The sequence below is a fragment of the Ptychodera flava genome, chromosome 13, assembly GCF_041260155.1.
Source record: "Ptychodera flava strain L36383 chromosome 13, AS_Pfla_20210202, whole genome shotgun sequence".
NCBI lineage: Eukaryota > Metazoa > Hemichordata > Enteropneusta > Ptychoderidae > Ptychodera > Ptychodera flava.
Window position 1 is genome coordinate 25,429,267 of NC_091940.1, and position 60,948 is coordinate 25,490,214.

The following is a 60,948-nucleotide window of genomic DNA, read 5'->3' on the forward strand; positions in this document are numbered from 1 at the left end:
TTCTCTCAAGATCTGCTGGAGTACCCTTCAAGAGAAGTAAGCCTATCGCCAGGATTTGAAATCCCTCTGCTCTGCTCTGTCGCGTGTGTTCAAGAGATCTCATCGGATGCATCTTTTTATCACAAGTTCTGCGGATGGTAAAACACTGCTTGAACCCATTCGTATTGTATTTTTTATTTAAGGAAGTGATATTGTAACAGTAATATGAGTTTGCCCTGCTTGTAAAGGTATAGGCCTAACAGTACAGTTTTCGATTACTAGTAATTATTGGTAGAATTAAATCCATTTACAATGATGTGTTTCTAGTATATCTTTCTCCATTGCTCGGCGGTAGTTGTATTTGGCTTGTGCACATTGATTATTGTCAAAACACGATAGCCCATGCTTGATTTTCTTGTTTTATACATGAGTACAAAAGCGGAAAGTAAATTTTAGTTTTGTGACGTCTGCTCGACACCGATAGGCTTTCTTTATTGATCAATAAACTCAGGTACATTCTTCGTCGAATTTCAAACAAGGTTGTGATGTACAAAATGCAAATTACTGATTAAAAACAGATGTAGACATGGCGACGTTTCCGGAATTCCACCTTTAACACGATTGGAACTAATTTGGGATAATTGGATGGTGAACTGATGTTGGTTCAATCTGCAAATGTAAGCTCATCTGCTTTTCGCTTCAAGCAATACACTTGTTTTTATGAGTAATTTGTAGTATTGCAACAGTCAGCTATTGGGCACCCAACTCCTTTGAGAAATTTGAAAATATAAAGATCCAATTCTCCAAAGTTAGTTCCAATCGTGTTCTTTGCGTTTTCTTTGCTGTTCTTGTCAGCAGATTGTCGCCCTCACTACCACTCACTTCTAGGCCGCTATCCTCTCACGAGAATAGCAACGAACAAGCGAGGGTGGAAATGTCACCACCCGTACATCTGATTTTAATCAGGTCTACAAATTTCTATAATGAGATGAAAATATGAAATACAAGGATGGAAACGCTGCTTTTGTCTTGATTGCGTATCTGCAATAGACTTATGTGTAAGGGGAGATTTTGGATATATTTGTAGATAGTTTTGTGGAGTTTTAGAAATTTACATGTGAAGTAAATTTGATGCAGTTTTAATGTTGTTTTCTAGCCAGCATTTACCTGTATTCAAAGTAGAAATGTAATTCAAGGGAAGAGAAATTATCATTGTTTAACATTGTTCTGGACACTTTTGGTATACTTGGAAGGCGAATTCAGTCATGACACTGGTCACACATGTCTAACTGCCTACAAATCTCGATTATGGGCTTGACATGCAAACCATTTTACAAAGTATTAGGCCAAAGTAATTAAATTCTTTGTTTTGCGTCCCCATCCGCTTAGGTTTTTAAGGTTTTCATGAAAAACACACACAGTGTATTTGAATAGGAAATTTTAGGACGTAACCGCTTAGCTTTTCTGAACTAAAATGTTGTTACAATTTTTTATTTGCTGCAATCAAATTACATTGTGTTAATTTTCTTGTGTGTGTTTTTCAGCCGCTTAGACGCGTACCTTTTCCCATTTTGAGTGGACGCAAAACAAAGAATTTAATTACTTTGGCCTAATTTTTGATAACTTTATTCTGCATGCAAAGGTAAATTAGAGCGGACAGCACATATCAATTTGGACAATGACAAAACACATTTCTGTCAGACTGAAATTATCGCCTTCCACCTAAATATACGAAGTAAATGACAACAATGACGCCGCCTTTGTTTTGTCGTCGTCAGGTGGAAAGGATAGGATATGTAAATATTGATATTGTTTTCGCCATTTTTCTTCTCGCAAACAATGACATTTTTTCGCATTTTCCCTAAACATAACGTTACAATGCAAAGCAATGCCCTTGCAAACTCAACGTGTTATGTACAGTATGCCGTCTCATTGTTGACAACTTATGGTGTGACCCAAAATTCGGTTGTCAGCAATAACGTTGGGCACTCACACATATCGTATATGCCGTGTAGAAAACTTGAACGCGTGGCATTTCTGCGCAGTTTTGGAAGTAGAACAAGAAAGTGTATTTCCCAAACAGAACAAAACCAGTGAAATATATTATAGCAGACGTTACAGCTATAATGAAGCTCTAATGTGTGCTACATGTTTGTCAGCAAAGGCATGGGAGACTCGCTGCTTGCTTTTAGCCACATCAATGTATAAAGACATGTACAATATGTAAATTTTAACTTGACTTTCTTTTGATATAACTTTCTACTTGGCATAAATTTAACTATTGTCATCTCATTTTAATAATGTATAAATCTCAAATTTACAAACGTAGCACCTTTGGACAGGTAATTTGTATATGATGGTATGGTAGGAAAGCTCATAAATACATGACTGTGTGCATTTACTCAGTAAAATAGCGATATAATCAATCATCAATTTCAGAATATTCCGATTCAGAGTTGCAGTTATGGCATGACTGAACTACTGACGTCACTTCCTTTTACATGACTGAACTACTGACGTCACTTCCTTTTACACCCCATTACCTCAGCTGACAAAAATACAGTTTGGTTACCATGTAGTCGGAGTGTCGTGGAGTTGTGAAATAATAAGACACGAACTACTACATCGTTAAAAAATTTTCGGTTTCATTTCACTGAATTTTTTATAAAAAATGTCTCTGAATCGTCAGAAGCAATTGGACTGTACTGTTGGTATTGTGTTGGACGACTTCTACAATAATATTAGTCGTCTGGGGTACTGTAAACAAATATATATCTGGCGTTTGCGGATATTCACTTGTACTGTACAATTCTCAATGAACACGTCGAGGTATTCATGTAAATATTTACAAACTCGAAAATAATCAAACAAGATACTTCAATATTTGGATTTTAGAATATTATCAAGTTTAGGAATTAGAATTCATGTGTAGATAATGTATACATTTGCGGTAGTACAATGTGAATATTTTATATAATTCAAAAATTCCATGATGGAATACTGTGTTAGCTCAACAGGCGTGCCCTCTGCAAAGTTAGCCAATTTATTTTCAGTTTTGAAGGATCCTGTTACAATCGTGCTGTCATTTGAGACTTGAAATATTTACAAATTACGAAAGGAAGTGAAAAACCTGGGCTTTTTGCAAAGCCAACATTTCGTTTGCGTGCGAATGAATATCAAATGTTGAGGAGACTGTAAAATCAGCCTATACTAGGAAAATCTATCAGGTTGCTTCATCGCTTTTTAACAAATTCACGTCACATTTCAGATATGCAACTCAGGTAGAGCGAAATAGAATTTGATTCGTTCATAGACTTTGTTTCGTTCATATTGATTACAGGGCCATGAATCTATGACCTGTAGTGTATATACACAATTTGTATCAGTTCCCATTTTTGTTCACTTGATTTTTTTTCACTGTTTTTGTTTTTAAAGTCAACTATGGAGTTTCTATTTCTATTCCCAAACGCATATGAAGATACACAACATTCAGCATGTCAACTCAGCCTGTATATGTGAAGACAGCATTATTGATGACAAGTGAATTCTTGTCCGAACAAAAAATTATATGTAAACAATAACAATGCATTTGAAATGTAAAGATGTTGTATTGACAAGCTAAATAGTGAGCATTTTAATATGCATTAGGGATTCGAACAAGAATCTGTGGTTGACATTAAAAAAAATAGTAAAAACATCGAAAGTTACAGCTACAGGCCTAGGCCATTTTAGGTTAATGTTTGAACGATGTCAAATGATGTTTTGTTGGAATAAATTACACAGATAGTTTTTGATCTAAATATCGTTGATGTTGTTGTCTTTAGTCTTTTATTTGGTCACACAATCATCAGCAATGAGTGGTGAACACCAATTTCTGTCAAAAACGCCGTCCCACGTTCTGTAGTTGTTTGTTTACAAAATATTTGAGACTGCCACGGGGGACATCGTTATGACCTGTGACATGGCATCTCGCTGACCTTTGACTTCTGCACAGCGTATCCTTGAGAATGGTTATAATGAGTTTGTGTCGATGCATGTCTCTGCCAGGTGTGAGTCGCTTTATCCAACCAATGCCTTTTTCCAAACCCTACTTAGAGAGTTTGGACTGTAAACAAGCCAACAACTTTTATTTTGTTCATTACAATCTTTTAAAAATTGGTGAATCACCTTGGATACAAGAATGAACACTGCTGAGGAGAAACAAAAAACGAAACCGTCATAATTTCTCGCACTTCAAAATCTTGTTTTCCTTCAAACCCTTTCCCCTGACAAGAGTCACTCCATTCGTGTTAAAGTATATATATCGAAAACTGGGCATTACTTGCGCGTCTTCGTGTCATGGTAGCCAAAAATAGTCGCCAATTATGTGTAAATGGTCAGGAGAAATAAAATGATGAAATAAAATGTTGTGAACTGCACTGTACATGAACAAAGCGACATCGACGGCTATCTTAATTTGTATGACGTCACAACGTCCCCCCCCCCTGCTGATGCTGTCTGTACCCTTGACGACGGTAAATTGTTTACAATACTGGTTTTCTAATCATCGAAGCTTTTAAACTTTTGCAATCCATTGTAGTTCCTCGGCTCGTGCCGGCCTTGTGGAAGTTTACTTTGCATTATTATTTGTTCTCTGATCCATGGAAGAATTATATCACGGAAAGAGATCTTGGATACTATGGCCAAAATTCACAGTCGCATACAGGATCAATTGTTGGAGAATCCATAGTTAGTTACATCCATAGTCGCACCTTCGGTAACGGAGAGATTGGAGAAAACTACAGATTCTTCATCTCTCAAAGTAGACGAAAACATCGTAAAATCTAGCGGCTGGTCAGGCCTGTCACTAATTCCAACAATTAAGCGTGTCTTATTCACTCGTTATTTACGATTTATTTATACGACCTGCCGAGATTGGCCAATATTCTAAAGGACAGACGACGAATTTCAAAAGAGCGCTGACAATTGAAAGGTTGACCTTACGACCTTCCCAGGTACTAGTATGCAAATAATGTTGTGGGGACTCCAAATTCTATCGTTCCCCTCTTTATGCGTTATTCTTAAGTAAAATATGGTCGAATCTATTACGGTACCTTAATTGGTTTTTCTTGAACAAGAAATCAAAACAAAATAGAGTGCATCACCACGTATTTGGAATGTGTCATGTGAGCGATAAATATGAGAAAAAAAGACTATTTTATGTCAGTTAGCCTGGGGAATGTGCTCACTACATAGAACAGCGCCAATGTCTCCTGACGTCACAGCTACGGCGTAATGCAGTAGCTATCGTCTGCAGAGATAGGATTGGGAGTTACACGACGAGTTCAATATTTTTCTTTTGGGTGAAAATGTGCGGTCGTCAGTATGGTTCAAATTCTAATTTTAAATGAAATTACGTAACCATACGTGATTTAACGATTAGGCATATATTAGATGAGAAATTGAAACTCATTTTAAATGTCTCTTTATATGTTACGAGTAATTAATTTCCCCCTCATGGCCTTGTAACCCCGCCGGTAGGTGTGTCTATAATTTACTCAGCCAATCCAAGTCAAGCTGTCCCGCACGTAGACAACCTTGTAATATTTCTGGTTACACATACATGCTGTCCGTACGGTCGCTCGGAAGTCCCGATAGTCAAACCGGTCCTGGTTTCGGGCCTGCATGCCAGCACTCAGCTGGTATGTCGCATTGAGAACGACGATTTTGACGTCCTCTTCGGAGAGGTGGGACCGTTTTTAGGGTGACCTGGTAATGGCAAATGAAGGCTGACAAGACGATGGTATAGCGAGTCAAAAAATCGCCGTCTTCGAGTATGCCACTTACGGGATCACTGCACGGACACCATCATGAACGAAGAAAATCGAGATCCGAGGGGTTTGAGTTTGTCCGGGTACCACATTAACGGCTTCGGAACCCAAGCAAGCAGTCAATATAATAGCCAGAGCATCGATGAACCGAACAGTCCCCCGGTCTTTTGGTCACCAGGCGATTTTCCGCCCCGAGAATGTCGATCTCCGGACGAATTTTACTTGGATAGGTGGGCCAATGGATATACTTCCTACAGCAGCGGCGCGTCGTCCTCGGGCGAGTCGTCGCCGCTAAGCCCGACAAGACATCGCAAACCGTCCGGCAGTTCCCTCAAAGACCCGTCGAAAACCCCGCCAGGCACACCGACGCGTCGTAAGTCCGTCAAATTCGCAGACGCGTTGGGGTTGGATCTGGAATTCGTACGCCATATCTTGACCGACTCAGTGCCAAACGTACCTGACTACGCATACAGTTCGCTGGTCAGCCAAGACAGACTAGGCGATCATAAATATCTAACGACGTGTTTCACACAGCCAAGTGCCCTTCCGGATTTTATGGACAGAATAAGAAGCCAGAAGGTGTGCTTAGAAAACGCCGTAGTGTCCGGTTTAACGATTCTCGGTACTGTCAAAGTACTCAATATTGCCTACCACAAAACTGTCAAGGTTCGCTTCACGACCACTGAGTGGCGTACAAGTTACGACATACCGGCAAGTTACGTACAGGATTCGTGCGACGGACAGACAGACCGGTTTTCGTTCGGTCTGACGACCCCGAGAGACTTTCACGTTGGCGCTCGTTTACACTTCGCCGTGATGTACGAGGTGAGCGGAGCTACACACTGGGATAACAACCACGGGGGCAACTACACGTTTGAATGCTACACGAGGGCGAACGACTCCACCGGTGATGGCGATGCTCTGTGGATGCATTTTGTTTGAAATAATAGGTAAACCCTGAAATATATGATTTTTCTGCTTTCAGTGTTTTGCAAACACCGATCACGAGGGCCTTAATATTAATCACAAAGGCCTGGCAGCGTCATTCCTTTGTTCTAAACGTACCAGCAACTATTGAGCCGAACGTTCTTTTTTTTAACTTGTTTATGAACTAGGGTCGATGGCTGCTGTGTTTCGTAACTTGGCGTGAAAAGGTAATGAAAATTCATGCCTGTCAAAACATGTCGATGACGATGCACTGTCATTTATGTACCAGTGGGAATGACAACCCTTTATAGAATTCACGGTCTCTTTCTTATGTTTAGGCTTTTTACCCCCGATTTTATGGCATTTCAGTAGGTCCAGTGACTTTTCGAAACAGTCGAATATCACTGTTCTGGATTGCCTAGTACATTTCGTATCATTGTGACACGTTTTTTAGCGCGGGTAATGTTTGACAGACCTTTGTAAGAGAGTTTAGGTGATCCGATGATTTTAACCCGACTCCAGTCCGTTGTGCGGAGCCGTGCGTGTGTATTTTGTACATCAGCTGACTGCCTGCAGGTCACAGTATGGCTTCAAGAATGCAAGTCATCCAACGGGTGACTAACTTCAACAAGAAAGTGAATTGCGACTATTTCAGTACCTAGCAAAAACGAAAGATTGCTGCCATCATCATGACAATTCAAGAAAAGCATGCGTTTGTTTATAATATCATTTTGGATCCTCTTGACAAGAAACACCGTGTTTATCCGTTTTCTAAGACGATTCGGAGATTCTCTACTACCAGTGAAACGACCTGGTAATAATAACATCTTTATGTGGCATTAACTAATTGTGTCATTCTCGAGTCACAGTGTGCCGTGATAGTGAAGGCTTCGACATACCACTGCTTGGTTCTGTAAATTTAAAGGCGCTATGCAATGTACTTGGCATGAGTCCAAAATTCAGGAGCTGCTAGCTGTAGCGAGCTGCACAGGCATGAAACCTAGCTATAGCTGATATTCAAACTCTTCTTAAGCAGATGCAATTTCTTCCATTTCAAGCTGTAGCTGTTTTAAGTTTGCCTGTGTTGATGAAGACGTCTGATGGTCTAGAAGAATTTTAATCTAAAGAAATAATACCAATGTCACTGGCAAAGCACGCGCGCGCTTGTAGTCTCGCCAGACAACGCCATTTATCGTCTTGATGAGTACTTTGCAGTTACCCGACAACACATCGAGCTTTGATTAATAATTCGGGGACACGGTTGAGCCGATACTGTTGAGCCATTTAGTGTGATATATGTAACACAAACAGATTTGTTTAATGTCAAGTCATGACGGATTTGGGCCTATGTTTCGGCTCTGTCATCCTACTCTCCAAAAAGGCCGATAAAATTTGTATTGGGTGGCATTTCCTAAGGTAAAATGCGCCCGGGGACATATATTCGGACTCCAAAACTTTTACAATTATTTTCTGATATACCACTTGTGGGGTTCATTTGACAGAAATTGGTGTAAGAAAACTTTTTACTGTCTTAGTTTTTCGAAAATCGATTTTTTTCCCATATAGTTGACACAGGGATTGTGGCCATTTTGAATTTCAAATATAGGTAAATCTTGGGTAATTAATAGTCGAAACATTCCTTGAGGAAACTTTGAGCAAAAGTTTAAGTCTTTCACTTTCGAGGCGTGAGTAACTTTATTAAGAAAGGGTGGGAAAGTCGGGATTTGTTTGGTCCAGAATGATATCGGAGGCCTAAGCCGAGAAAAAGTGCAACATTTTCTCACCTTGTCATACAAAATGCCCCAACAATGGATTTGGGAGTTTTGAAATGAGAGAGGGTTAAGTCAGGTTATATCGGAAAAAACAAGTATTGCTTTCCTGACCAAAGAGGTGTCCCTGTCATCAACTCACACGACATTGAATTCTTCGCATTCGACAATGCTACATCACAGACATAACTTTAAGAGGTAAAGATCAACGACATTAAAAATTAATGCAATAGTTAGCGTTATATTGGAATACAAATATAAATTGTCAACAGCTTGCCCAATTACCTCATCAGATCTATTGATAGGATGGCAATTCTGAGATGAATGAAATGGTATATGTTAGTACTTGCGCAATTTAATCACTTGAAATATTAGTATTCCCCTGATAAGAGTGGCAGTCTTTGGAATTCATGAATCATTCTAAAATCACGACAGTCGAGGGTCACTCAACATCTGGGGATAAGTTAACAAGTCGATGCTTTTGAGCTATTTTGAATACGATTATGGTGTCACCAATACATCGCCTGTACAGCCACGGGAAACCGGATGAGGAAAAATGTCTTTAGCTTTTGCTTGTGAAGCTCTCTTCGCGCGGTTGAAAGACTGGAATAATTGCGGTCGAGATTGTGGATTCACAGAGAACTTTGCACGAGCCCAAAGTCAGTGACCCTGCTCTTACAAAAGTACAAGGTCAAAATGAAGCAGAGTTTGAGTAAGTGTGATATTCAAAGACACGATATAACGAGATAGCACACCCCTTAGCGCGTGACAGTACTACATATCGATCGATATTTCAGTATTAACTGTATTAATTCACCATATGAGCGCTTGCGTACTTAGCCCGAGGAAGATGCTTAAGAAATTGACATGTTATTTCAAATTTGTGAAACTTTGGAAATCAAAGGTTACAACAGTGTGAAGTGATGAGATGATTAATATCAAAGGTATGATCTTTTATCATTGCTTATTGTTTGGCAAAATTGACAGCCCGCGTGTCCTGCTTGTCGTCGTTCTGAATCACACGAATTAAGAAAATCGCAGACTTTGAACTTTATCAATTTTGTTGATTTTAGAAGAAGTTATTCAGCGTTTTGGAACCGAGGGAAGAGTGGTTGATAGAGCTTCAACTGAAAACATAAAACGAAAGCGATGGCAACTACTTGAAATACATTTTAAGCCAAAGGGTCCAACAAAGTATATATGCCTCTGCGTTAATGTGACGTTATATTTGAATTTCATATCATACATCCACATTCAGTTTATTTTTTATTTATGAGTTCAAACAATAACTTTGTCGCGATTAATGAATTCGTTCGCGCGTGAAGTACTTTACGTTACCAACTGCTTTGTATGTATGTGTGTTCATAGATGCAAAGTGGTCGCAAATACCCGTGATGTTGCCGGGGTTTTGTCATGCTGGCGGTAGAAATATCTCGCAGGAGATTGGTTGCAGTTGACCTGTCTTAGACATGCATGTCATGCATCCTTTTCAGGATAAAAATGCGTGTCCTCGAATGTGAATGGAGTTTTTTTTTCTCTCAGCCAGAGGAGGCTGTCAATAAGGGAGAGGCAGGTGACGCAAAGTTCTCACAGGAAACGTATTCTGACGCAGCTTTTTGCTAGTTCGACGTTAGAGAGAGAGAGAGAGAGAGAGAGAGAGAGAGAGAGAGAGAGAGAGAGAGAGGGGGGATCCTGTTGCTATAGTTCGATTTTGGAGAGAGAGAGAGAGAGAGAGAGAGAGAGAGAGAGAGAGAGAGAGAGAGAGAGAGAGAGAGAGAGAGAGAGAGAGATCTGTTGCTATAGTTCGACTTAGGAGAGAGAGAGAGAGAGAGAGAGAGAGAGAGAGAGAGAGAGAGAGAGAGAGAGAGTCTGTTGCTATAGTTCGACTTAGGAGAGAGAGAGAGAGAGAGAGAGAGAGAGAGAGAGAGAGAGAGAGAGAGAGAGAGAGAGTGGGGGGGGCGTATGTTGCTAGTTCGAAGAAGAGAGAGAGAGTGTTTGCCAATTCAAATTTACAACATCTCTGACTCATCATTCCTGGAATACAAACTGCTAAAGTCCTCAACAATTTCACTCTGATACAACGTTTGACCTGTACAGTGGTATGTAACCAGTTATAGTCTTGCCCCTGTTACACGCAAGATTGCCTCGCCGCAACTCAGATATACAGGTTTCTCAGCTCTCGTTGGAATTCATGAAGATGGCGTCCTGATTTAGAATTTCCAGCAAAACAAAGTCTAATCATGCATGATACATTTTGAAGACCCGATCTCAAATTTAAGGAAGGTAAACAGCGATGTATTCAAATATTAGCCGGAAAAAGCGCATGATTAACGAAGAAAAATTCCAGATATTTTGTACCTTTTTTGCGTTCTTTCGCCTTACTTGCCACAATTTAACCAAATTGAGCCCTAAATGAGTTCGCGTGCGCATTTCCCTTCGATTTTCTTCGGAAAAGCTACAGTCTCTAGTCTTTTATTCAGTGGGAGATAGTTACCCAAGTTTAGTGATTTTGAAAAGCACGTATATGCAATGAAATGTAAGACAACTTTCTCCGTCTAAGTAGCGCTTTATCAGTGTGTCCGGATCCTTTCGGCCCTTTTTTTACATAAACATTGGAACGGATTAAGCAGAAAAGAGACAGGAGAACGTGCGTGGCGAACAGAAGGTCAAGAACACTGTAAACTTTTCAACAGCTTTTAGAACATGTATATGATTTATATTTGTTTTTAATTTCAAAAGCGCATAGAACTTCAAAGTGTGAATTTCCGATTACCAAAAGTGCCCTGGACATGGTTTAATGACAGTACTCGTAAGTGTATGTTGACTTTCTTCAGATCACGGAATTGGTTCAGGCATTGTCATTTATCCTCCTGAAATTTTTTGAAACAAGTCTTAGCACGCCGAAGCTCGAACAACTACCAAAACGTTTTAGCGGGACCGAAAGCACAACTTCCGGTGCAACGTAAATTGATAACAAAGATAATCTTCTCATGGAAAGACCTCTCCGATGAAACAAGCACACCATATGTGAACCAGATATGAACTGAAAATGCTCACGTGTTTCATTATATATTGCAGTTATGTGTAAATTTGAACCTTTGCCACATGTTTGCAACTACACTGAAAGTGTTATGATCAACATAATGAATAATATTCACCACAGATTAATTCTAAATCCAAGTATATATCCTTAATCAGGAAAGTTCATTAAAATATGCAAATAAGGAATTGACTGAAATGTTCTCATTAAATATGCAAATTAGGAATTGGCTGAAGTAAAAATGTTAAATGACTTTTAATAATATCGTATCATAGTATCGTTAATGTACAAAGCAATTCGTCAGCTTTGGTCTAGTCAAAACATAAATATCCTTAATTAGGAAAGTTCATTAAATTTGCAAATAAGGAATAGGCTAAAGTAAAACTGCTTAATGACTTTCAATGTTGTATCATAGTATCTTTAATGTACATAGCAAGTTTCATCAACTTCGGTCTGGTCAAAGTTTATTAAATATGCAAATAAGGAATTGGCTGCAGTAAAAATGCTTAATGACTTTCAATAATGTTATATCATAGTATCTTTAATGTACATAGCAAGTTTCATCATTTTTGGTCAAGTCAATTCAAATAAATATCCCTAACTTCAAAAGTTCATTAAATATGCAAATTAAGAGTTTGATGCAGTAAAATTCTTTAATGACTTACAATAATGTTAAATCATAGTATCTTCAGAATACCAAGTTTTGTCTATTTTGATCAAGTCAAATCAAATATATATCCCTAATTAGGAAAGTTCATTAAATATGCAAATTATCCATTACCTTTTATGTCACCCCTTAATATCTTTCACAGGTGATATATCTTGGTGTGATCAACATTTGTAGCAAATCTCATCAAATTGTGTGCAGTCATTGTCGATATATATGTTTTTTTTTCTAAAATCATTAATTATGCAAATGAGCAAAAAGCAAGCCACACCCACCAAAGACTAATCAGTTCTTGCCATTTGCAAACTGAATCTATGTACCGGATTTGATACTGATCTGGTGAGCCGTTTTTGAGATATCGAGCACACAGACAGACAGACAGACAGACAGACAGACAGACAGACAGACAGACAGACATCGCTGCGACATATGCTCACGTGTGTGAACACTTGAGCAAAAAATGAGCGTGAATTTATGATTTATTGTTACATATATATATATATATATATATATATATCCAAGACGGTATGACCATCACGATTGCACGAGTATAATGATTAGCCAGATTAGTTTTCTTCACAGTCGGATGTGAGCATTACAATACCTAAACAGCGTTACATCAATTCTGACGTCATGGGTTGAATTCACACTTCAAAAGCACTGAGATAAAGAACGGGGTGAGAGGCAGGTCACTGTTTCCTTGAAAGGGATACGACCGTCTGAATAATGCTGAATTTTGTCGCCAGTCCTGTAGTCTTTATGAATTTTCTGAGCAGGAGGGTTTATCTCTCTTAATCTTGGATGATTTGAAAAGGATATTTGATTTATGATGAATAAAGCGTCGTAGTATTTAATCGCAAATTGAGAGAAGATAATATTTGTGAGAATGGTGTAAAGACAACTATTTGCATCGCGATACGGTTTTACTTCACCGATGCATACTCTGTTATAGGCGCTCTCCATCAGTTCGTCTCATTGAAGTAACCATGACTACCCGCGGCTATCAAAATTATGTCACTGCAACTGTCACCATGGAGGGCCAGTTTTACGCGAGTAGTTTCATGGGTTTGACAAACATGTCGCCATCTTTCTGTTACCGCAGATGTTTTAAATATTTTAAGATCACATTGATTATGATTTTATGGTAAGAAATTATAAGGATTATGCATATATATCCTTTTAAATAGTAGTACTTTAAAAATTTATTGTTGATAGCACTTGTAGGTTTACCATTCTATCACACTCATGCTCATTCAATAATAACTATCGTGTTGGAAATACATGTCTTCACATAATCAATCATTATTCGAGTCTTTACGCGTTAATTAAGGATAAACTGCATTGCATTTTACAAGTCCGTCTGTTGATAGCGCCCCCCTCAAAAAAAATTGTTTATTTTATTTAGTTTGATAAATAACTGAAATGATATATAACACGACTGGAACTAATTTGGGATAATTGGATCTTCATATTTTTCAAATTTCTCAAACATGTTAGGTGCCCTATAGCTGAATGTTGCAATATTACAAATTACTCATAAAACAAGTATTTAACATAAAAAGAAAAGCAGATTAGCCCACATTTGCAGATTAAACCGACATTACTTCACCATCCAACTATCCCAAATTGGTTCCAATCTTGTTAATTATTGAGGGGCACTTACAAATTAAAAAATGCAGTTAAATATTGGATTTCATTTCAGCATTTGATTAGAGGACCATAACAATCTTGTAATGTAACAACAACTGCAGTTGAAGGATTTTTCAGAAACGACTGCAGTCCTTTTTATTAGCCTGGGCTCTATAACTGCAAAATCTGGATGTGTGTGCATCGTCACAAATTGCCAAGAGCGGCAAACATTTTGCGCGAGACAATGACCTTCGGATCTGAAATTGCGAGAGAACGTTAGAGATAGTCACCGTCAATTGACTGTGGTAAATGAACCATTCACTGTCGATTAGCCTTGACTAAACGAAAACATTTCAGAATAAGAGAATATTGTGCGTTGCGTCACGTGCAGTAACCATGGCTCCAACCTCTCGGCGAGTATTAGATGACGTCATCATGTTTCTTGAGCCTTGAATTACCCGGACTTGAACAGTATCAAACCCGATAGGGATGTTGCTAACTTGAGAAACACAGTGATATTTTTAAAGTAAGATCCGATATGAATAGTGAAATTTTACACTTGCATTGATGAAGGAACTAACTGGTCAATAAGGCAACTCTCTGCAGACGTCCGATGTCAATTACGAGTAATTACAGGGTGATAAAAATAACGCATCATGGCCGACACGAATCTGATGTTATTGACACTATGCCCTGAATAGTCACTGGCCTGATTACAGATCTGAATAAGGGGCAAGACAACAATAAAAAAACCCAAGCGTTGCACCCTTGACAGAGTGAAGCGTATTTCCGAGGCCACTGCACTTTTTTTCATGATTTATGTATTGGTCTTAGTACGACTGATCGCTGTTCGAGAATTGTCTTCAAGAAATATTTGAACTAAGAGGCGATAGACGAGTATGGCATGTTGTGTCGATTGCCAACACCGAAATCGTACATTTGCTACATCGTCTAAACAGATGCAAGAAAGCACAGTCATTTCAGCTCATACGCTCAATCAAAGGGAATATTTCTTTACTTTGTCAGTTTCCTCGCTGCCTTTTTATTTTCGGAAGCAGTATAGAAGAAACGAGACTCGATGGAATTTGTGACGATGCAAACTAAGGATTCCTACCACATATTTAAGACGCCATATTAGAAACATTCAATAGCTGGGAGATGTAGTCACGCATTGCCTATGTTGTAACACTGCCTTCCATTAGCGATGCTTCTCTAATTGAATAAATATGTCCTACAATGTTCAATCCGAGACATCAATAATAAAATTTAAAAAGTATTTAACATTTCACAACTAAATATTACTTAATAAACTTTGACAGTTCAGCCCAAAATGTAGCCGGAAATATTATTTGCATGAGTGAAAAGATCAATAGCATTGGTCAGTGCAGGTCTTAAAGTTTGGTCAAGGTGTTACTTTGTCGAATTTTTTTCATTTCACATCAAAAATAGTTGGTTTTTTTTCACTTTTTTCCATCATACTTTGTACTCTTCACCAGGACTGTTTCAGCGAGAGGTAACGTGACCTAAATGACCTTCTCTTGTGACTAATGAATGACATTCGTTTATGTAAAGGACACTGTGAGAGGGTAAAAAAATCACTTGATTCAGAGAAGAAGCAGTAATTGAAGACCATTCAGCGATGGCGAAATAGTGCAAATGGATTTAGAAGCACGTCATTGTCAGTGCTGTATGCGAGTGGTTTATCAAACCATAGATAATTGTAATTCTTTGTGATTGTGCTACGTTTCATAATGGTATGTCGAAGTGCATTGTCCTTAGAGTGGGTTTTACATGGAATCGAATTAGCTGGTCTTCTGTCCCCTGCTTTTTTATACCATTTTGTCTTTCTATGCATCGCCTCGAGAAAATTCAGGAGAGTAAATTCACCGACATGAAAATTCTTTAAAATTCATCGGGGGCACTAGAAATCACGATCTCGTGTTTGATATAAGCTTCAATTATGTTTCAAAAGCGGTCGCCATGGCGATAGCATGTGGAGGAGAACGGGCCCCTTCAGGGTATTGCATCATGGGAGGCATGGGTCTTCTCATATCTGGCATTCCGCAGTATACTGTGGATTCGTCCGCTGATGATACATTCACATACTGCGAAGTTTTATCGTCTGCGGAGTGATCAATCGGAATTTCAGGGAGATTTTCTTTTCTAAATCAGTTTGTGACAGTCATGGATTTTTCGCATAAACTTGAAGTCCCATTACAGTTACAGAGCGGCTAGTAATTAAAGTAGTTGCTGAGTATTAATGGGGATCACCTCGCGTAATTATTGGTTTGTTGCAAAATGGCCATAGCGTCACTGCCGATTCGGTGGCTGTATCGTATCCGTGCGCCAGTGCTATCTGAGCTTTTACTTGATTAAACCGACGGTATGAAAGTACAGTGTTCTCAGCCATTGACGTCAACTGACCCCTTTTTAGAGCGAAACTGGGTTTTTGTCATTCCTCAAGAGTACGTGACTCTAAGCATGCAGATCGCTTTTGTAAGTGCAAGGACGCGAAAGTACGCGTGCCTTATTGAACTTCACTTGAACTCGGCATAGTAAACGTCATTGCCATTGAGCAATGATTGGCAAAATCGGTCGTTGGTTGAGGATTATAAGAAAGCCTCGTATCGTATTAGCCTTTCTGCTATAATCTTACGTCTGTAACATATACTTGTGAACAATAAGAGTTGTCGTTTGGTTTGCAGAATCGCACCATGGAACACATAATTTTTGATTCACATAAAAGCCTTTCACTTTGTCGCTGGTCAAATGCTTGGGAACTCACGTTGAAACTTGTGAAAAATTAAGTTTCCACCGTTTAATTTTCAACAAAACCTTCAAAATTTTGTTGGAGAAAGAAATTAACGAAGTCCACAAAACATATTTGAAATTCAAATAGCGGCCATAATAGGGGTAATACGAGTGCAAGAGAGTAATGCCGTGTGGATGCAATAATATGCCTGTCGGAATTGCAAACTCCTAACTCTAACGGATCACTGTGACACTCTCATGGCAAATTTGCGCCCACATGACAAGTCGTCGAGACGCGCGTACTGGCTATTATAAATCTTGCATTTTCTTCATGAACTCTGCAGGGAAATAGAGTTCATAAAGAAAATGGCGGCCGATTTATGGATTTGGTTAATTTCATTCCTCGATTTGCTATTTTGCGAAAGACAAAACTGCTAAAACTTGATTGTCTAAACACATCTACGAAAACTGTAGACCAGAAAAAGAATTATTAGATTTCGCCGATCGAAAACATTGTCCATGAGACATGTTTTCTGTCTCGGTAAAGCATTTGGCGCCAAAAAAGATGTAAAACGAAACCGCTACACATTGTAGGATATTTTTTTGACAGAACAGAGTGGCCATTTTGAGTTCAAGTGTCGTGGTCGTGAAGGAAATTTGCGTCTCTAATCCAAACATTGCATGGTAGGTTATCTGTGATTTTGTTTATCGTTTTGCGGTGAAAGAATATGGTTTAAACCTTCTTTGAGTAAGGCATCAGTAAATGTTATAGTCATGTTTTAGTCTTTTACTTGTGTGCGATATTGTTTCAGATTTACATTTAAATGTGAAAAGGCGGTTACTGCACCTATTACAGTGATGTGGCGTACACACAATTGTATGAAAACATGGTGGTCTGATATTTGACCTACTTGTGCGAACCGTGTCAAAGTTCACAGGCCTTGTAATATGCACTTGATAAATATAATCAAATTTTACATGCTCTTAAATCATATCAGATACAAGCACTCATAGAGATCTTTTTCTTGTTCGACATGATTTTTGTCAAGTATATGTCAATAATGGCAGGACCACACGCCCGTCTAATATTGACACTGGGCCCCTGACCTTAGTTTAGTTCTGTCACCGTAATAAATCATTTCCAAATCGCTTTGCATTTAGATCGAAGCATTATCTCAGTTTCTGCGCATGACCGACTGGATAAAACGTAGATTCCGTTATCTTCTTCGGGTTCATGAACCAAATAACCTCTGACCCAGAAGTCGATAGGTCAAGTAAATGAGAAATGATTTATCACTGTGCTGTCTTTTATCTTTGTCCTGATAGTCCATCGTTTATTTCTACTTTGAAATTTATTTGGTGTTCCACGCTGTCATACCGAATTGATTTTTTTTCTCTGCTCTTTCTTTGCACATCGCTACAACACAATATGGCACAATTATGCTGTGTTGTCAAGGTTACAATAAAGGTCTCTATCGTGTTCACATTCTTATCTCGATCAACCTCGTTGCCATAGCTGCAGTTGCGATAAATTAAACAGACAATACATTGATACACAAGTGAAAAAAGGGCAGAAGGTGATATTGTTTTTGACACGAGAAATCCATAAGCTTATTGCAAAATTTCTGGGTTTTACTGATTGAATCTACTGACTCAACTAAGTCTTCTGCTTTTTCTTTTTGTTTCTTCCAGATATCAAAATGATGAAGATTATTTCATCAATGCGAATCTAGCCGGACTCAACACCTGAAAATGTATATTTTTGTAACCATTCTCCTTCTCAACATCAGAAGGGACAGGAACTTTCCTGGCGTCAAGTTCAAAGCGAGAAACTACAAAGTTGTCAAAAGCATGAAGACTAAAAAAAACGAACTATTTAACTGTACATGCGATACATGTATTTACTGATAAGGGAAAACCTGTCTCGTCACGTACCAGTTACCATGGTTACGGACGTCATATCGCCTTGATATGGGTAAAACTAAGGTCAACCACAGTTACTGAGCGCAAGCTTTGCCAACGGAGACCGATTGTGCTCAGCGAGATGTAAATTCAATATTTTAACCTTTGACCCTGCAGTAGCCATGGGAACGACGATACTGATGATGCCTCTTGACAGGCGGTTCGTAACCTGACAAACTCTCGCGTGTACTATTGTCTTTCTTTTCACAGGCCGAGAATTTACGGTGACTGGGATTTACATTTACATATATTAATTCGTGTTTTTCCCCGTCAAAATTCATCGCTCTGATTGTCATGGTCTCCTCCGGAGACAGGCGACCTAGCTAAGTTTGTTGTCATGGGGACATCTTTTACGCGTGATGTTACCTTGCGTGAAACTTTCAATGCGAGTAAAAGCTCGTGAAAAGCCTGTCTTAAGCCAAACATCTGTCTAAAATGTCATTTGACAGACAAAGTACGGATGATGTGGTAAAAAAAAACATTAAATAAAGTGTCGGATGACAAATGTTTGTATTTTGATTGTAAAGGAATGTACTATTTATAATGAAATGGAGTATATGATTTATATAGTGTAGGATAAATCCAGTGTGAGAAAGTCACCGTGGTCAAGTGTGTATATGAAGCTTCGAGTTTACAAACTATATTGCTCCATGGTGACTGCTCGAAATTTATTTCAATTGTAAATTAAAAAATATAATGGTGATTTGAAGATAGCAATAAGTAATAAGTGAGACGTCAGCATGTAGCGTCTTTGACTTTGTGACGTCATTTACACTGATCTAGTTGCCATAACAACTGTACAAATATGGTTTCTGCTTTAACGCGGTCAGCTAAATTACGCTGATAAAAAAAATAACGATAGACTTGAAGTCCCTCCACGATGGCAGGGATTTTCAGCATTTTTACAGACAGGATTGTTTATCGAAGAGCAGTTGTGCTGTGATAGGTTGCAAGATTTCGTGTGTGTTATAGTTCAACCTGTTCACCCCCAATTGCCTGTAAACAGGTCCACAATTGATAACAATAGGTTTGGGACAAACCATGGTGGTGAAAGGGTTAAAGCCCCATTGGCTGTAGCTTTTGATGTATTTTCAAATTATGTTTTTGTAAGTTTTGTTTGTAAAGCACGATTCCTTCTTCTACTATGAAAACCATGTTGACGTGCCCAGTGTTCAGTTTTTCAACACAAGTCGGCATGACGCTTTGTGTAATTTGTCGACTCAGTCGTTCTGTCTGTAAAGTCCAATTTTATGTTCACGACTGAATTTCAGTCCGGAAATGAACCCAACATTTTTTTGTCGAAATTAACATTCAGGTTGCATATTGCACTCAGTGCGTTGTGTCTGTAAGCCTGACGCTAATGCTGTATAAGATCATATTTTGGGCAAAAGAAGAAGAAACTGTTCTAGTTTGCGAAAACAAAACTAATGAAAATATTATCAAAAGTTGCAGCTACGGTCACTTTAAGGTAGAACGCACCTCGGGGACAGACATTCGGGCTCTCAAACTTTTACAATTCTCTTCTGATATACCACATGTGGGGGTTCATTTTAAAGTGCTTGGTGAAAGAAAACTTTTCACCGGCTTAGTTTTTTGAAATTCGAAAATTTTATTTTTCTCGATAGAGTAAACACAGGGATGGCGGCCATTTTGAATTTCGAATATCGGTAAATCTTGGGTAATTTGTTTCTCTAGTACCAAAATTTGCACGGTGACCCCCTATTTTTATTCTTGATTTTGAAAGAGAATGATTGAAAAATTCCTTGAGGAAAGTTAGAGCAAAAGTTTAAGTCTTTCACTTTCGAGGTGCATATTACCTTCACAGTTAATCTGTAGAATTAGTTCAAAGTCAAGCTTGTATAGGTACATACAGTGGGTTCAAAGTTTGCCATTAAACATGAAGTACTAGGTGTATATAGGAAGCACTTTTGATCGGAAACACGAATTTGTCGAGTTTGAGTGTATCGACTGCAGGACTTGTTCTTTGTTTGTCTTAACGAAGTGTTGTACGTCTTATAAACTCATGTGTGGTTTTCCTCGAAAGTCGTAAAAACAAAAAAAGTTGCTCGTCATGAGTTCGTTGACCAAATTGTGTTGACGGCGTTTGTCACAAAGCAGTTCAGTATTTTCAACTTATATTTTAAATTAACTTTGTACACTCTCTTACTTTTTTTATTTTGCTCTTTCTCGTTGACCGCTATGTTTTCCGTACAGACCGAGCGCAAATGCTTTCAGTACAAATTCTGTAGATAAAAAATACTCCTAGTATGCTGCAGGGAAGCTAATATTTACGATGCAATCTTAGTTTACATTGAGTTTAGTTGTGCTGTATTGTACAAGTTCGTTTTGTAAAGTGTCTCGGCGGCGATTTTTACCCAGATGGTTGGGAATATGATAGCTATACCAGGTCCAACAATGGATATTGTTAAAGTTACAGTCAAACTGTTAACAGGGTAGAGAGAAATTTGATATTGTACTCACGAAGTGTGTGCATTTGTAAAGGTGTCATGTGCGACCCAGTCCCCCAGTCAACAGTGGCGATGGAGGGTCTGAGCGTGCGACTTTCGCCTAGCTGTTCTGTAATCTTTAGCAACTTTCTTCAGCAACCATAACAAACTGAAAAAAAAATAATTTAAAAAAAACACGAGTTTTGTAATATGTGATAGAGTTCTGTAAGCTTCTATAGGAATCTTAACAAACAGAAGTTTATCTGTTATTGCTTGAACATAATCGATGCCACTATATGTACTGTGTAGATATAAAATTAAACGTATTAACAACTCATCATAGCGAACGGCGTTTGAAGCCACTGGTGCTCGAAGTTTTTTTCTTTTCAAACTGACTGACTAACAACAAACTTAATTCGAAGATGAATTCACTTTATGCTATCTGTCCACACCTTTGTCATGAGACAGAGCTGCGGAAAGAAAATACTACCTGAACGCGATGCGACGTCGCTTGTCGACCGAATCCTGGATAATATTTTGGAGTTTTGTCACAAAAGCATGTTTATAATTTGTACGTGTAAAAGATGTGTATATTAGAAACAGAGAGAAGTTTAAACACGCCGAGAAAAAAAATAAAGTACATAGTCAAAGAACGTGAAAAACTTTTTGTGGAATGTCTCTGTATTATATTTGCTGGATGTTCAGATTTCAGATTTTATTTATTCCAATACAAGGCCTCGGCCCATCGTACATTTCAATTGAAAGAAATATGAGAAAGAGACTGTCAATTACAAGACATTATACAATAAAAATTAAAAAATTACAATGATGAACATACATTATTTAAGACAAAAACAAGGTATTATTACACAAAGTTAGATACCGTTTCCTCCCTTCTCTTAAAGGCTTTCCTTAGATAAATAGCTAAATTTCTAATTACGTGAATATTTTCTGTGGCTAATATATAGATTACCTTTCTTTCAGATGGATTTTCGATGTATGACCTTGAAATATACTGTGATCTTATGTCTTTATACAACGGACATATTAATACAAAATGAAATTCATTTTCAACAATATCAACACCACGAGCATTTTTACAGTATAGACAGATCCTGTGTTCACGTGATATCTTTAAATGGCGACCAACCTCAACATTAAGTTTGTGACTTGAACAACGGAAATTTGCAAGAATGATTTTATGAATACCTGTGAGATGATTTAAATATCTTTCTGGTTCAAGTTGTGACTTAAATTGACAATACAGACTTAATCTTGATGAATGTGTAATATCAAAATGCCATTCTTGTCGATAACAATCCTGTACTCTCTGAGAAAAAACATATAAAAATAGTTCTGTATTCCCAACCTGCTGTTCTATCCAAACTACACCGAATCCATATCTGAAAAGCAGATTTTTTACATGAGTAGCCCACGTTGTTCTACGCGCATCATCCAGTCTTTTTAACAAATTATAGCAAGCTTTTGATTGTCTATTTTCTCCCATTTGTAATAATTTTAACCAGTACAAAATACATTTCTTAAAATAGAAACAACATAAAGGTAACCTGCAACATTCACCAAGAACTGCTTGTGTATTTACACTACTGTTCACACCAAGTAAGTATCTACAGAATTTTAAATGTACCCATTCAATTACATCTGAATATTCATATCCCCACAATTCACAGCCATAACAGATGGCTGGGGCAATAACAGAATCAAACAATTTGAATGAATTTTGTGTTGAGAAACCGCCGAGTTTTCTAATAAGTGCTTGTAATGAAAAAAGACCCTTTAAACCCTTTGCTGCAAGATTTTTCTTGGCGGGGGACCAGGACAACCTTGAAGAAATTAAAAGACCTAGGTAATTGTAATGTTTAACTACATCCACTTTCTTTCCACCAAAGACCCACTTTTTGTAATTTCTTAAAATACCCCCGTTTCTAAATACTATAATTTTTGACTTGGATAAATTTATTTGCATAGCCAATTGCTTACAGAATTTCTCCAATTGATTTAATTTGCGTTGTAACCGAATGGGCGAGTCAGCAGCATCTGCAACGTCATCTGCATACATTAGCATGCCAACCATAGGAAATTCCTCGTTTATATCACAGAGTAATATCATAGACAGAGTGGCAACACTTGCATGCCTTTTGTTCCATGGTCGTCTCGGTAGACTATTGGCTTTTCATATTAAAATGAGCTTCAAAGGTGTTAAACTTTTTGGAGGCTTGGTTTGTGGTTGATAATTACACGAGATTATGCGAAACATACGACGAGATGGCATCGTACTGCCAGTCGCGTAGCAACCATAGTTACTTTGTGAGCTCTCAGGCCAGAAACACTGCCTCACGCCAATCAAAACATAACACGCCAGCAGTTTCATAAACATGTCCTTTCTTGGCGCACGTGTAAAAGACGGTGTGACTGACCGTAAACCATTGAGTAAAACCAGACATTATCGATAAAAGACTTTCAAATTTGGTTCAAACACACTCATTATATATTCATGAAAATATGAGAGGAATTTTTAAAACGGTAAAACCCACTTTCCTTGAAGCTCAAAACACTCGCGTTTTCGCCAGCACATCAATTCCGATCAGCACCACACGACAACTACAACACAAGCTTTGTCGAACATACTTTCGCTTAACAATTGGTGAAAATCCGAAAATTACCGAAGGGTGCATGGTCGGCACTCTTCGGAAAAGAGAGCCAAGAGCTTCGTGAGGCGAGGCAAACATGGATTGCTTACGTAACCGCTTCACGCCTTAAACAATAGCTGTTGCCACTCTGTCGATGATATTACTCTGTGTTTATATAGATACCGCTTGATTCACTCCCCATGTAAGTTGAAAGTTCATTTATAAAAAGCGTAAATAAAAATGGGCTCAGCATACACCCTTGTCTGTACCAATATTACAATCGAAATAATCTGTAAGGCCTTCCTTGCATCTTACACAGGATTTACTTTGTGAATACATAGAGCGTAAAACCCTCAATACTTTGCCATGGATTCCATATGTGATTAATCTGTGCCATAATAGTTCATGATTAACTCTGTCAAACGCTTTCGAAAATCGATAAAGATTACATAAAACCGACCACCTCTGACAGTTATATATTTTTGGACGAAAGACTGCAGACAAAAGATTTGATCAATTGTAGAGTACCCTTTTCTGAAACCAGCTTGTGCTTCAACAATTTTTTTATTTTCAGATGCCCAGGTCACCAATCTGGTATTTAAAATTTTAGTGAAAAATTTACTGCACACAGATAACAATGTGATTCCCCTGTAGTTATTCACATCTGTGGTTGGCCCTTTCTTGTGTAGAGGACAAATAACCCCTCTGCACCAATCTGTGGGAAATATACCAGTGTCAAGAATAGCATTGAAAAATTGACAAAGATGAGGTGCAAAAATGTCACAAAACTGTTTAAAAATTTCAGCTACAAAACCATCTGATCCCGGGGCTTTACCATTTGGGAAGCTTTCGATGGCTTTCTGAACCTCATGAATGGTAATAACACTATTTACAGTTGTAGGATTATCATTTGTACACAATAAACAATCTTGATCATGTCTATATAATTCTCTACTAATATAATTTCCAAATTCGACATCTTTTTCAATGTCACCATCATTATTTAACAGATTTTTATAGTAATTATACCATTGTGTTGGTGATATACTAGGATGATCACAAGATGTACCCCGTAACTTCTTTATTACAGCCCAGAAACTTTTAGGATCATTGCATTTTGCCACCAAGAAATCTCTCTGTTGATCCTTGTAGGATTTTAACTTGGCTGTACAGACAGTTTTATAATGATTTCGAAATAATTTATAATTTTTTAAATCTTGAACGGAATTAGAGAACCGAAATTTCTGAAGCAAATCAAATTTTTTCTTCCTCATAGCAGTGCATTCATCATCCCACCAAGGTTCAACAGTATTTCTTGTGTTTCTGGGATTAATACCTCCCTGCACGTGATTTCATATCTTTACATGTTTCGGAAATAATATCATTCAATACATTAAGTGCCTTATTTACATTTCCATTTTCAACTTCAAATGAATAGTTATGAAACTTATGCTGGATGTTTTCACTAAGCAAATTCATTCGAGCATTGTCAGCCAAGTCAGGTTTCCATATGTATCTATAATTTTGTGAAACATTGATTTCACTCTCAGTGACAGTGTTCGGATTTTTCTTAAACGATAACTCACAGTGTACAGGAAAATGGTCTGAGAGGTCAAATGTATTAACCATGAAGTTTTCAATATTGTCAAAAAGTGTACCTGATGCGATTATATAAATTACAACACTTGCTCCTTGATTTGCGGTGCATGTGTATTCACCATTTTTATCCCCTTCAAAGCGGCCATTCAACAAATGCATACCAAATTTACAACAACATTCAACAAGACTTCTACCAAAATTATTAATATTGTCATCTTTAGCAGTTCTTTCTAAGTTAAAGTAATCTACCCCACAATCAAATAAAGCGTGCTCATTTACATCAGAATCATCCATTACATAATCCTGTAGATTTCCAACTCTGGCATTAAAATCCCCCGCCAAAATAATATCACGCGTGTTACAAGTATCAAAAATCTCTTCAAGACAATTTTCTAAACGCGTGATACCGTTGGTTTCCTCAGTTCTATAAACTGGAGATCCTTCAGGTGGAACATAGACAAAACCAATTAACATATCACGTGTAAGATTGAATACATTCTTGTTTAGGACTAAGAACACCGTATCATCAATACTTCGAATTCTTTTAACGTGTGATGATAAATGTGATTTAACAAAGACACTTACACCACCTGGAAATTTGCCTACATTTGATCGCCGTTCTCGGCATGTTGAAAAAGCGACATATCCTGTTAAAAAAGAATCAAATTCAGAAACAAATTTTGCAAATGTTTCGCAAATTCCAATTACATCAAACTTTAACAGAAATGTCTTTACTTCGGTATTAAAAAAGGTACTTTTTAAGGCCATTTGCATTCCATGACACTATTGACAATGTTTCTGTCTTTTGCTCATCTTCTTGAATTTGACGTCCTACAATCCGAGCCTGGCCAGTTCCCTATAGTTTAATAATGGTCTGTTTAACGTCGTCAAACTTGTATCTTTCGCCGTCTATCAGCAGAGTGTCGTAAATCAAAGTTGCCTTCTTTCCCTCGCTGATAGCTTCCTGTAGACGTGGTATTAACTTAAGGCGTTTGGCACGAACCAGAGGTGAAAAGTCTTCTTTTATTTTGAAACTTGAATTTTTGAGCAACCTTCTACCTTTCTGTAGCACGAACGAACAGACCTTGTACGACATAAATTTGACAATGACACGTCGCTGGTTATCAGCGTCAGCACGGTCGGGCAGCCTGTGGGCTCTTCCGATTCCAATTTCAGTTTCGTCGAAGGCGTTCTCAATATTAGGTTCATCTCTTAGCATGTTACGAACCTTTTCTTCGCATTCTTCCCATGTCTCATGACCACTTACACTTTCGGGAATACCTTGGAAGATTAAGTTATTTCTACTGCTATGACCTCTTAATTTATCACAACTTCCTTCCAATCGTTCTATTCTCCTCGTTAAATGTTTATTTTCTTCAACTAGTTTCTGATGACTTTCACGGAGTGCTGAGACAGAGTCGTTAATGTTACTTATCTCTTTTCTTGCATCATTCAAGTCTGCTTTCAGTTCGCGTCTCAACATTTTCATTTCATTTTGGATTTCCATCAGTAAAGTTAATACTTGGCTGTTTTCTGGCTCAGACCTACCGGGACCATGTACAGGACTTGCCGTTGAACTCTTTGTTGGGATGACTGTACCACTTGCAGGCAATGTAGCTTGTTTTCTGGTTTCTTCCCGGGATTCAATTCAATGTCCCCACACAACTGAAGCAGTCGGACGACTCGTGGTTCGGTCATGTCTTCACAGAATGCCTCCTCACCATATTCAAAATGAGAATTGGAAAAGTAGAAACCAGTATTCCGGCCATCACATGTAGCTGCTTCCATTTCAATGTTTCCAGTGGCTTCCAACCATGCTTGTGTGCCATATAACAGCGCAACTATGCCACGTGTAGCAAAGAGCACATAGCTTTGGACAATGAAGCAGCACAACCACCTGTAGAATAACTCATTAGCATGGGACCATTCCGTGTGTGTCATGTACAGTTCCGTTGCAACAACTCGCCAACTTTTCGGTTGAAAAAACCTGCCAATGGCTGCTCTCCACTCTGCGACATCGACACACATTGTTCCAATGTAGCTTACGCTTGTCTCATATACAGTATGAAACCAAAAACATACATTTATGTGAAAATAAACTTGGTTTTCGTAGAGCGACGGGATCGACCTTCCGTACGTGACAGCCTCTCTCTGGTCTCTCTGCTGGATGTTCGGTCGTTTGCATGGCAACCCTCACAGCAAAGTGCTGAGATAATGATAGAGAGGGCCAACTAATAGATTTCTTTTGTTTTGTCGACGACGTCACGCCGATAACGAAGAAGGCTGCTCAGTTTCTCCAAAATAAGGATATTGAAAGCTAATATCATCAAGTGCTGCGTCATAATTTATGTCACGAGGTTTTCTAGAACTGAGTTGGACAATAAATGTGTTTTCGATGCAGAAGATCGACGCCATTTCGGACCGTACTATCATTTTGTTTATAAATCTTACCACTGTTTGGTTCTGAGAGAACTTCTCAACGGTTTCCGCAAAGTCTTGGCATATAGGCGATTTTTCCCCAAGTACACATGACATAACATAACATAGTTATTTCAAGTGACAACGGAACGAAGAGAATAAGGTACCGTTCAGTTTTTACGGCCGGGGGGGCGGCAAAATCCAGGGGGGTCATCATAATTTTGGAATCCGCAAAGGGGGGTCATCGCTTTTTCACTGGTAGGAAAGGGGGGATCACCACATTTTCAAAAACATAATACCAACAATAAAGTTCACTTTATGCCATGGCCATGATCGACCCTCTTTACCGGCGGGCCACCTTTGGCGGCCCACTACAATAAATATACATTATGTATTACCCATGACCCTCTTAACGGGCAGACGCCTTTGGCGGCCCACTCCAATTAGGTTTACTTCATGCAATGGCCATGATTGACCCTCTTTACCGGCGGGCCGCCTGCGGTTTGCCCACTACAATAAATTGACTTTATGTAATACCCCACGGCAATCTTACCGTAAAATTCCCAATTGAAGCCGCGGCTTGTATTAGAAACATTTTTTAGGATCCCCTGGGATCACGCACTGAATAATGGTAATGGCCGCGCGCCTTCAGCGGCCCTGTCCAGTAAAGTCTACTTTATGCAATAGCCATGATCGACCCTCTTTACCGGCGTGCCACCTTTGGTGGCCCACTAGAATAAAGTTGACTTTACGTAATGGCCCATGACCCTCTTAACCAGAGGGCTGCCTTTGGCGAACCACTCCAATAAAGTTTACTTTATACAATTTCCATGGACATGAGTTGTCTATGGAAATGAAGTTAAAAATTGCCTTACAGTCGTCCTAATTAACAGACGTTTCAATGGATGTGGCTGAGAAGTTTGTGCACTGGCATCGAATAAAGTGCGCCGCGTACCGGAGTTCAAATCCAAACCATGCGGGTAAATTTGACATATGGGTTTTGGTTATTTTTCAGGGGGGGGGTCATCAATTTTTTTCGTCTGACAAAGGGGGGGGTCATCTTTTTTTCACAAAAAATGCAGGGGGGTCTATGTTTTTTTGAACACCGGCGACAAGATTTTGCCGCCGCCCCCCCCCCCCCAGGCCGTAAAAACTGAACGCTCCCTAAGAAGTCTGCGCAACAAGTCGGCGCCAGATGTGCCCAGTTTGGTTTCCAAAACGATTTTATGTTTTGCGTCAGACCCAGACTGCCATCAACAGCATCAATATGGGTGTTTCATGGAAAACACAAAAATTAAGCGTCGAACATTTCATTTCTAATTCGTATTTTTCATTAATCTTAAGATTGTCTGTCATGCCTGTCATGAGATTACGTGTTAGATACACAGCTAGCTCGTTCTTGTAAGCTGTGCCCACAGAGACCTCACCTGTGCGGTCTTTAATTCAGATCCCCTGAGTAAGGCATGTATTATCGAAAAACCATGGTGTTACATATCTGTTTCTGGTTGCGATAGAATTTGTCTCTCTGGAGGGATTAAAGGTTGTGTCATGTCATGTCAACTGAAACCTAGAATCTGCCTTCATTCTCAGCTGTAACCCGTCAAATTACCATCAAAATTCTGAAGCCTCTGAACTTTAGGCATTTTTCTTTCCTTTGAAAAACTCCCTGCTTTTTATTGTCTTCTCCTCACAGACAGCGCGGAGTTTTCCCTGTTGCAGAGTGGTGGTGGAGGGAGGGGAAAACTTGTGCGCGGGAGTAAATTTTCAAATCGTAGCGGGAGGGTTTTTGAGAACAATGTTCACTTTCAGCTCGCATTTCAGACTTTATTCTAGTCACATTAGACTTGTGTACTGACGTATGGAAACGTTTCTCTTACAATTCCTCGAAATCGGATAATTGGCCGCCCGTGTCAAAACGCACGTCCGCTCTAAGCTAATACTCGGAACAGATACATTTTTCATGTGACTTCTGATAAGCATGAACCCGGACGCCATGACATTGCAATGCCGGTCGGGGTTTAAAAAGTGGTGTGATATTTCTGCCGAATCATGATTACGATGTAGGTACTGTACTGTGGAGAGTTTTACAATGTGTCATGAACCGCGTGGTACCAGCATTGCTGTGAGATACTTTTTAGGATCAACGAGTTGACAGGGTTGAGCATCATTAGGGTCGTCATACTTTTATGGGGCATTCGATTGACGAGCTTACATGAAAAGGCAATTTCTCGAGTCCTGCAAAGCGGGATAGTTCGACCGATGTCGAAAGTGGTTCGCAAAGGCTCTTCACATACTGAGCAACTGCGTTCTGGCCTTGATGAAAGTCAGTCATATACACCTTGCATGACGTAAAATTAACGCGTCGATGTGATACCAATGCGATGATGAATTTCCAAGAGCTTATCAGCTCTATCGGTTACTACTGACCATAAATTAATTGTCTAGCCAGGTGTACAATTATCCATCAAATCACGGTTGTAGTATTTAGATAGAATGCATGGAGAGCATTCTATCACATAAATTTCACGAACGATTATTCTGACATTTGACCTGGCCGACACTTAATTTGATGAGAAATGTGTGTCTCGCAGTCACTCTGTCAGCCAGCTGCTAGCTGTTTTGTCAACGGCAGTATCACTGACCAAAATCTTCACATTGCTGTACACGACAGACTGTTTCTCTTATTCAACTGTGATTAAATGTCCATGTCAGTTTAGTCATTGTCATTCTGGGACAGTTTGGTCTATAGGGATGACACTAAAACGAAGGACATCGAAGGACAGAAGGACATTGAAGGACACTATTTTCACTAGAGCGTAGGGTAAAGGACAGCATTTTCACTTTACAGAATATGTGGAAGCACAACATTTTCACAGTATAATTGGGCGAAGGACAACGCTATCAGTGCAGCATTTCAAGAAGCACAGAGCTTTCACAGCAAAACAGAGCGACAATGTTATTAGTGAAGAATATGTTAAATGACAATATTTCCATGACAGAATAGGGTGATAATAATGCTGTACATCTTATCCTGCGCCGAAAATGTTGTCCTTCGCCTAATTACATACAGAAAATACTATGTTTCTCCACGTAATTAGGTTTTCTATGTCCTTCTATGTCCCTCCTTTTAGTTTTTGCTCAGTTATCTCCTGGACTTCTACCCACGGGGCACATGTACCCTATACGTAACCCTTAGCCCCTGGCCGACCCCAGACTGAAAGATTTAGTATTATATTTGTGGGTGATCAGCCATCTTCGACCCCTTGGGCTGGAGTTTAAGTAGCGGACTACCTATAAACAGTTAAATCTTTCAGTCTAGGGTGGCTGGTGGGCGGGAAATGTCAGGCAGAACTTTTCAGGGCGTAACCGTCCTCCTCGCGTTATTGCCTTGGAAGGGTGGGGGTACACTCATAGAAAGGTATGTGGGTATTTGTCCCCAATGGGTAACTTTTTTAAAGACAAAAACCTTGGAAGTTGTCAACTTTTCATATAATAAGATAACTTCGCATGCAATGGTAATGACGAGAAGATATTCCTAAAATGTGTCAACACCCCTGGCCAGCCTTGATATTCATGACGCCATTTTGTAAGACCGATCACCCGAGTTGCCAACAATTTTTTGCGTGTCTTTTCAAAAGTACTCATAGTTTAATTTCCTTGCTTTAGGTCTGACTTTGTCATGAAAATCTTCAAACCAATTGGTCACTTTTGGGAATGTACATGGCTGGATGTTTTCAACATAAGCTGCACACCCCCCGTATGAAAATATTTGTTAGAGTACTCACTCCAACGCACACTGAGCGTTATTGTGGTGTTTGCTTTGAAAGAAAATGGTCCTTAATGACTCACCATATATTATTAATCATGTGACATCGATATATTATGTCATGTTATGGCTTTTTCTGACTATTGAGACATCTCCTTGATGCTGAAAGAAATAGACTGATGTAACCGTTAAAGGTATACAGTCATCTGTAATCTAAATATGCCCATATATGGTCAAAGGGGCGTTCCTTGGTATTCAAATGCCCATGTGGGGGCGCTGTTGCTAAAAAGCGGCCGCCCGCTTAAAATCTGTAATTGGTTAGATTTTCTCTTTCCATGGTAACTGTGGCAAAGTTGGAACAGGTACGTGACAGTATACCTTTAAGTCACGTCTCAGGCAATTCCATAATATTTTGTATCGGATTGCAGAGATTATGTCATCGGCGCATATTTTATCAGGCGTATCATTTATTTATTTGTTTATTTATTTATTTATTCATTTATTTATTTATTTATTTATTTATTTATTTATTTATAAATACTTTGTTCATTTACCTATGCAATCACATGTGTGGATGCATTCAGTATATATATATTCACATTTTTTTCTCCCGCTCTTTCTACACCATGAATAACAAAAGCAATGGTTTGTTAAGAACATAATGCCTTCGCATATACTGCACATTTTATAAGAAAAGACGAAGATGGAAATCAGTGACATATATCATAGCCGCTCAGAGTCAGGAATAAAATCAGCTAGAAAGGCACTTAAGCAATGTTTCCTCAAGAATCTCAGATTATCTTTCAGTCCTCTTCGTGATTTGTCTTTGATCTGTTTTTTTTTTAACCTGATTGCACGTAAACGAATGCATCCCGTGTAAAGCATGTTGTCGCTGTCTGGGCAAACAAGTCGCCCGGGAAACCTTTCAGGAAGGACGTTACACCAGAAGCTCCATATAAGGCAATCTCTAGGAATTTAATTGCTGCAACACGTGCTTTCATTGCCAGAAGGGGGATTTGGACTCTCCATTTTACGATATTCAGTTAATCCCATCTGTGATGAACCGATCATCTTAATGTTATCGAGTAACGAGAGAATCACGGATCAGGCAACTGAACAGTTTTGCTCTGCTATGATAGTTTCCACGCGCAGAGGTTTCTTAATTTATGTCACACAACATAGAAAACACATCTGAAAACATCAAAACGATGTGACGGACATTTGTTGTAGACCATTCGAAAACTACGAATGCGAGACTAAACTTTGGTCGTGTATGGGTACAGGTATTTGAAATTTCCTAGCTTCTCCGAGCAATTGTACAACCACGTAGCATTGCCATGTCTCTTGGTGCAGTTGCTCCATCTCCGAGCGTATCAATGCACCCTGAGTCGGTAATGTTATCAATTCTGCAGCCAACTCTCCGTTTCGTCATTAAACGTCGGTCACATCGGTTAAAATTAATGGATGCCATGACAACTCGCGCGAGGCTGGATTGTTGCCTTTTCTATTGTCGACACCGTAGAAGTGATACCTTTCCGGAACTTTGTGATTGCTGAACGCCCTTGTACGGTCATGACCACCGTCATTTAGAAGTAAAATGAAGATTTCAGCACTGATTGTCATTGAAACAAGTCTACACAGCGTACACCAATTGAATTAAAATCTTCATTCAGGAACAAATTTGCTAATCATATTTCTCAATATTCTCATATTATCATGCCAGCTTACAGTTTATTATTCTTATACCCAATATAATATTTCAAGAAAAGTGTCCCGAGACTAAGAACGGAAAATCAACCATGCGCGTAGTAGAATAGCTGTTGCTATGGTTACGCCGAGAGGATAGTCAGTTAATATTTGCACAAAATAATCGTTCAGTTTCTCGCTTTCACGGCCCAGACAACTAAAACAGCTCCTTTTTCTGAATTTGATTCAAGTCAAACAATGGATCAAAAAACGAGGGCCCCGCGGGACCGGTACTTCAGCATGTAGACGTGCCATATCTAAGAATTTCGCGTTAGTTTTAACGGATTAGTGAAATGTTTCAGCATATTCGTTGGATTCAAACATTGCATAAAATCCCTGCTGGTGGACCTTTTTGTTTTTCAAGCCAGCCGAAAGCACTTAACATATTCTTCAGTCCACAAAATGCCCTTGCGATCACCCTTTGTATAGTTCCCTGTATCTTTTATGTGCTTTCTCTTATAGTTTAAGTCTGTCACTGGAAACAGGCCAATGCAAATCGTGAAGTGAATACCAAAGCCACACTAATGTGATGTAATATAATGCAAACCGTTGAACCACCGAGACTGTGCATTCACCTCTTCACCTTGGTAGACCTGAAGTTTAACGCACACTGCGCATGCTCTGCTGCATATTCGCAACCATGTTACATCTGTGGGTTCTCTATATTCAAAGCTGCAGACGTGATTTAGTCCTGGAATATGGGCTCAGTTCGTCCGCAACGCCTCCTCAATTTAGCACGTTCGCCTTCCACTGTAGGCCAGCAAACATCTGGCCGAAAAAGAAATATTGAATACAGGGTCAAAATGTTATAATTGCTTATTATCCGTAAGCGGTCTCCTATCTGGGATAGATGGGGTTGGTTGCCAGGCGTCATATAGGAGTATACTTATTCTCCTCTTCAAGTTTTGATTGGCGCCTGGCTGTAATGGGACGGAGGGCAAACATGTTTGTCCGATTGTTATAAATAAGAAATATTTCCGTTAAGGGATCAACGTTCAACACCGGTTAACAACTTGAGGCGAATGCCCGCCTTGTACTGTAAGTGACCCTTAGGATTTACACAGCTCACTGGTATACCGGCAGTCCAAAGTTGTTGATTGGTTGGCTTGTTTGTTAACTGACTCCACTCGTTGGATCCCTGGTCAACCGACTTGTTTATTGGCCGGCCTACCGACGGCCCGGCCGGTTGGTAGGTTGACTGACGAGCTGGTCAACCAGTCAGTTAAGCTGGCTGCAGACAGTTGGCCAAAGGACTGATTGGCTGTCTGCACAGATGGTTCACTGGCGGACTGGGTGGTCAACTGTCTGGTTGGCTCCTTCACTGTTTGTGAGATCTTTTTCTCGCATTCTCGCTACTGACCGCCCAGCTCCTTCGAATAAAGTCTGTTGTGAATATTGTGGACAAGATTGAAGACCTATCTTTAGGTTCCATTTATGTATATCACCATATGGCTGTCTACTTTTTTTTATTTTTATTTTATTTGATTAACAGATCAACGGGCAAACCCACTAACAGATCTGCGAAACAAAAAAGTCACACCATCACAAGACAAATGTACAAGACAACCATAAAAGTAACATGTTACATTAAATTGAAAAAATATACAGAAATCAAAAAAGAGAACTGTTAAAATGACTGGATAAAATAGTTTTAAAACTACACAGCGTAGAGAAAATATCTATATGACATTTGAAAGAGATGTCGTTAAAAACAGACATGCATCTGGGCACTGTCGAGAATTTTTTGCAATTAACAGAACACAAGTCTGGTTTAAAAAAGGGGTTTCTTGCGTAAATTTCTACTGGGGGCATAAAAGCAGATTTGATTTAAAATATTTGGTGAATCATAATGTGAATGGATTATTTTGTACAAAAATCACATGTCAAGGGTTAGTCTTCTATTGTATAATTCAGGAATGCAATAAAATGGGTAGCTGGATTTACTGCAGTGAACATTGAGTTTGCGACAAATGTATTTCACAAACTTTATTTATATTCGCTCAATTTTTTCTGACCGGCCCTGCTGGTGGGGTGACCACACAACAGAGCCATACTCTAGAATAGATCTTACATAAACAAAATACAGAGAAATAATTGCTGAAATGTCATTGAATGACTGGCAGAGACGCTTAATAAAACTAAGAGATTTGAAGGCTCTAGAAACAATGTTATTGATGTGAAAAGAATAATTAAGGTTGGAAGTAAGGTAAATGCCCAAATCCTTGACAACAGAGACCCGTTAAAGAGGAGTACCACTGATGGAGTAATCAACAGAGGAAATGACTCTTTTCTTAGGTGTAAAACTGATGAATTTACATTTACTGATGTTAGGTGACAGCTTCCAGTTCTTACACCATTGAGCAAATTTGCTAAGATCTTGCTGTAACATGACACAGTCAGCGAGGAATGTGATGATGGTGCGATGATCTATCCGATGATCTATACTGATGATCTATCCGAAGGCAAATTTTACATCGCCTTCAAATTGCACGCACTTTAAAAGGTTCTATCAACCTAATATTACTCAACTCATTGATGAGATATTTTATGATATGTCATCGTTAAAACGACGGGCGAATTCACATTGTCTTTTAATACCCTACAGACAGAAATCAGATTTATTTCTGATCGCGGCGTGCATCTCTTCAAGGCCTGTGCGTTTTACTTGTAGTGATTTCACAGACACGCGAATGTATTGTAATGTAATGCGTACCGTTGAACCACCGAAGCTGTGCTCAACCAAACGCTGGTATTTTCCGATCGGCCTGAACGGCTAACGATGGAGCCGCCCGCCCTTCTTGTCACCAATAACATGGCAGAGTTTAAAACCTAAATACTGTGTTTTTCAACTTGTTTTGGGAAATAGAACAAGAAACTGTAGTTAACATTAGAAACAAAAATATTTTTTTTTAAATCATCAAAATTTACATCTAATTGTCTTGTTAATTGCATGGTCGGGAAGCAGAAAAAAGGAAAGACACCCCTATCATCACGTCACATAAGCTTAACCGAGTGTCATGGACAAGAAACAAGTTATTTTCTCTTCGTGTCATTTGATTAACATTGTTTTTCAAACTATCGTGTTTTCTAAATTATACGCCTAAAAAGTCATCTTTCCCCTGATAAATATCATTTGACGGTAATTTTATCTCGTGCCGTGCAGATTGATTCTAAATCAGACATGTCTTTTTCGTTCTCGTCGGCTTTATAAACGCTTTTACTCGGTTTCCGTGTCAACGCACAGCCGTAGGGAGCAAAACGGATAACACGGGGTGACAGACAACAAAGTCATCTCACACGCAATGTTATCAACTAAGAGACGGCCATCAAATTTGGTTTACGGTGTTATTGGAGACAAACAGCCTAGCTGAATTCCCGAGTCGCTTTTCAAGAGCCGAGACAAACAAGGCGTATAAAATCGAAGCAGTATCATTTCAAACCAGATGCTGAAGGCCAAGGTTGAACCCCCGACCGCAAAACATGGCAATTACCGCTCATCACTCCTTTCCGATGAACATTTTATATCTCCTCCTTGTTGCTCAGCGCCTCCGGACAACTCAGGGACGGCTGGTTACCCTTGGCAACGCGCAGCGTGTCATCGTTGCCGTCACTGATTACACGCCGTGAGTTCAAATTGTGTTAAGGAAGTCAAGCATGTATTCGAAGCCATGGATGTTGCAAATATGAAACCAAGTAGGCTCAAAACCGTAACATGTATATATGCTTCGACGGTTCAAACGGTCATTTCATCGAAATCTGCGCCATAACGTCCAAAGGTGATGAAAGAAAGATCTTTAAAAGATGAGGTTACTCTGTACGAACATGTAGGCTGGCGTTAAAGTTGAAAATTGCTTTAAACTTAGTAAAGCATAATTAGTCGCCTGTGTTTGCGATTTGATACTTTCACATTAATTTTTCTTTCAATTGGCATGTTTAGACTCCATCAGCAATTCAAATATGTCACGAAAGGCTCCTGCGGGTGAAAATTTCATCATTTATTGGCGTGTGGCTGAAAGCTGGAGCACGGAATAGGTCGAAATTAAACACATGGTACAAGTTGTATTTACGAGTGAAAAATGGACCCGTACACGTTTTTTGTAATAACCATATCAATGGAGAGAGAAAACAGGGGGAAAGGAGGAGATAAAATTTGTCTTGAATACAGACTGGGATCGCAACAAGAACACAATTCCACGTCTTTCTCAAAAACGCAAGCGAAACCGTGACCGTGTATCAGCGTAGTGTACAATTAGAATTGAAAATATTTTACTCAAATATTATCACATTAAACGGAAAAAATATCAGTTATTTTACAACATATCTACCCTCTTTACGAATAAAATAACTTAAGCGTCGATGACTACTTGTTCATATTAAGGGCTGAATCAGGTTTTCGATAGCTATGGTTCTGTGCTAAAAGTCACAACTATTCGATGTAGATCATTTTCTTTAAAATAATAAATACATAAATTAAAATAAATAAATAAATAATGTATAAATAAACAAAAATAAATATATAAATGAGAATTTTGTATATTTGTGGGTGTCCAGTCAGTCGATGACCAACATGGCAATAACGGATCAGAATGGCGTGCCTTCTTGTTTTCGGATTACTTCAATGTCAGCAATCTTGTATTTATCTGGCGCATTAACTTGTCATTGATTTAATCCCACCATTAAACTGCCAACTCCACGTTTCTCGTTACAATGCGCTGCGACGTTTCGCTGCCCTATTCCCTGATCTTGCAGGGATACTGAACCTGGATTAGGAAGATAACCAGCCCTGCTGTGTATATGTTCCTTATCTTGGACAATTTGAGGTGATATTTTAATGCTTCAAGGAAATAGTGACGCGCGTTCGTATAACTTCTCTCTTTAAGGCTGCCTATCCATTATGGAAATGGCAAATTGTCGATAATGGCGAAAGCTCGTTTGCCAAGGTTATCTTACAAGTAAAGTCAATTATCTTGCTATCCACGGTGTAAAGTTTATCGTTTTCATTTCTGTTCTTTATCATCGAGACTTCAAAGAAATATCCGCCGCGCCTTCAATTCTTTCAACAATTACAGTCGGTGATTCTGTTACTTACAGAGGCAGAAACGCAAGGAAATGGGAAAGGGGTCTAATGGACCATCTCAGTACCATATCAGTGTCGGGATGGACATATTTTGTCTGCGGGCAAGCACAGAAAAAACTTCAGCTTTGTGGACACGTGCATAAATCAGCACCCTAGAGTCAAACCATTGAATACTTGAGCTCATGCTCACTGGCCAGTGTATTCATCCGAAATATATTTTGTGATTCGATGGAAAATAATGAAATAACGCAGGCGTCAAAAACATCAGCTTGATAACTAAGCGCTGCTCACTGCACCCCTTATGAGCAATTAACTGGAGGCAAAGCCCTGTTTAAAAGACACTGATATCCATCGAATTTATTGAGAGAAATTTAGAGACCAGCCTGAATTAAGACATCAGAAAACATTAGGAAATATTTCTTACTGATTGATTTTGGACGATATTACTTGTGTGACGCCGTGATTTTCTGTTCTAAGTCTGATTCTAGGTCTGATTCTAATCCAGTGCAGCCTTTCATTAACTGTACAAATAAAATTAACCCCTAATTTAATTATTGCACCTCGGGATTAATTTCTTCGATTTGCCCGAATGGATAACGCCGTCAGAGCACGAAGCATAACGCTTTCAAATTATAAAATGTTACTTTATTCAAATCTACCTGGTGGCAAATCTGTTCTCAGTATTAATTTCAATAGAAGACATATCTGGATATCGCCTTTTTGATCCCTCGGAACGGAAGCAAATTCGTCCTTGAGATAAATTTACTCTCGGCTGCATTGAAACCACATGTGACGGGTCTCCACTGAGCGAGAGAGCACGCAGATCAACCAGCGGCATATGATTGGTCTTTTCTATTACTGCGCCGTATGCCTCGAAGTGCGCATAGCAAGGTACATGAACCGACTTGACACATTTATTGGAGAATGTATTCAATTAGTGAATCGCGTAAGGATTTGTTGCGGTCAAAGGACGGAGCCGTTCGTCTGGGATTCAAATTCTTTGATCGATCCGGGGATCGATGGCGTCGTTTGATATGAGGCAAATGCAAACTACAGCAAATACATTATGGGTAAAAGACATGAAAGTACTCAGAGCAACGGAGAACGGCTAACTTTTGTGACACTAAGTGAGACACACACAGCTGCTGTAAACTGGTCGTAATTCATTCTTACTTATACAAAATTGAGACCAAGCTGTCAGAAAGAGTGTCTTGCATGGATGTAAGCAGCCAGAATGACGTAAGTAGACTCAAGCTGTTCAAGAACTGAATAGCAATGAGTCAGCTCCAGAGTAGACGGCTTCTATCGACGTCCGACGGTTCGAACTAGCATGTGCAAGGCCGAAAGTGACGCAATCCGCCACCGGAAAATAACTATGCAGAGTTCAATACGGTCGCTCAAAGAAAGGGATCCGACTGTTTTTGAACATCCGACAGTACCTAGCTCCATCTGACATTTCGTGAAGGATTCTGGGTAGTCAGTATAATGGTGAACGTAGATCATCACCATTATTGCGTAAACTGCTGGTGATTTAAATGACCACATACCGCCGTAACTATAAGAAATGGGAACTGCAGTGGTCAAGAGATCGTTATAGTTGGCCTGGTGAAAATAGAACCAGACATTTGAAAATACGTGCGTTGGTCAGAAAATTACCTCATAACATTACCGACAGGGGGAAAGGAATTCCTAAAGTCATAATAAATACGCACATATTTATTTGGACTTTGTTTGAGGAAAGGTGTGTAAAGCAGCATTAAGGTAAAACTGCCGGTTTGAAATCTCAATGATGAACAAACTACATACCTTATTTAGACTTTCTAATGTAACACAAAAGTCATCTTTCACCGGAGAAATGTTTCCCTCTTGAAATGACAATTTATCTTCGAGCAGACAATGACTTGATTTTTCTTTTTATTATACAGTCAGTGATGCCGCTAATTTTAAATTAGCATATCACAGAAAACGGAAAACATTTTTTAAATGTTAAACCATATTGTGTGTATATTTTCTTGTTCCCTACCTTGGGGGGGGGGGGGGTTGCTTCTAGCGACCGTCTTAAGACAGCCATCGTAAACGGTTAAATCAGCCTATACAGTTGACTCATAGTATATGATAGGAGCTATTTATAGATGAACCAACGACAGGGCATTGGTGACGGTCATTCACCCAATCGGATTTACAAACTGATCTTGGAGGACGCCGAGGAGAAAGTGACTCACGTAAAAATATTGCTCAATTTGATGCAGAACTGTGCCCGTGTCCAATTTGCTTCACTAGCCATAGGTGGAGGTCCTCAGGGTCGGGTTCTCCTCGACCCCCACTCTGTACTTTGATTGGCCTTATATCTGAGGGGAAGGACGATATTTCTCCCGACACCAACACTGGGGGCGCTATTCATGCCGTGAATTATCGTGTCGGATCGGGTTTTTGGCAGATTTACTATTTAGGCTTTATACACCAATAAATTTTAGACGAATCTCAGACAGCCAGTTTCCTGTTATCAAAGTGTTTTCCATTAACAAAGCTTCATGCAAATCACAGACATAGTCTGCTAAGAAACTACACGACCCGAAACGGTCACACAGGAGTTTATCGTTCTCATGGCTGTCAAAATATGAATTCCAGATGTACACTATAAATACTGTTACTTTATCCGCCAAAAAGATCGAAAAATAAAAGTTGAAAATTGCTTACAACATTATCTCAGCTTCGTTTGCCTATTTGTGAATAAATAAAGTATGCTCGCACTTCAAATCTTTTTACGAGGGTCACCTTGACGTGTCATGACCTGAACCTGACCTTTTCACTCCATTCCGTCTTGACAAAAAACTAGGAATTTTTAAAAAAAGACTTTCTATCTCACAGGATGCACTCGATCACCCTTTTCAGTGACGAACTCGTCGTCACGGAGGAACTCTTCACGGTCTAGGTTCAACAAAATGTCAGACTGTGAGCATTCAACTCACAAGCCGTCGATTCAATTCAACCATAATGCACGCAATTCTTTCATTGAAAGGGATAAAGCGCCCTGCAAGATGCCTGCACTCAGTTGGAGATCTTGTGAGGTCCTGTACTGAATGCAGTTAATTCTAGCAAATGGCTACTGCTATAAAGGTACCACACACACGGAAACCGCAGTTATTGTGGACTGTTGTAGCAGCGTGTCAAAAACAGGTGACATAGCTGCAAAGAATAAATGATGGCTTTTACTGATGTACAAGACCTGCTCACAGTACCTTCATGTCGGGATTTCTAATGTATTATACAGCAAGTGGAATGATCATCTCGAAAGATTGGATTGATGCCTGCCACTGGAAAGCAGGACTTTGGTTGAAACCAATGCCAGGCAATTGTACTTTTTTACAGTTTCATTACCTTCCTGGCCAACTAAATAGATAAATGGTATTCATTCAAAATATAAAGCAACAGGAGCATATCACAGGAAGCTTTTTTGTTTTCTATTTGGATGTTGAAATGGCAGTATAATTCTGAAAATATATCAGAGAATGTAGATAAATACAAAAGAGGGAGTATACATAGACAAACAAATGAGCAGGTGATGCTTTTATGTACAACTCAGATTGTAAGAGAGCGATATTCACAGCCAGACAGTCCGAATCATTGAATACGACGAAGTTTTCTGCCTGACACCGATGATTTATGCACAGAATGATGTAATTTGACAACCCTAGAGACCTGGGATGATTGTTGTATGTATGGGAAGAGCTCATTCATATGAATGAAGGTTTTTTTCATGTTGGAGGGTCCAAAGTGCCTATGAAAGACAAGATGTACACTGTACCATACTATAGGACAAAACTTATTTCAGAGAAAATGAGTCCGACCTTAAAATTCATGTTTGAAAATTTTAACATCGATTGAACGCATCTAAAGCAAGTTTATTCAATGTACCAAAATACCAAATTTGAAGGCTAGCTGACGGGCCATTATAGAGAAAATGTTTTGGCAAACTGAGAAACCTGGCCCAAAAAGTTTTCAATACCCAACTTCCACCAGCGTTTTGAACTATTCTGATTTCAGTTATCAATATTATTAATACCTACAAACTAAATTTGAAAGCTACCAGACATAGTTTCATCTACGTTTTGACCAAAATGGAACAAAAACCTACAATATAAAAATATGCAAATTTCAAGATTTTACATTTGTAAGCAAAAAACGAAATTTGGCACAAAGAATGCACAAATGTCCTCAATTGATAAATATGCAAATTAACACAGCTCCATGTCTAGCAAAACTGTTTTCATCTCTCTGCATGTACTTGGTACCTACGCATGTATGCCATCTTTCAATTGAATATGGCCTGCAGTTTTTAAAGAAATCATGTTCAATGACAGACGGACATACAGACAGACAGTGGCATCACATCAGCTCCTGTATGTAAACAAGGGAGCTAAAAAGGGGCTTGGTTGTGGCCTGGCTCGGAGTCATCATTACATTTAAATTCATCAATATGAACAATGAGTTCGTTTTAGGCAGAAGGGACTGAACAGTTTAGTGAAAAGAAATATGTTTGGGGTTTTTTGTCGTTTTGTTTACAGAATACAGATTCATGTTCGTAACTGGTAACTTACATACTGTTTTATTTAAACATAATGTAAATATTGCTACAAAACATGAAGAAAACACTGCAAACTATCGGTATGGTCTAAAGCCACACAGGAACATTCTGAGATATTTTACAGAGGGAATACACATCTTTTATAATACATGGTTCAATACAGGCGAAGTAGTGTCTTCAAATATATTTGGGCCGTGTAAAGCTTTTTGATATCAGTGAGCTACCACAGCTTTGACAAAAATGCATTGCTTTGAGAACGAGAAGTTAAATTACAACTGGCAGAAATAGAAGGGTATCAATAACTTATCAATTTTCTTTAATGTTGTGCGTAAGACAGAAGCAATGTGTAAACAACATACATTATCACAACAAAGCTACAACACTGGTAAAATCGTTGCGTGCTAGGTGTTTCCATGACAACCCGTAAGTGGCTTCCAATTTTCATGGAAATGGAAGTTGGCTTGTTTCCGTAGTAACAGGGAGCCCCATGCTGGTGGAATACCTGAGCTGCCTCCTGGTGTCACTCCTGTTCCTATGGTGACACACCGAAGCCCTTCTCGTATCTCAGAGACGACTTGCTGGCCATCTGTTTTCCTTCATGCACACTTGAAATGATTTTAACAATCACCTATGATCACTATGAATCAGTGACCAAATTATTTTAACATGTCCAAACAAAAGTCACCTCTGCAAGCATATTCCTAAAAATTTGCATATGTTTGTACACAAGGGGCAAACATGATTACACATCACGTCTGATTTTTTTTTTCTCAAGAGGGATTGTCACCGGACAAGGAATTCGATACTTAAATCTGCACATAAATATCAGTACTTACGTACAAATGTACCGTACTTTCTTTTTTCTGGAAAAAGTAAGATCAGTAAACTGAATTTCCCCAGGCTCTCAGGATATTAAAAAGACTCCCTCCTTCTTGCAGTGCAGTAAAAATAACAGAATGTCTTTCTTCTGTACAAAAACAAATGCTGTGAGCAAAATTTGTACATGTTTACAAGACAGGGTACGGTACACTGTACATGGAACACTCTGATCCCACACTGCTTGATTAATGCAGCATATTGTAGCACAACTCTCAAGGTTAAAATATAACAACACCATCTCCTGAAACTTAACACTTCTCTTGAGTATGTACATGTAGAGTATGGGTACATTGGAGCTGAACTTGATCCCGGGCTACTGCTTTGGTTCAACTGTCTCGCCTTGCTTCACTTCTATCACAAGCTTTGGTTCTGAATATATTTGACTAATAGTTACCTGTTGAAAAAGGAAATAATGTTGATGGTGTCTTCATACAATCAGCCTCTCCTGTGACAAATTAGCAGTAATGGACACATACATACACTTAATAATTGATTTGCGTTTTTGCTTTAATTGATGTTATAGTGCCACACTGCAATATCTGAGATTTTTATTTCTACGTCTATGTGTAACATTTTGTGTTTCTATGTTCATATGTATTTTCCAGTGCATGTCCACCCATGGCCAGCCTATGATTTGTATGGACAAGTCTGTAATTCAGTGATTGTTCATGTTCACGTCTTTTTTTCCGTTGTTGGTATCTTACATGTGTAGGCCATTTTGTTTCATAGTTTTTAATACTATTATGGGTCACGTGTACATAGACATGTTCAATTACGGTGGTTTGTGTTGAACCGGTGGCAGTGCAAGGAACTTGGCATATCGGTACTGTCTAAATTGACAAGTTGCCAACACTGTCAGGTGTATATGTCACTATTATCTAGTGGTAATATCAGTCCATCACAAAGAAATCAACTCTGTGAAAGTTGAAATATTACCTAGAGGGAGGTGTGACGTAGTTAAAAACAATACCACTAGATACCAGAAACCACGCTTATGAATGATACGTTCTGGACAGTTAGTTGGATGTGTCAAGATGTGTGGTGTTGTTTGGACTACACATGATGTCCTTCCGGAAGATGTTTCAACTTTCGCAGAGTTTATGACTGATATTATTGCCCCGATAAAAAATCACGTTGACAGTGTTGGCAACTTAGTTTAGGCGGTATGTATAGTTCCCACATTGCCAACAGTTCAACACAAACCACTGTATTACCATTGTATGTTCCCAGAGTTTATGATTTTCTTCTGTATCTCTAAGTTTCCTACGGTTCATACATGAGGGTAGGTGATACTGATTGCAGATGATGCAACTTTTCATAAAGCAGTGATAAAAGTATATACATAAATATATTTAGCAGACAGAAACACATACTCACCTGTCTTTTCAACAATTCTAAATTTTTTTCTGCCTTTGTTACCAGTTCATTAATTTTCACCGACTCTGTGACCGACTTATTTTCCTGAAAAGCATCTTGTATCCTTCTGTAAGCGTACGTCCTGGAAATGGGAAAACATAGTAGACCAGAATTAGATATAAATCTTTTCAATTAAAGATCAAGAAAAAAGACTTTGATCTGAATGAAGATATACATGTACGTCGATTTCTGGATAAGGCCAGAGTATGTGAATTCTTTGTTTTACATCCACTCAACTAATTCTGAAAGTTAGGTGGGTAAGTGGTTGAAATCCACACACACAAAAACTTCAATACACATCAATATGCCATTAGTTGACAGATTGCTCATACAGCCTGTTCATTACTTTTAGTATATGCTTCTATGCTTCCAGAGGATGTAATTTTACTTCTGACCAGATGGTTCAATGGTTGTAGTGTGACTGCTCTCAGGAGGTATTTTGTTACAATATAAAAGTACAAAAAAAGGCTTTTTTTTGCGACAGAATAAAGGAAATTTCGTGGCGCAATTTGGTGTCGTCATTATTTTTTGTTTATTTCAGATCCATGAGCTCATGAAATGGAGAAGAAGTACAATGTAATTCTAAAGTGACGAAACTTAAAAAATACCGCAATGATACGGTGTCGTTCACATTTGATCAGAATTGGTACATACCAAGTATGCGTACCAAAGATCAACAATAAATGTTGTTTCTATCTGTTCAGTGCAGGAAAATTCTACGTTGATGTTATGACAATGATTTCTGCACAGTACAACCAGAAAAACAACAAGAAATATTTAAACCAGAAAAACAAGAATGACAAAAGTAAATAAGGTCTGAAACTTTAGGTACTGGAGGTCAACTTTAGCAACATGCATAGCAGAGGAATGTTTCAACACAGCTAGTCCCTCTTAGTTTGAGCACACAGTAAGTAAGGCTACCCACAATTCTCAATGATCTGTACACATGGAGATCACTCACTGAACTGAAGCAAATTTCTTCTGTACACAGAACAACTCAGTCCATATTTCAAAATTCTGGGACCATAGTTCTGATAATCATAATTTTCTGATTTCTCACTGTGAATAATGAGAAGATCAACCCCTTTTCCGCAGAGGAGATGGCAATTTTGTAATCTTGTCGACATAGTTTTTTGACAGCCATATGCAATATTTTCAAGGAAACTAAGGGAATAAGTAGCATCTGTGTTGGCAAAAGAAAGGGTATTGATTTTTTGAATGTTTGTATTATTGTAACAAAGGAAATTAACATGTCTGACAAGTGGTATGATGAGACCATCTTAGTTGCTGATAACTTTACCTTGACAAGTGTACAATTTTTAGCACCTTCAAACATCAAATTCTTATTCAATTTACTCCTGAATTTTAAACATCATCAATAATTTTGGAACATAGTTTTAAACAATAATCCTTAAATTAAATTCTAAGTTTGAAATTGTTGAGAAACTGATAAAATTGAAGAAGCCTTTAGTAAATAATGTCTGAGCACACAAATCAAGGGGAATTGTGGGTAGTCTCACTTACTGAGGAGCAGGTCTGTTAATATGTGACAGTTCATAAACAATGACAGGAAATGACTCAAGGTCAGTGGAGTAGCCTGTTTCAGTCACTGGCATGCCAAAACTCCTGCACATTTGCAGGATTTCCCTCTTTCTTACCTCATTTGCACATTTTTGACACTGACAGGTTCATTTGAACAACGTCACATCTCAACCCCTGCCTAAACCTTTACACCAAATACTGAGATGGTAGCTTTGGCGGTATGGGAGCTTTTGTGTGTGACAGACATACATCCGCACATACATACCCACATACATACATACATACAGACATACAGACGCCACCGACTCATCATATAAGCTCTTTTTGGTATTTATATACATACCAAATATGAGCTAAAAATCGTTTTTTACAGACGCAAATTCAGTTCCAGCTGCAGCACAGTCCTCTACCTCATCTCAAGTTTTGTACATATTCTTTTCTATAGCGTATTTCTAACAGACTCAATGATGGCTCAGTCTAGATTTTCAACCACTTCTTAAAAAGGTAACTGCAGATACAATCCAAATACTCGGCATGCCAGAACTTAAATGAGTCAAATCAGCAATTTCAAATAAAACTCCCCATATGTTTTCAGTTGCATTGTGGGATATTGACAAAATCTGCAATTCACAAGAGCTCACAACAATATACATGTACCGGACTGTTTACTATACAATTGTGCCGACATAGATAGGTACTAAGAAAGGTGTAAAATTTCAACCTTGTGCAGAACAAAAATGCACAAATGCATTTCAGAGATATTCATAGTACATGATCTGTGCAGTCTCTTGAGAATGGACTAGCCTCATACCTAAAGTGACCCCACTGAACTCACGTTCCTGAATGAATACTCATGCCATAGAGGTTGTTGTTTTTCATCTCTGTTTGCCCCATTACATGTCATTATCTTCCAATTTAGGGTTCAACTTACAGGAAACACAAAATAATAGGCCTCGCGTATCTCTGACTGATTTCTAAAGTCACATTATCGGCAGAACTTCATACTTCATGTACGTGTGTAGGTGTTGCGGGACAGTTTCAAAGGATGGCTGACAAACATTGATCATTGATAACCATGGGTGGTATATAGGTATACATGTTCTATCTCAGAGGGTAGGTGTAATTGATTTATCTCAATTTACATTTGTATACGCTTGGTTCTTCTCTCTACATGATGAAATTCACTTCTCATCATTTTTCACCATCACGGCTCCCTCTGTAGTGACAACTTATATTGCTTGGCCGTTTATCCACCTAATATCCTTAGGGCACGCCGTCTAAATATTGTACCGGCAGAGCATAAAAAACAAAATTTACAATGCACTCAGTAGAATAGCTTTTGCAACTTTCATGAAGTATGGCCTGCCTACCACATCTTTGCTTTTGATAAATCTATTCAATTTACAGTTCTACTGGATGTCACTTTTGACCTGCAGGTATTTTTCAAAAATTTTCACCAGAATGTCAAATACAGTTTCTTATCCTGCTCACAGAAATCATGTTGACATGCCTATGTTCCACTTGTTGATGAAGCCTTGTTTTTAAGTGATGTCCTATGATATTGTTGAATTTTATCTATCAGCCAACGAAAATAACATTTTATATATTGTACGCAGTGTAGCGCGCGCGTGTGTGTGTGTGTGTGTGTGTGTGTGTGCACAGCTTTTACTTTGGTATTTCAAAATACCGGGTATTTGAGGGGAAAAAAAGAAAAAGCATTACAGTGTTCATTTCACAGGACAGAAATAATTAAAATATTCATCAAAAGTTGCCTGTGTGATTCTTTCATTACTGCATGTTAACAATATTTATTTGGTACACCCCCGGCTCATCATGGCTTTGAACTTGAACACCACAAGCAACGAAGAGACAAAAATCTGACTCGTGTTTTTTAATTCCGTGAAGCGAAAAAGACCACCCAGCCTCGACTAGTGAGAGCTGTAAATGCAAAACATCCAACAGATACTGTACACAGCATCTGCTAGTGATTCTAGGGACCTATCTATAGTCCTACAATATTTAGGCAATGCTAAAGAATCATGTGATCATTCATTACGGGTTATTGAATTATGAACCGGATTGCAACCATTCAGCTTACAGATACAACATCATACAGCTCAAAGTTGAAGTTGTTTACCATAAGCACCAAGTACTGTATAGCACTTTATCACAGCATGTGTATTCACAGCCAAGTGACTAGCTGACATGCCCCTTGGGGAAACTTGTTACTTTCCTTGCAACCCATCATGGTTGCCATTATCATGCCCAGGAGAGTGTACGGAATCAGTATTCCCAACTGTAGTACCCGGCAATCTCTTTACTTGTGAGATCACAAGTATATAGCACATTGCTAAATATAAAAGTTATGTTTGACATCTCCCCATTGTGAAATTAGGTGTGAAATTCACTGATAGGGTCATTTTTGTGATCTTGACCTCTTCAGTGAATTTCTTCATCTCGTTAGTGAATTTCACACCTGAATCCACATTTGGCTTCTGTGACTTTGTCAATAGCAGCAACAGGATAAAACTGCATTCATATTGGTTTGCAATTATTTCTAGAAAGATTCTGCTAAATTCTAACTATTTACACTCATTTTGTTTCATTGCCAAAAAAAATGCTCTTCTCAGAAACTTTTCACAAACTTTTCATCCACCAGTATTTGAACATTTGATTCGGATGTAAACATTTCATGAATCACTTCAATCCCAAATGATTAAGATCTGATGATAATAATATAAAATGCACAAACACAGGACATCTTTCTTTATCTCTGGGTGGTAATTAATGTTTATGATTGAATATACCGTATATGTAGTATCATGTGCTTGACATGCCTGCTGCTAACAAACATTCAGAAAAAATCTGTGTTTGCCATCAGAATATTTTGCTTCAATTTGTGGTTGGAATCCGAAACACGTTAATTTTTAAATTTCCATTATAGTGTGTGGTAAACGTGCAATTTTCATTTTTGTTGTACATCTACATTTAAATATGGAACCCTTGATAATATTTCACATATTTAGTTTTGTATGTTAATAACAGAGCTACGGCTTCATTTAAAAACATACATCCGCACATACAGACGCCACCGACTCACCATATAAGCTCTTTTTGGTATTTATATACATACCAAGTATGAGCTAATAAAATCAGCTAAGTTTGGGCTTAAATGAACAACAACAAAATTAAAATCCAGGAAGTGGTAAAAATCTTGGAGTGGAGCTTATACATGTGGAGTCATTTTACGCACACCTGCAGTGTCTGTGCGGATCACGGGTAATTTGAACCAAACAAATACACAAGTCAGCTCAAAACTGAGCTGCTGGGCATTGATAACCACCAATGAGACTTTCCATCGCAGGGACTGTAAAGACTCCTAGGTAAGGTAATTATCTGCTCTCATTTCACTGAGGCAGTGTCACTGGGGAGTCCTATAGACATTGACGCTATAACCTGGCATCAAAGGATGGAGATCTGTTTTCCGTGACAGCAATTAAAAGTTACTCATCTATTTTCCACGGATCTACAAATGCATGTACCTCATTGCCCCATCAATGTCAATCCGAATCTAAACCATTACACGCATTTATTTAGCCAAAGGGTGAAAGGCTTTGAAAGTCTTTTTCGGTAAAAAGCTCATAATTTCTTTCTTTTTGACACACTGAAATGGAATTTCTTCTACATGATACTCCTGTTTTGATGATAATACCTCTGGCTAACTTGAACATATATAGTATGTGCTTGATGAAAATGAACCCTGCAATGAAATTTTTGCAATAATGCAGCACAGTTTTGAACGTCATAACAGCTGAATAGGCACACATTACCATGCACAGATACACAAAATTATCATTTCAGTGTTCCTTTCAACAGTACGTTGAAATTTATTGCTCCATTACTGTTCAAAGAATTGCAATAAATCTACTCGTCAATGGGTGTTATTCTTCTAACTGCAAGGACTACCCTGGAAATATGGAATGAAATGTGAAGATAGCGGGCTGGCTAACAATAGAACACCTGGGAATTAACGGTAGCTGCAGAAATTCATAAATACGTTCTTGATCTGCAAGATTTCAATGTACAACAGTTTAGGAATATCTGACCATCAATGGATCAGTTGAAGCATTAAATATGGTACTGTAATTAGTAAACAAAATCAAATTATGTTAATCAGTTAACTCATGAAAAACAATGTTATTTTAATGCCAATAAATCAACAAGTGCTAACATTTCTCAGAATATTTTTGTGGACAGACAGGCATACATAGATATGCATACAGGTACATACATACGCACACATACTGTTACGATACATGTATGCATGCATGCATAAACATACATAGAGGCATAAAGACATATATATTCGTGTGCATATTACTGGTGCAAGAAATAGGTATTGACAGTGGTAACAGTGATGATTAATACAACACATGCAACGGAGAAAAAAAAGACACCTGCTGGCTGTGAAAGCTCAAGGCCTCTTTTTCTGCATTTGTTTCTGATCTTACTTTATTCAAAGGCATGTTACACAATAATTTGTGTCACTGAATAAAAAATATTCATTTAGTGGCCTGGTTTTGAAATCTTCCCATCATAATGTAGTTTATTTAATTTTCCTGTAATACCATTCAAGCATGAATGTTTATGACATGCCATGATATTGCAGGGTAAAATGCTAGAGTCGGAACATTTTTCACTATTATTTAGTATTACAACCATGAAGCTGAATTTCTATACCTTTTATCAGTTAATGGAAACTTAATATATTCTTTTCCATGGAATGTCCTTCTACGCCGTAGACAGTTTTTGGTCGTGATGGCACCCTCTATGGCACAAATCACCTTGACTTGAGCATCAGGCAGGGTGGTAAGTTCAGCTACCATCCATGACAGGATGAAATGAATTGCGTAACATGGTTGCAACAAAGCAAACATGCAGGTAGCTAAGCCGTTTCTACTGATAGGATCAAAAAATGACCAAACCATGGCTGTACTTCTGCCATGGTGATTATAATAATGTCCTGTGTTTTTGTCAGGGGTGGTAAGCTGGTAAATGTGAACCGTGTAAACAAATCATTCCCCCCATTTCCTGAACCTTAGCAAAAAACGCTGAAGTCTGTTTACCAGAGTGTGAAAAAAAAACCCCAGAAATGTTGTGTTCACATTTTAATTGCAGTGTATATTCAAAAAATTTTCATCAACAGAATATATCTATTATTATTTTTTTTCAAAATTCCTAAATAACATCCCTACATACTGGTGAGAAAAGAGCTGAACACACTTGTCAAAACACAATACTTTTCAAAGTTTAACTGACTAGTGCACAAAATCTTCTCGCAATGCATGCAAATTTGCAGATAATCAATAATATGTAGGCACAAGTCCTGTAAAGACCCCAGAAAAACGGGGTTCATAATTAAGTTACCTAACTGGAATGGCATACAGAATGTAATCTGAATATATCATTAGTCCACATTCATACTGTATGTTTAGCTGCAAATTGTACATGGTATTACTGCAGACTGTTTGATCTGGAAAATGGAATTTCCTGCACTAGTAAATAGCTTCGATTTGATGCTTCAAACAGAGTTTACAGTTCCACTAGTAATTGGCAAACACCCTACGCGTTCAATTTTTTACAATGCTCACAGCTCAATGCAGTGGTCGGGTCATACATGTAAGTTGACAAGGGTTTTTTGAGATAATTGGATTTGTCAGTTGCTGGAATGCAACCACCATGTACGCGTGTTTACAGGATATTTTCATTAAAACAAAAAGTCTGTAAATGTGAATGATGCCCTCAGTAGGAACTCACTGGAGAATTGTTCATAAAAACATAATAAAATTCCATACACCATACTTGAAAGAAGTGTGCTACAAAATATTACCATAAATATGACATAAGGCGGTATCTGCAATGCAATCTCCTGTCATCAGATATATCACTTACTCAAGACAAATATTTGATCTGAATTTTTTAAATCCACAAGAATCATCACCCACATGGAATTAATTTCACTGAGAATTGATATATTATTTAGCAAAATGTAATTTATATTCACTTCTCTTGTGGTGTCAAGCTCGGTGATTTATTTTCCATGACACGGGATGACAATAAAAGAGAAACAAAGACATTTTTACAATAAATTTGATGTGTCCTGCAGAGACGCTGTGCATGTTGACAGAATATAAATCAAAATTTCTGAGAATACACCCAACAGCAAGGGTTAAGTTGCAGCCAGTACACATATATCAAAGACTATTCAACTCCCTCCTCTTTTCTCACAATTCCTCCTCCTCATCCACGTCTAAATTTTCCCCCTGATGAAGTTCCTACAGTACCACCCATTGCGCTTTGCACATACATACATGTATGGTATTACCCAAACCATGGTATCAGGAAACACTGATCATAAGGACATGGCATTTTCTTTTTTACTGAAAGGCATGTAATGTATACATGTACACAGATATTTTGTTAGGCTATCCATTATGCTGTATTTTTCAAAAACAATATGGTCCAATTTGTGATGTCATTTTTTTTTTGGCTGAAAATAACTTGAGTCCCTATAAGTTAGCTCATTCAGGACTTCAACCTGCTGTGATCACTGGGGCAATGGCTAACATAACCTTGAAAACAAGAGTGTGTTAAAGGTATACAGTCACCTGTAATCTAAATATGCCCATATATGGTCAAAGGGGTGTTCCTTGGTATTCAAAATGCCAATGTAAGGGCGCACTTTTTAAAAGGCGGTCATCCGCTTAAAATCTGTGATTGGTTAGGTTTTCTCTTGTCATGGTAACTGTGGCAAAATTGGAACAGGTGACAGTATACCTTTAAGTAAAGCATGATTTTAGGCCCATGAATATCCTCCATTGCTTCTCATTCCTACTTGATTTACATATTCAAAGAATGCTATCGGGAAACTTTGCATAATCGAATACACTTATTTAGCAAATTAGGCATCGGATTTTATTGATATCATGCCTAGGTGTCAATATCATCCATGTGGTCCTTGTGAAACAAATGATTAGACGACCAATTAACACAAAGCAACACGTACTAGCTAGGAGATTCTGGTCTGATCCATCACAGTACATTCAAGACCTCACACAGCAGTAACTCTCATCCATTGGAGGCCTGTCATTTTCCATTTGCCAAGTCAGTAAAAACCATACTGAGCCAAAACCTGCAGGTATTTTCACCAACTTGGCGTGATACGTTTTAGCAGGTTTAGTCTGTAAAAATCTTGTTCATAGTTTTATGTGTTTTCTGGGGACTTTCAAATTTTCAAGTCTTTGTAAAAATGCAACCTATATAACCATCAGCAACTGGACCTGATGGTGACATAGGAACTTGGCGGGATAAGAATTAAAAACAAACACTCTTACAGCCTTGATTAGATTTGTTGCGATTCCTTTGAGCAAAACCCTTCAATGAAACTGTTTTTCAGCTAAAGCATGTATAGAGGCCCTACAGAAAAAATTTGCACTTCATGAATTATAAAATTTCGCATTTTGATACCGCGCGGAGCGATTCTTCAGAATACTGTCATGCCATATTGAGAAAATGCAATCAACAATTGAACTTTTCTGATTGTCACCTCTTGGAAGTCGCCTTGTAGCTCAGGTAGGTTATTAAACCCTTCCCACCTGATATCTTTGCTTTATATAATAGAGGTGTAGTTCATCATCAAACGGAAGGATTGGACCATGGAGCCACGATTGGACCAACCATGGCATAGGCAGTAAAAAAGCAAAATTTGTAGAACATCGCAATACGATGATGTAATAAAGACGGTTCCCAGACACTTCGCACCAAAACCACTTCGCACCATACCATCTCGTCCCATACCATTTCGCACCAAAACCACTTCGCACCAAAACAACCTCGTACCAAAACCTCTTCGCCCCAAAAGTCACGTCGCCCAAAACCATTGCCATCCGAAAAAAACACGACTTTACTCCCCAATTTATCGGTAACCGTTAAAAGCTGAAAATAACCAACCACTGCCAGTGAAGTTTTAATCACCTTTCTACCATCCCGGGACTGAAATCTTGAAATTGTACACATTTCGAGAAAATGACATCGCATCGTGCAATACCGCGCACGGCACCTGATATGTACCATTTAGTAGTTTGTGTGTTTCTTTTTTCTAATATATGGTATGGTTTCATGGAAGAAGAAATGGTTCGTGGTAGCCAAGTTGCAGGTAAAAACAACGTAATGATACATCGTGACATCGATGTTTTAGGACGAGTTGACGGTAAGCGAAGTGGTTTTAGTACGAGGTGGTACTTGGGGCGAAGTGGCGCTGGACGAGGTAGTACTTGGGACGAGGTGGTTTTGGTGCGAAATGGTTTTGGGACGAAGTTGTGTGGGGCGAACTGGTTTTGGTGCGAAGTGTCTGGACCCCATAAAGACGACACCAGCGTGATGACCAGACGCAAGCTGGCGCTATTTCAGACGGCACCAAAACATGTTCGCGAGCCGGACATGGATTTGACGAGGGCACCGCCACCGCGGACAGACAAAATACTAGTATGTCGGTCAAAGTAATTAGGTCACTTCCGCTATATAGATACTTGGCGAAATTATTATTATTATTATTATTATTCACGTCAAGTCCGACTTGCAACAAGAAGTAACGAGTTGCGTTCACGTGCTGTGTGTATTTCGCAACCTAAGTCGCGACTATGTAAGTTCAACCAAATCGTGGGTCTGCAAATAACATGTTTCTTGCTCGTGAATGAAGGGCTATATCTACGGTGGAGAATACTGTTGCAATCTACATAAGACATGGGAATATCTTACCGAAAGTTGTATCCAGTAAATTTCTTAGATTCCCGAAGGAGTTGTTTGTATAAGCTGAGCACTTTCATTCTTGACGTCGCCATTCTATCTTAGCAGAACTTTATTTCCCATAAATCTGTGCCGTCGTACTCCCTAACTGCCTGATTATTTTCGACCTTAAAATTTTTTAAAATTTCATGTCATCGACACATCTCACTATTAAATTTTCTTCTCACTTAAATTTTCATCCTCTAATTTACAAGAAAATTACCGAAACGCCCCATAGATTACTTAGTTTAATTTGATGCATGGCATCGCTCTACACTATATTTCTAGGGAGTCAAAATATGGCGGCCATCATCAAACATGTGAGTGCAAAATTGTGAAGCGTTTAAGCACGATATCTTCGTCTTCCCGTCGTTGTCTTAGTTTTAGGAGTGTAGTAAGATTGAAGGACACATATTTACTACATTTAAAAGCGAAGAGATTAAGAAGTATTTGTATGTAACCGTTACCCATAGTGTGGAGATCTGGCTGTCTGCTTCAACTTGAGGGCGCTTTGTTTGGTGCGAAAGAGCCCACGCCTGCTGTGCTCAAATCCAAAAACTTACAGATGTAAATAGCTTTTATTTATTGCATGCATAACACTGATTGATACTACAGTTAGAAGACAGCATGACATCGTTCATCACAAGGAGGCTAGTCTATAGTACAGTTAAGAAACATGGCCAAAAATTTATGTTAATTTCATCCGCCAAGTCGTCAAGGCAACTAGTGCACACGTCTTCGTTACTTCATCGCCCCGAACTTTCAAGGGAGGAAAAAGGCGACGTTGTCGTCAGTGGGAGGACTTTTCAACGGGATGATATGACAACAGTCACTCCAAAGATTATCTCCAAAGTTGGCAGGGACCTGCACAATATGAAGCAACATCCGATATGCATCATCAAAGAACTTATCAGGGATTTTTTCTACAAGCGTTTTCTAACCAACCGTGGAACTCCTCTGTTCTCAATCTATGACAACCTGAGTCCCATCGTTAGCACGGAGGAAAACTTTGACCAATTACTGGTACCCAGAGATCACATCAGTCGACAGAAACAAGACAACTATTACATCAACTCCTCAACCATTCTACGCGCGCATACCTCAGCTCATCAGCATTCGTTAGTCAGAGCAGGACTGGATGCTTTCCTAGTCGCGGGTGATGTGTACAGAAGAGATACAGTTGATGCGAGTCACTATCCAGTCTTCCATCAAATGGAAGGTGTGCGACTCTTCACTGAATATGAGGTAATGCGATCAACCCTTTCAATCCAAAACTGTGGTGTAAACATAGACAGTAGAGAGTTTCTTTACTGTCTATGGTGTAACCCATGGTAGTTATATCTCCACGTGTAACCCAATTATTTTCTGTGATAAACATCGACTTTCAGAGGGCAAAATTAAGTATGTATGGGTAAATGTAAAGATTACAGTGTAAAAGCCTATCATGTCAGTTACTGTATCATGGTTTAAGTAGTTAACTGATAGATACCTAGCCAACATGATGGCCTTTATATATTTAAATAAGTTTATAATGTGTAATTTGTTGTTTACAACTGAATATTTGTCTTGATAGAATTCATTTGTCAACAATACTTAGTGTAACAGGAGTTAATACTTTGTATTTCAAGAAATAAGCAAATGTATTTGTTTGTAGGACAAAAAATGACAATGTTATCCAAAGTTGTAGTTACTATTTCTTGAACTGAGTAAGTTACTGACCCAATGGAGAGTGTACCATAGCAGTATGATGTCAATTTCAAGTGTTTTTTAATTCAGTTATCTTTTCCACAACATATTTCATTTCAGTTGTTCAAAGACTGCCAAGGTGCATCCGATCTGAAGCTGTTTGAAACTGGCAAGAAAGACTCAGACAAACAAGCGTGTCACACCCTTGAAGCAGTAAAGCTTGTAGAATTTCAACTGAAACAGACCCTGACTGAACTCGTGGAACATTTATTTGGGAAAGGTAAGACCCTCATTTCGTGTCTCTTGATCAGAGGTTTCTGTCACGAAATATATGTTCATTATTTGCACACATTCATTTTGCAGTACCTATGTATGTATAAAGTTTACGTGGCTTTCCCAATTATTTTCCCAGGGTTCCCTTCAGTGTATCAATATAATTAAATGAAGGGGACAACACAAATGTTTCCAAGGTTCCCTAGTCATTCAACAATTTTCTTAAATCTTAAGGAAAAACAATGTCTTCTCTGTTTGATGGCTTTTCATGTTGAAAACTGCTGGTTACGTTCCCAAGAAAATTGCCCCCCCCCCCAAAAAATATGGGTACATTTTTAGCAAACCCGACCAAACTGTATGAATTTTGATATTCTGTGGAACTCATTGATGTGTGGTGGGTGCAATTACAGAACATCGAGCACAATCACAAAAATGGAGAGGTTTTCTTTCCAAGGGGCCTGTCTGATAGTTTTGTGAAGCAACTTGACCCCCTAGGATTCTGTTAATTTAGAATGGCTGCAGTATTCATCAATTTTTCTGTGTGGAATTATTTCTTCCATTAGCATTTGAAAGGGTCAAAATTTAAAATACAAGGATGTCATTTCTCTGCAAGTGGCTTCATATTTTTTTTTGTCACTGAGAGAAAGAGTCATAGATATAAAAATATAGGGTTATTCTGGTATGTCAATTCACAGGTGACAGAAAACCAGACTGAATTCATTTTGTTCATTTTGTGTTACCTCCAGTTGTTGCACTGAATTCCTATACAGTAGGTTTCTTCTTGTCTCAACAAACCAGGTATTGAAACAAAATGGATTGAGGTCTATTTTCCTTTCACCCATCCATCCTGGGAACTGGAGATTAAATTCCAAGGTGAATGGTTGGAAGTACTAGGAAGTGGAATCATGGAACAAGCTATTTTAAACTCTGGTAATTACAATGTCCAGTCTATATGTATATGTCATCTGTGAGTCATCTTGAAAAGTTGTTTTACAGCCGATAGACTCACAGTTAAATAAGTACAGCTTTCCACAAGTGAACTAACCCAATGTGTAAATCAGATTCATACAAGTTTGACACTTTTGAGATCAAGTCCTTCAAAATTGGCATAAAACTCATGCTGTTCCTCAAAGCTAAGAATGATCACTTCTACATCAAAATGTTTATATGAAAACAAACAACTTGCCTTTCTGAATTGTACATGGTTTTGCTTTTAGATGTTCTGTATAATATCACATTTCCCTCAGTTGTCATGGTTACAACCAAATACAACGTAAACACCAAAGGGACTGTCTTATAACACTGTTAAATAGAAACTTTTGAGCAGATCAAACAAATTTTGGGAAATTGTAGCTCCCCCTACCAACTGAAGGACTTTATGATAAGTTGAGAACAAAAAATGAAAATCAGTGCAAAGCATGTAAGATCTAAAAAATTATTCAATAACAGCTTTTGTTCTAACAAACTGTTTCTAATATTTTATCTGTAGCTGGTGCAGGAGAGAAGATAGGATATGCATTTGGTTTGGGATTGGAGAGGCTTGCCATGATTCTGTTCAACATTCCTGATATCCGATTATTCTGGAGTGAGGATGACAGATTTCTATCTCAATTCAAAGTGGATGATCCATACAAAGTGACTTTCAAGGTAAAGATACAGGCTGTTTCTTAGATTTTAGAATCTACTTTCCAGATATGGTCCAGAATGTAAGTTTTGGAAAACCAGAATATGAGCTGTACGTAGGATTTCTGGACAGATAGAAAGGTAGGGTGTCTGCCACATGGTATAGACTCTGTCACAGCCTTACTTCATAGCATGGTTCCCATTTCTGCCTTCCATAGATGTGATGTCACCCTTTAACCGAGCAAATCTCATTGTGCAAGCTAAACATTTAGTAGCTTGGTTGGCTCTATTGGCCCACTAATAGCTAAGCTTTGCCACACTGGACAAAGTGGTATGGAAGAGAAGAAGGATGAAAACATAATTTGTAGTCTGAAAAGGGCTGTTAAAGGGTCTAATTATGACAACAAACTTTACAGCCAGGTTTGCTGGACAGACCTCAATGACTAAGATTTCCCAAAGAAAGCATTGTGTGTTTTTTGTCGGTATCTCATGTTGATATTTGGAAGTGATAATCTTGAAAACAATTGATGTGATTTATTGCAGCCGTTCAGCAAATACCCGCTACTACGGAATGACATCTCATTCTGGTGTCCTCCCGGCTACCAGTCTAACGACTTCTACGACGTCGTCAGATCTGTTGGTGGTGACTTGGTGGAAAGAGTGACATTGATAGACGAGTTTGTGCACCCAACGACAAAAAAGCTGAGTCACTGTTATCGGCTCGAGTACAGACACATGGAAAAGACCCTGACACAAGACGAAGTGAGTGTGATACACTGGAAGATTGCAGACGCTGCTGAGGCAGAAATCAAAGTTGAAGTCAGGAAGAAATGAAAGGAAATGAAAGAGAACTGCATAGATTTCACAAAAAAATTGGTCTTTATTAGGGCAATCACTGAAGTAAAACAGCATCACCGTCGAAGTTGGAGTTAGTGAATATGAGAGACAATATAGAAATAACGGGCGACGCGCTGACCAATAACGTTTATTGTGGCAAAGGCGAGAGGAAAGCCAAAAATTAACGGGCGAGGCTTGCCGAGCCTGTTAATTTGGCTTTCCTCGAGCCTGCACCCACAAATAAACGTTAATGGTCAGAGCAGAGTCTGTTCTTTCCATTATATTATCAGCGAACTGAAGAAAACCGTCAAAATTTCCGAACATTTCAGGACGCGAACGACAACTGGGCCCGAGAAATTGAGCATTACCCGACGCACTGTCACACGTGCTGTAAAAACTTGGCAAATCCGGAGATGTTTTCAGAAAAAAGTATCTCAACTTGACCTACAAGTGCTCCATTTTATTTTGTGATTGATTATGATTTAAGTTTGAGATGTAAAGTTACGATACTTTGAGTTGTTAATCTTATTATTCATGGGCAATGTAAACAGACCATTACTGTGTATTTGTGGTCAGTCACGCGGTTCAGCTCGACCAATCGAAATGCGACGGGCAGCGCATGGTAATATGAGAGACAATAAAGTACAGTTGTTTGCGTTGAACCGTTTGCAATACAATGTTTCAACTTTTGCAGAGTTGATTTCTTTGTTGACTGATATTACTACTGGACAAAAATTATACCTGAAAGTGTTGGCAACTCCTCAAGTTAGACTAGTATTGCCAATGGTTCAATGCAAACCACTGCGAGAAGCAAGCAGTTCAGAGAATTTGGTATAAGCTGACTATTCATGGAGTGATTTCCTCTTGTATCATGAATGAATTAGTCCAATGGAAAGGGTTTGCTGCAGCAGATAATAGGAGTTCCCAAGCCACTTCTCTTGAATTGTTATATTGTATTGCAATATAACTACATGACTTGATAACAGAAATTACTTTAATTTCCTGCTGACATCGACAGGATTCAC

General features: G+C 38.6%; 3 protein-coding genes across 3 annotated transcripts; 2 read left to right on the forward strand and 1 right to left on the reverse strand.

Annotated features, from left to right (window-relative positions):
- Positions 1-4,104: 4,104 nt before the first annotated feature.
- LOC139147951 (glycogen-binding subunit 76A-like) lies at positions 4,105-21,643 on the forward strand. Its single transcript, XM_070719206.1, has 2 exons — positions 4,105-6,739; positions 18,265-21,643. The coding sequence occupies exon 1, from the start codon at positions 5,829-5,831 to the stop codon at positions 6,729-6,731; it is 903 nt and encodes a 300-aa protein (XP_070575307.1). The 5' UTR covers positions 4,105-5,828; the 3' UTR covers positions 6,732-6,739; positions 18,265-21,643.
- Positions 21,644-42,821: 21,178 nt separating this feature from the next.
- Positions 42,822-55,607, reverse strand: LOC139147958 (LYR motif-containing protein 4-like). Its single transcript, XM_070719212.1, has 3 exons — positions 55,478-55,607; positions 45,080-45,200; positions 42,822-44,096 (listed from the first exon to the last, which is right to left on the reverse strand). The coding sequence occupies exons 1-3, from the start codon at positions 55,558-55,560 to the stop codon at positions 44,016-44,018; spliced, it is 285 nt and encodes a 94-aa protein (XP_070575313.1). The 5' UTR covers positions 55,561-55,607; the 3' UTR covers positions 42,822-44,015.
- A 188-nt stretch (positions 55,608-55,795) lies between these two features.
- Positions 55,796-60,053, forward strand: LOC139147954 (phenylalanine--tRNA ligase, mitochondrial-like). The gene is made up of 5 exons (XM_070719210.1): positions 55,796-56,749; positions 57,311-57,470; positions 58,262-58,393; positions 58,953-59,110; positions 59,630-60,053. Exons 1-5 carry the CDS (start codon positions 56,132-56,134, stop codon positions 59,918-59,920), a joined length of 1,359 nt encoding a protein of 452 aa, XP_070575311.1. The 5' UTR covers positions 55,796-56,131; the 3' UTR covers positions 59,921-60,053.
- The last annotated feature ends 895 nt before the right edge of the window (positions 60,054-60,948 follow it).

Bases quoted from the DNA above. Each gene is read 5' to 3' on its own strand.
- LOC139147954 (XM_070719210.1), top strand. From the start codon at position 56,132: ATGACATCGTTCATCACAAGGAGGCTAGTCTATAGTACAGTTAAGAAA. The intron at 57,471-58,261 runs GTAAGACCCTCA...TCAACAAACCAG, and splicing joins GGAACATTTATTTGGGAAAG to GTATTGAAACAAAATGGATT. The intron at 59,111-59,629 runs GTAAAGATACAG...GATTTATTGCAG, and splicing joins CATACAAAGTGACTTTCAAG to CCGTTCAGCAAATACCCGCT.
- LOC139147958 (XM_070719212.1), bottom strand. From the start codon at position 55,560: ATGGCGACGTCAAGAATGAAAGTGCTCAGCTTATACAAACAACTCCTT. The intron at 45,201-55,477 runs GTAAGATATTCC...TCCCATTTCCAG, and splicing joins TTTACTGGATACAACTTTCG to GACGTACGCTTACAGAAGGA. The intron at 44,097-45,079 runs GTGAGTATGTGT...CTTTTTCAACAG, and splicing joins TAGAATTGTTGAAAAGACAG to GTAACTATTAGTCAAATATA.
- LOC139147951 (XM_070719206.1), top strand. From the start codon at position 5,829: ATGAACGAAGAAAATCGAGATCCGAGGGGTTTGAGTTTGTCCGGGTAC.